This window comes from Haliotis rubra, unplaced genomic scaffold, assembly GCF_003918875.1.
Source record: "Haliotis rubra isolate DU_JTF1 unplaced genomic scaffold, ASM391887v1 Scf54, whole genome shotgun sequence".
Taxonomy (NCBI): domain Eukaryota; kingdom Metazoa; phylum Mollusca; class Gastropoda; order Lepetellida; family Haliotidae; genus Haliotis; species Haliotis rubra.
Window position 1 is genome coordinate 201292 of NW_025767235.1, and position 72089 is coordinate 273380.

Consider the following 72089-nt stretch of genomic DNA (forward strand, 5'->3'; position numbering starts at 1 on the left):
TGTGGGCGACTGTACCCATACCACCTACAACGTTAAGGTGTGGGCGACTGTACCCATACCACCTACAACGTTAAGGTGTGGTTACTCTACCACCTACAACGTTAAGGTGTGGTTACCGACCACCTACAACGTTAAGAAGTGGCAACTCTATCACCTACAACGTTAAGGTGTGGCAACTCTACCACCTACAACGTTAAGGTGTGGCAACTCTACCACCTACAACGTTAAGGTGTGGGCGACAGTACCCATACCACCTACAACGTTAAGGTGTGGGCGACTGTACCCATACCAACTACAACGTTAAGGTGTGGTTACTCTACCACCTACAACGTTAAGGTGTGGCAACTCTATCACCTATAACGTTAAGGTGTGGCAACTCTACCACCTACAACGTTAAGGTGTGGCAACTCTACCACCTACAACGTTAAGGTGTGGCAACTCTACCACCTACAACGTTAGGGTGTGGGCGACTGTACCCATACCACCTACAACGTTAAGGTGTGGCAACTCTACCACCTACAACGTTAAGGTATGGGCGACTGTACCCATACCACCTACAACGTTAAGGTGTGGCAACTCTACCATCTACAACGTTAAGGTGTGGTTACTCTACCGCATACCGCATACCACCTATAGCGTTAATGTTTTGGGCGGCTGTGCCGCATACCACCTACAACGTTACGGTGGGGCAGCTCTACAGCCTACAACGTTAAGGTGTGGGCTACCGCATACCGCTTACAACGTTAAGGTGTGGCAACTCTACCGCATACCGCCTACAACGTTATGGTGTGGGCGAATGTACTGCAAACACTTCACAACGATAATGTGTGTGGGACTCCCCCACACACGACCTAACGAACAACCTTAATGTGCGAAAGTGATGTCCTGTTCTGGGGAAAGTTCAAAGTAAGGCCATTGGGAATCCATCATAATATGTTCCTGGAAACACCTGCTTGACAAAGAGGTGGTCGAAAAGTCCGCACGGTGTTGACCGCCATTATAGTCTGTTCTAACACACGTGTCGGTTTTGTGTTGCAGTTTGAAACAACTATGTATCCCCCACAACATACATACACGTTAGGGGCGGTGGAGATCGATTACCCTGGGTACAATGTGTGAAGCCCATTTATGGTGTCCCCTGCCGTGATGTTGCTGGAATATTGCTAAAAGTGGCGTAAAATCCAACTCACTCACTCACTCACTCCCTACATACACCTTACTCTAAAGATCTGTTGGAAACTGTAATGCTTTCTGCCACTCAAGCTCCGGATCACCACTTCAAAATACCTCTCATTTGGAAGCTATCTTCACACCTGTTTAGCTTTCCTGTTACTTGTCCGCCATAATCTTGTTAGTAACGTTTCCGTGACAGGAGATGCCAATGTCTGAAGTAGAGACAAGAACGACTCTGCCATTTCTAGGTCCACGTGACTGTAATCATGAAATAAGTGCATCGTTTAAGCTGTATGCTCTCTGTACGTAAACATGGGAAGGAGGTGGGGTAAATCCTGGCTTGGAAGGACGTTGAGATAATTGTTGTATCTATAAGCTTACTGGCATTACGAGTGCTCGGCATCTTCAACCGGGAGCTTAGTCTCGATGATAATGCTTGTGAGGGTAATCTCTTAGAAAAACAAGCTTTTGCATGTTTTTATGGGCCCTTGACTTGTTTTGGTTGTTTGAAGTTTGTCGTCACTGTGTGTGCTTGAGCTCGTGGACTCCACGGGGACGTCCCGCTTATCAGAAGTCTGGCGCCCTTTCAGAACTGGCGCACATCGCAACTTCTCGGGTGGAATGAGAACATATTTCTTGTCAATGGGTGGAGTGACCAGAGCGTCTTTGTCTTCAGACTCCACATGCTTAACGTTTGGTGGAAACTGGGTTACATTGAAATTAGTATGTCTCGCACGTGCGTCAGGTGCATGGCTAATATTTAGAGGCGGTAAAACAAATACATCATTTCGTTTTGCTTTTGACTTTTTTATGGCTTTCAATGATGCCATTGAAGGATGGGTTTCTTGGTTGAAGGTAAAGTGTTCATCAAGTATCTCGCCAGCACCGAAACCATCCCCTTCTGGAATTACGCCTAGGTCGGGACTTTGTAGGTGCATGCGTTTAGCCCGCCGAGGTCGATATCTGGCGAAGCTTCTTGTGTGTCGTTTCACACTTGAGGACAAAATAGTCTCCGCTTTCGCAAGGTCAGTGACATTGTTGACTTTATGCGACTGTAGCGGAGGATCGCCGACTAATGGAGCGCTGCCGTCCAAATGAGCGGAAATCTGATTAGTGTCTTCACCTAAAGAAGATTTCTCACAGTCGCTAGGTCTTCCTGAATTATCTGATGCATCATTATACTCTATTTTGTCTGCGGGAATCCCTCGCGGCACACATTTTAATGATTTGTCATCTTCCCACAGTGATCCCTTACAAGTAAGACTGTAATCTATGATTTCATGGAGATCAGATGCACTGACAAAGCTTATTCGAAGATTCCTTGGTGCTAGATGTTTCAGTCTTCGTTTGGGAAGTGTTCGAGCTGATTTAGGTTTACCTCTTTTGTCGTGGAGTGTTTTCTTCCGTCTGTCTATCAAATCATTCAATGACAACGCCTTCCGTCGACTGCTGGAGACGTGTACATTCTGGGGAGCGAAGTGCGCGTGATCTTCACGTGGCGTCAGGTGATACTTACTTCCCTTTTTCTCCAGCGTCAGTTTGTGCATGTGATCGGAATACAGCAGCATGGAGTCCTTCATTGGACTGCGCCGTACAGTTATACTCGGTAGGACATAGTTTTTAGTGTCGGGGCCTTTTGTCAGTTCCTTCTTTACCTGCGTGCTGACCCTCGGAGACATCTCCTCCACAGTCTCACCATACGACGACATCAGGATACCGGTATAGTGCAGCTATCTTAGCCTGAAAGGACATGTAAAACTCCCTGAATGTGGATATGAAAATAAACACATAATAAAATGAAAATATAAGCGACAAAGCCCTTCACAGATTCATAAGTTACGCTTCACCCAGATTTGACTGAACGATTCCAAATATTTCATGAACATGTGTTTATGGATCATTATGAAATATTGATCGAAGATGTTCGTGAACAGATTAAAGTATTGCGCCAAAGGCATATCAATTTATTACCTGTAATAAAAAAAGAACCATACGGTTAAATGAAATTAGGGAATTGCATCAGCCATAATTTTTATCAATGCGTTTTATTTGGAAATGTCCGAATGTCTGCCATAAAAATTAAAGCTTTGCAGAAACTAACTGGACAAGTAATTTTCATAGTATTTCATTTTCCCGTGTTGTCAACGTGTACATTCTGCTGCGATAGTACGTGACATGGAAATGCAGGACAAATACGAAAACTGAATTTGATGGATCTTTTTGTAACATGGTGAAAATAAGAGTAACGGGAACTTCCTTTGCTATTGTGAAGCTAATGATCCCTCAATTAGCGGATGTCTAGAATAAGCAATGGATTGGTATTGTTACTGACTGCCTTCCACCTTACAACCATTCAGCTCCATCGATCTATAACCGCTAAAGCTCGCAATCTACATCAAATATGTATCCGCCAGGCGTATGGCACTCTTGGTAATAATATCTGTCTTCTGTATGATGTTTTGTACCCAGTACATCGTATACTTCACCAGGATCGCTATCCACAACAGCGCTGCACTGTATTAAAACCCACGATAATGGGGGACAGATAATCATTCCAATTGGTCTTCCTGACCCTGGGGTGCAATGCTATGTGTGCATGTCTCTGTGTACGGCCATACCAAGTGTGAACAGCATTGCCCCGCTGTTTGTTAAATCATAGCATAACGCTAATCTTGACAAGCCTTCCATTGTTCTTTCTTCGTGTTGCTGTTCCCTCTTTAACCCTTCTTCCAAATAGAATGTATGCATGTTGGAATTTGTTCGAAAACTACAGCCTGTTCGAGAAATTAATGCAAAATATTTAATTAGCCTCCAGTTTCGACAACAAGAAAACTAACATATGGACATATGGATATCGTGAAAGTATGTGTATTATGAGAATGAAGACACGTTCTGCTCCATGAATATTGTATGTTTTGAAAAGGTGGTTCAGAAAATATCCCGTTTCTAAGGGAACTATCTGATCCCCATCAGGATGGTTGGTCCCCAAGGATGTCTCTCTGATAAGATGAACTCGGGTCTCTGCCGTCAACCGCCATTGTCATCAACCAGCTATAATTATCTTTTACATATCTGAATTATATATTCTATTGATGGAGAGTCATTGACTGACGCTGCTCTTGGAAATATTTGAATTCTATCATGTGACACCATATACTTGACCAACGTTGAGAAACACTGTGGAGTAAACAACTCACGAAAATATATTTCCCTATTGCAACTCCCTAGCTTGCTGCTTGAAGATAGGAAATTCTGATATTATGCGATAATTGTGATCCTTAACAAAAGTAATATATAACCCGACTACACAGATGTTATATTGTGCATGTCCGGAAGTAGACTGTGGTAAAAACACGCAGCAGACTCGAGGTGCTACAACACGGTTAATCCAGTCGTCTAAACCGCACAGAGTTGTTTCCCTTAGACGAGTAATGCCTGCTGGTATTTCACGATCCATTGCTTTGGTCAATGAACTTACTCAGCGCAATGTGAATAAAATCCTATCAATGTCGATAAAGCCCAGTTCGTTCAATCACACTTACATGCATGTAGGGACATTGAGTCATAGACAGTTCAATGGATGGCAAAAGGTGGATCAGATGTTTCTCACAGGGAAAACATTTAGGTATAGTTATTTATCAACCGTTACAAAACCCCAACTAAATCCTCGAACTGCACTTTGTTTTAACATTACGCATTGCAATCTGCTAGTGCACTGGGCTCTATAACATTGTACATATTCATCGATCATAAAATATAACTCAGCAATATTCCAGCTATATTGCAGAGGCCTGCAAGTAAATGCAGCTCGACCAGACAGTCACGTGATTGATGTAATGAGCATCCATTTAGGTAACTGGAATACCAAGCGCGTAGGAAGCCATTTTTCGTGTAAGCTCGATAGGTTGCAAAGCTTTATATTTAGATAGTATTGAGAGCTTGCCCAACATTTTTTGCAACAATCATGTGCAAGCCCGTGGTGTTTTTATAATGGCAGCTGCGCCCCTGGATACTATGGCATGCATTAACCAAGTCAGACATCCTGCCCACCCGATCCCGTCCGTCCCGATCCCGTCCGTCGCCCACCCGATCCCGTCCGTCGCCTATAAGACCAACTGTAACCCGGAACTTAGACTAATGCTTAGTCTCTGAATATATATAATTTTGATAGTAACAAACAAGCCCATTTATATTGAAAAGGAGCCCAAGGGAGACCAGAGATTCAGAACCTGAACCTGAGGAAATCTAGATTTGCTTAATTTAGGGCTTTAGCACTGCAGAGAGGGCTTGGTAGTAGGGAAAATACTGTGGTCCAGGGACTGTTAGACAGACTATCCGGAACTTCACGGGCTTGAGTAGCACTTTACTATCGTAAATGGAAATGTATACACCATGGTGGTGAAACGGGCAATAATTCCAATACTAAACACAGTTCAAATACTAAAGAAGATAACAGTCGTGACTCTTGACCTGTCAAGTAACATTACATGCATATCAAATGACACTTTACACAATTCAACAGTAATATTAGTATCCGCAAACAAACAAAATATGAAAATTCAAATGGCAGTATTTCCCCCTCTCTACTGCTTTATTCTTCAGTACCACCGAAAGTAGCAGTAGGTTTTTAATACTTGTCATCCTACTTATGTTATTCATAATAACAATACCAGACTTGTCCGGCACAGATTCGATCAATTACACGACCCTCTAAAGAAGGGTTGATATTGCTGATTGCGGTTACATTTAAACCAGACAAACATCACACCAACCATTATATATCACATCCGCAATTAAGCCACAATGACACACTTTTACCATCCATCATGATTCATCACTTCCGGTCTGGTCTTAAGGTGTATCGATCTGCTCACCTCACCTGTTCTCTGAGAGGTGCGGGTTTAGGATGCACACAGACACACGTCTACGTGTTGCCATATCAACGATTATTCAGGGAACACGTTCTCAGTGAGGTTTGAAATGATAGCGAGGTGAATGTGTGAACTTCCCCCATGTGAACTTCCTCTGACGCCTTGTGTACTAAGTGTAAATGTAACGACTGTTAAACCTGAAAGGAGGACGGGAAACAAAAGCGACAAAACCCTTCCCATACACTAAAAATGTGTTAGATCCAAAACACAAAACCATAATTTGGACATGTTTAATGCCTAAACATTTTTTGGCAATTGTGTACAACGGCTAAACCTGTTGAGGGTCTAAATATCGGAAAGACTGGTATCCTCCACTTAAAGTTCATTGTAGATATTATTTTAAACATGGAAGGGGCGCTTTTTTATTGTTTTAGCGTCTAATGGCGATGTCAAAGTATGGTGGAGGACGCATTAATCCGATATACTTTCTGCTGTCAGGTTGGTTAATGTGAACATTTTTGTGTTAATATAATACAAAGCTCATTGCTAGCTGTAGCTGTATATGTGCCAGATTTCCTTAAGTTATAAACTATTTAGATTATGAGGGCCTTGTGTTTAGGTGGTTTGAAGGCTGAGACGACTTTGTTTTATATGTTTCGGTCCTAAACGTGTTTACATATATATTTCCAGGTGTCACTTCCGTTTAGGATTTAAACACATTCCTAAACATGTTTAAGGAGATAATTGTACTGATGTCAACTTCTTTATTATGAAAAACATATCGTTGGAAGAACACGATATGTTTTAGGGTAAATGCACAGACTGGTATTAGCAGCATTAGCTAATTTGTACCAATGGAAGTCATGGCTGTCAGCTATGTCCTGATAGCAATCACCTCCAGTAGTTTCCTTTGACACCAGCTGATGGTGGTGGCAGGACTTTGGTAGCTTCTCAAATGACTGTGTGGTACGTCTTGGCTCTTGTTGATGTTTTCAAAAAATGCCGATTTCTGGTCTAGTTCGTTGACAGAGGTCTGATGTTCATTGTTGAAAGGTCTAAAGGTTTCTCCAGTGTATTGGTGTCCACAGCTGCTGTTTACGTCCTCGGGGACTCGGACCGCTGATTGCCTGCCACCATTGGACTTGCCGCTGTCTAGCATGCTGTCACCTCATGAAGGAGCTATAAGCATATACTCCGAAACTTTGTGTTCCTCGTTGACATCTATAACTATTCTCCCTTGTGTCATTTCTGACAGCCATTCAAAGGCAAAAGCATGTTTTGCATGTGTTCATCTTGTGAACACATTTTACAGTTCTATCACAAGTCCATTGTACCATTCTGACATCGGCTCTTTTAAATAATCTGTAATTAACAGCGTCCATTGAGCGATTCCAACTACATCAGATTGTGAATCACTATCAAACAGTGGTGTTCGCGAAAAGGAGAGCGTATTCTGTCCCGACAATAGTCAGAGTCACAAAAGCATGCAAAGGCAAGTCTATCGTTCAAATGAAAAGTGGTACAAGTCAAATAGGGAATCACCCTTGACAATATCCACGGATTAGTCATATGTCTTAAACCACAATATCACGTTTTGAAATTTCCACTGAGGTATGAAATGTTGCAACAGTGATCAATCTGATGATCTCTGATATCTTCCGTAGTCTTCTTTCTGTCATATTAACTTCCGACCCGTGAAGGCCCGGGTTAGAATTGATCAGTAACCCATGCTTGTCGTAAGAGGCGACTAACGGGATGGGGTGGTCAGGCTCGCTGACTGAGGTTGACACATGTCATCGGTTCCAAATTGCGTAGATCAATGTTCATACTGTTGATCCCTGGATTATCTGGTCCAGACTCGATTATTTACAGACCGCCGCCATATAGCTGGAATACTGCTGAGTACGGCGTTAAACTAAACTCACTCACTCATATTAACTTCCAGAAAGGTTTCGTTAGCCTTTGTTATGTCTTAACTCACAGACGTGTGTTAAATTATATGAGGAATATATTACATACACTGCCATAAAGTACATATACAGACATGTCATTGCTAACTGAAGTGCGGTTTATTTCTCTTTTTCATATGACACCTGGCTTTAGAAAAACAGTGTATTGGAAATTTATTCTTGACTACACTACGGGAGAAGAAAACATACACGTACATTGTGGAACTTCAAAATGTTTCTCCGCCGAAACGGTTATGGGGTAATAGCGTCTCTGGAACGACTATCAAACATGCCATACGTCTTTGTGAATTGGTGGCGAGGTACGTTGGTCCTTACCTGGAGTCATCTTACAGTCACGTGACAGCCCTACATTATAAGTCCGGGTCCTGTGTTGTCCTGTCACAAACACAGAGCAGTCTACATTCCAAAGAGTCCATATGTAGTATATCTTTACATCTATTATTCAGTTTATCTTTGCAATCTCTGAACCATTCACTAACCATAGAACTATGTTTTTCTACATTAGTTCTTACACTATCCATCTGCCTGTCTGTAATAAAAGGGTTTGCGTGTGCGTGTGCGTGCGTGTGCGCGTGCGTGCGTGCGTGCGTGCGCGCTCGAATACGTGTGCATGTATGTGTGTGCGTGCGAGTGTGTTTCCATTGGGGTCTATTTTCATTCATCGTACATATGTGTAATTTACCATCCATTCTTCAATGATCCACATATACCATCTATTTATCAATGTATCTACGTCTATTTCAATTTGTCATCGATCATTATATACTGACATTCGATGTATGTTAACTGTTCATAAAATAGCTCCAACAAATTCATTTCTTCACAGGTTTCACTTCACAAGACCGCTATTCAAGACGGATGTTCTCAAATAATGCTTTATGGGTATAATTATACATTGGTTGCCTCCTGTTTTCAGAAGCATTGACTGACAAAATGTCCATCCACAATAACCGCCCCTCCTCCCTCCCAAACCCTGAAATACTACATGCCCGTACCTAGGTCCACATCTATTCACTAGTGCAACTGTCTAACTGAATAACTGCCTAACACTTTACTATATATCCTAACTTGGTTATGTGTCCGCAGAGCCGTAGTTAGGCCGGGGGGAGGGGGAGCTGCCAGCATAGATTTGTTTTACTGATTACTTTTTATGCATCAAAGTATTGATATAACACTACTTTTAGCATTGATAGTGCCCCCTTATTAAGAAAAGTTACTACGGCCCTGGTCCGCCTACCCACCAATCCATCTATCATCCAGCCTGTTCTTTATCTATCTTACTAATAGTCATCAGTTCATATCATCAACACATTTACTATTATATGCATATTCCAATATCCATCCACAAGCTACATGTACATGTAAGTAGGTCACACTCGCCAAGCCATATCTTGAATAAGTGAAATGTTCTAGGCTTCATGGGACGGTGGAGTAGCCTCGTGGTTAAAGCGTTCGCTCGTCACGCCAAGACCCGGGCTCGATTCCCCACATAGGTACAATGTGTGACGCCCATTTCTGGTGTCCCCGCCGCGATATTGCTGGAATATTGCTAAAAGCGGTGTAAAACGATACTCACTCACTCACTCACTCTAGGTTGACGTTCATACGTACTAGAACGTACTAGAAAATGGTAGGCGAGCTGTAGAAATTGGAAGTTGAACCACACAAACCACAGACTGTGCGAAGGGTTTTACGCTGCAAGATATGGTGACATACAATACACCGGGCCTGACCAAATGATGTACAATCATCCCGTAAGACAAGAATGGTACCAGAAGATGGCGTTCCTGGGTTCCTCCTCTAACCTTGAATCCGTACAGGGACGGCATATCATTTTATTCGCTTTACTGATTGTCGATGGAATGTGAACATATATCCAAAGGTTTAATGTCTATCGACCTGTATAGATGCCCATCTATTTATATGCCTTCATATGATTGCATTTACTGCCTGATTGTAGGAAACAGTATCAGGCTGTAAGGTAATCTCGGTGTTGATCTTACCCTACGGGTCTCCCACTCCGCAGTAGCCTCTAAGCCTAATCTCTGGTGTTATAGACAATCACAGAGCGTGAAATGTGTGCGCCACCCGCTGAGGAAGGGGTAACACTATACCTGCTTGTGTGTCTTTTTCCAATATTCCTCTGGCTTCATTGACACACTAATGTTATATTTCATGATCTCAACACTTGCTCTACAAAAGTTTCTTATCAATGCACCCAGTAGTATAGCACGGATATTGTCGCTGTGTTTGTGACTGCCAAGGCAATTAAGTTTCATTCTATCCGTCTCCTTTGTGTAAAATCTAAAGCAATATGGCAGTTGGTATATGGCAAAATGTAATGCCATTCTTTCCGCGCATTCTTTAAAATCAAACAGCGTTTGTGTCTAAACACAATTCTCGAGACTATATAAGTAGTTTACATACGGACGGATATGAAGTCCAATCAGTTCTATTTAATATAGTTCGTGTTATCAAGCCTTTAGTCAATATCATCGGGGTTTTTATCCAGCACACAGTCAATATCATATAGTTCACGATATGTATATAGTCAGTTTCATAGGGTTTAGGTTCTGTATATAGTCAGTATCAAAGGGTTTATGTTTTGTATATAGTCAGTATCACAGGGTTTATGTTCTGTATATAGTGAGTGAGTGAGTGTGGTTTTACGCCGCTTTTAGCAACATTCCAGCAATATCACGGCGGCGGACACCAGAAATGTGCTTCACACGTTGTACTCATGTGGGGAATCGAACCCGGGTCTTCGGCGTGACGAGCCACGCTTTAACCACTACCCTACCCCACCGGCCCGTCTGTATATAGTCAGTATCACAGGGATTATGTTCTGTATATAGTCAGTATCATAGGGTTTATGGTCCGTATATAGTCAGTATAGGGGTTAATTTTCTGTATATTGTCAGTATCATAGGGTTTATGTTCTGTATATAGTCAGTATCACAGGGTTTATGGTCCGTATATAGTCAGTATCATAGGGTTTATGTTCTGTATATAGTCAGTATCATGGGGTTTATGTTCTGTATATAGTCAGTATCATAGGGTTTATGGTCTGTATATAGTCAGTATCATAGGGTTTATGTTCTGTATATAGTCAGTATCATAGGGTTTATGTTCTGTATATAGTCAGTATCATAGGGTTTATGGTCTGTATATAGTCAGTATCATAGGGTTTATGTTCTGTATATAGTCAGTATCACAGGGTTTATGGTCCGTATATAGTCAGTATCATAGGGTTTATGTTCTGTATATAATATAGTCAGTATCATAGGGTTTATGTTCTGTATATAGTCAGTATCATACGGTTTATGGTCCGTATATAGTCAGTATCATAGGGTTTATGTTCTGTATATAGTCAGTATCATGGGGTTTATGTTCTATATATAGTCAGTATCATACGGTTTATGGTCTGTATATAGTCAGTATCATAGGGTTTATGTTCTGTATATAGTCAGTATCATAGGGTTTATGTTCTGTATATAGTCAGTATCATACGGATTTATGTTCTGTATATAGTCAGTAATGTTCTGTATATAGTCAGTATCATACGGTTTATGGTCCGTATATAGTCAGTATCATAGGGTTTATGGTTTATGTCAGTATCATACCGGTTTATGGTCTGTATATAGTCAGTATCATAGGGTTTATGTTCTGTATATAGTCAGTATCATACGGTTTATGTTCTGTATATAGTCAGTATCATAGGGTTTATGTTCTGTATATAGTCAGTATCATAGGGTTTATGGTCTGTATATAGTCAGTATCATACGGTTTATGGTCTGTATATAGTCAGTATCATAGGGTTTATGGTCTGTATATAGTCAGTATCATAGGGTTTATGTTCTATATATAGTCAGTATCATACGGTTTATGGTCTGTATATAGTCAGTATCATAGGGTTTATGTTCTGTATATAGTCAGTATCATACGGTTTATGTTCTGTATATAGTCAGTATCATACGGTTTATGTTCTGTATATAGTCAGTATCATACGGTTTATGTTCTGTATATAGTCAGTATCATACGGTTTATGGTCTGTATATAGTCAGTATCATAGGGTTTATGGTCTGTATATAGTCAGTATCATAGGGTTTATGTTCTGTATATAGTCAGTATCATAGGGTTTATGTTCTGTATATAGTCAGTATATTCAGCATTCATTGAGTTCCTGATGTTGTATTGAAGGGGTCAGTGTGAGGTTCCTGTTAGCGTGTATATATACAGTATATATACTAGTAGTCGGTATTATGGGGTTCATGCAATCATACACATAGTAATCCTTATTTGAGATGTGTTCTCGTGTATATAATCAGCTTTATGGGGTTAGACGGTAATGTATATAGTCAATATTTTGTGGTAATATGTTGTGTCCAGCCGACCTTTGTCGTAATCTAGCCATTAACTATGGAAATATAGTCATGAGTAATTGTCATTTATTCTAGTCAACGCAATATGATTGTGTTCTCATTAAAAGACATGGTAATATAATGAAGTGTTCTAGTCAAAACATATGGTAGTAATATTGTTCGTGCAGGTCTACACGTGCGGTCATATACTTATGTGTTCGAGTCTTTGCATGTGGTTATATATATATATGTGTTCTACTCTATACATATGGCGATATTATTATGTTCTAGAAAAATACATATAGTGACACATAATGTCATGGTAGCATGACTATGTGTTCTAGTCCATACATTTGGTAATATAATTATGTGTTCTGGTCCACACTTCTGGTAATATTATTATGTGCTCTACTCTATACATATGGTGATATAATGATGTTCTAGTTGATACATCTAGTAATATAATCATGTGTTCTAGTTCATACATCTAGTAATATAATTGTGTGTTCTAGTCCATACATCTGGCAATATAATTATGTGTTCCAGTCCATACATCTGGTAATATAATTATGTGTTCTTGTCCATACATCTGGCAATATAATTATGTGTTCTAGTCCATACATCTAGTAATATAATTATGTGTTCTAATCCATACATCTGGCAATATAATTATGTGTTCTAGTCCATACATCTAGTAATATAATTATGTGTTCTAATCCATACATCTGGTAATATATTTATGTGTACTAGTACATACATTTGGTAATATAATTATGTGTTCTGGTCCACACTTCTGGTAATATTATTATGTGCTCTACTCTATACATATGGTGATATAATGATGTTCTAGTTGATACATCTAGTAATATAATCATGTGTTCTAGTCCATACATCTGGCAATATAATTATGTGTTCTAGTCCATACATCTAGTAATATAATTATGTGTTCTTGTCCATACATCTGGCAATATAATTATGTGTTCTAGTCCATACATCTAGTAATATAATTATGTGTTCTAATCCATACATCTGGCAATATAATTATGTGTTCTAGTCCATACATCTAGTAATATAATTATGTGTTCTAATCCATACATCTGGTAATATTATTATGTGCTCTACTCTATACATATGGTGATATAATGATGTTCTAGTTGATACATCTAGTAATATAATCATGTGTTCTAGTTCATACATCTAGTAATATTATTGTGTGACCAGTCCATACATCTGGCAATATAATTATGTGTTCCAGTCCATACATCTGGTAATATAATTGTGTGTTCTAATCCATACATCTGGTAATATAATTGTGTGTTCCAGTCCACACATCTGGTAATATAATTTTATGTTCCAGTCCATACATCTGGTAATATAATTATTTGTTCTACTCTATACATCTGGTGATATAATTATGTTATAGTCCACACATCTGGTAATATAATTATGTGTTCTACTCTATACATTTGGTAATATAATCATGTGTTACAGTCCACACATCTGGTAATATAATTATGTGTTCTACTCAATACATGTGGTGATATAGATATGTTCTAGTCGATACATATGGTAATATTGTTATGTGTTCTTATGTGTTGTAGTCAGAAACATATGTTAGTATAACTATGCGTTATACACATAAATAGTATGATTTGGTAGATCATCAGTGATATCTTCTTCGGGTTGTACAGAAAATATGTTAGTATAACTATGCGTCATACACATAAACAGTATGATTTGGTAGATCACCAAATAGTTGTATTCTTAAATGTTTGTGTTCATCAGTGATATCTTTTTCGGGTTGTCCAAAACCGATGCAACCCAACCTCACTCGCCTGTACTTTTTCAAATAAGAAAACAATGGTAAATGACGTCATATAAATCAACTAGCATATAACATAACCACGGCATTTCCCATACCTTGTTAAGGAAGTGGCATCAAATCTAACTTAATCTAAAACCATTAAAATCCCAGAATATAATAACACTTATATAACTTAAATCTTCATTAGGTTATCATTTGTTATTTCAACCCAAGACGTGAACATTCCCCCTCACCTGTATGTTCCAGCTTCAGGGAAGAAGGTGGGTGATACCCAGCCTGGTATGCTGGCCTGTGTCGGGACGTTCAGTACTATCCACAGAAAGAGATGACGCCCACTCCGAGATTGTGCCCCAGTTCTTCCCCCGACCTAGCCAACCTTCCAAGTGCGCGCGTTTGATAGAGCTGATTATGTCAGCTCACCTTCAGCCGAGCCATACAACTGGGAGCCATTATTTAAGCTGCTTTGGCTACAGGTGTAAACTGGAAGTAACCTGGATGTCGAGGGCTTACTTGAAGGGAAGGGCTATCCCGAGTCAATGTACCTTACGCTGCCAGTGTATTGGTCGAAAATCAGCGGTCCTCTACTCAACCTTGAGTAGGACTCGCGATCACCAGGGCGTACATGATTAAACAGTGGGGTGTTGACAGAGTCAAGCTAATCATAGTGCAATGTCATAAAATTGCATAAGCTACCTGAGACCCTATAGAAAGCTGTGGTTGCGTATAAACTGGAGATATACTATTTGCCAGTGTTACTCGATACTTGAAGTCGGGAAATGTTGCCTGATAATGTCTGGACTGGTGTCGCAATATTCGCCTGTTAACTGGAGTACGATATTAAACTATTCATGTAAATAAAATACGGGGTAAATGCCATTAGTATTAGAGGTCTCTGTTAAAAGCACAGTCTGTCTTCTATGCTTTTAGTGAAAATCATTAAATCATTGTGTCTATAAATGAATGCGATCCCCAGCTTCAAAACAAATGGGCATCCTTGAGTGACCAGTTTCTACTTGTTAAATCGCTCTTTACCCGGCAAAAGAGCACCGAGATTTTACATACCGAATAGTATGGAGTATTTGCGTTTACACATAAATTGATAAAATAACAACTCAACACATATAAACTAATGCCCAAAAGAAACGATACCAAACATTTTTCAATATATTTTTAATTTAAGTTTTCTTTTTTGTATGAAAACATACTTGAGCGTTTCCCATATTCAAAAACAAATGTATTCGATCGATAAATCCGGGAACATTTGATCAACTGAGAGAAAAAACGCGTAGTTTGCAAAATGATGTTACGTCCCGTAGCACGAAATGCATGTGCAGTTTAACTGTGTAAAACTGCTGACTCGACACGTTGGGGTCACAGCAACAAAAAGCACACAAAAGGAATGCCACGGTTGACATCGACTGATAGAGAGACAGTCACTGGAATGGTCCAACAGGGAGCAACGCACAGCGACGTAGCCGGAAGGTCAGGATGCGCGCGCATAACCGCCACCAGGTTAATGCAGCGGATGCGTCAAACAGGTTGGGCAAGAGACCGGCCGAGAAGCGGGAGGCACGGGTGACCACGCCTATTGAGGACCGTCAAATCCGGATACTTCCTCTCTGGAACCGCTTCATCACGGCGACGTTAACGTCAAGGACGGCACTGGGACACGAGATAAGTCGACAAACCGTGTACGGGAGATTGCAGGCACATGCTATCCGACCACGTCGCCCCTTCCGCGGAGCGTTCCTGACACCTCGAGTCAACAGCGAGCCAACAGAATTTTTTATTTTGGACCCGTCACGTCTCTACAGGTCTGTCCTGATGATTGTAAATGATAGATTGAAATGATTTTTTGTACACGTGTTGTAGAAAAAAATTCTCATATGAAATATACCAATCTAAAATATTTCTGTATCGTTTTGTTTTTCTTTAATGTCCTTTCAAACACGTGGTATCGTTTCTTTTGGACATTAATTTAGCATTCTAATTAATAATTTGTGTCTTACGACAAAAGTTCGATGACATTGAGAAAAACAACATTTTAAGATTGTTCTGCCATGTTAAGTTCAGAAAAAACCGGCTATCAATGGGATGTCGACGTACTCTCAGAACATGTGGACATTATCAAAATCATAATTGATCCATTAGCATCTCAGTGTCTGGCCACAATTACCGCCACAATTACAACACGCAAGAAATCACTTCACTGTGAAAGTTGTAATTAGTTGGGTGTCTTCTACACAGAGAACGAGGGTAATAACGGTCTCATTATGTTTGAAACGCTGTTCATATGACAGACAGCTAGTTGGGTTTTTTCATTTTCTATTGCTTCCAAGCTGTAAGGATGTTTGACATGATCGATCCAGTACTGGCGTATGACAGACAAAGAAGTGAACAGGTCTCAGTTTAATCAAATGTGACTCAAGATAACATTCTCCCCGCTTTTGAAACTTCGTAGAATTTTATTTTGCGATTCAAGGTTACGCGTCACAAACACACGGTAATGAGATTTCCTATGCCTGTGAGCAAGTGTTTACATGTCTTGTAGAAATTGCGTTGTACCCCCTACTGTAGAACAACAAGTCGTTCATACATAGTATCGGGTACATGTTATATCGCCTGAGTTCGTTGACTTTAGATTCATTCATTTGCAGCGCTTAGTCTCTGAAAAGATATGATTGTAACCAAATAACTCCTATTAAAGTTAGATATAACCCCAGTTACCTCCCGAACGTAAGAAAAATCCTGTCTTGCTTCATTTAGGGCTTTACATTGCAGAAAGGGGAAAATAATGTGGTTCAGGGGCTGGGATCTCTGTGGGTGGGTGATGAGCAATTATGTGTATATGGATTCATGTGCATGAGCCAATAAAGGCGACAAAGCCCTTTCATTAATCAAAATAAATCTAAAAACAGAATCCTTTTGCACGATTCCGAAGTCAGACGCTCAGAAAAATACTGACGTTTTCAGGATTATGTGTTATGGGTAAGAGATTTGGGGAACAATATACTGTAAAACTGCTGAAAATATTCAGATAAAAATGTGCATGTATGTGTAAATGTGTGTATTTCCATGTATGTATTTGCCCACCTCATACTAAAATGATTACAAGTTACATCCCCAATTTCCTTGCATCTATTACTTGCAACGCTCGGAAATGTATCGTCTTTCAGTCTGTATTTTTTGCCAGTGAATACATTCTGTTATAAATTTTGTTTTGTGATGAGGTAAATGTGATCCGATCAGTGGGTTTGTCATCCGATTCTTTATTTTTGGCATTTGCAAGAAATCTCTTCGTACTTCATTAAATCATCAACGTTCTCAACAAAAGGTTTTTTTACTCAGAATATCGACTTAATTCTTGGATTACTCGAGTGCTCCCTCGCTACCTTGCGTCACCATAACAACCATGACAGTGTTTCTCATTGGATAACGTCGCTCGGCCAGTCAAGGACTGTTGGGAGACAGCACGGTACGACCCCAGTCCAAACCTTATATCAATCTTTCTGCAGCAGTAGCAAATGGTATTCAAGCTGTAAAAAAACTTGCAAAAATGTTTCACTTTCACGTCAACGCTTGGTATAGATTTCTCGAAAGAGACAGTTTCAGAATAGTTTCTTTACAGGTTCTGTGTTATTACTTCACAATACATGTGTTTAACATGTGTCCGCCAAGAAAAGAGAACTGTGACGTCTCGTCCCTCATCACATGCCACGGAAGTATCACACGTTCCTCTGTGAATATACCACGTGTCCCTCTATGAATGTTATCAATGACCCGCATAAATGTTATGTATGTGTAGCAACCAGGGGGCGTAGCTGCCATTATGAAAGAAAAGCCAGAGCTTACACATGATTGTTGCTAAAAAGGTTGGGCAAATCCTTAATACTATCTAAACTAAAAGCTTTGCAACCTATCGGGCTTACACGTAAAAATTGGCTTGCTACGCGCCTGGCTCCACGTGTCTCTGAGTGAATGTTATACAGCACCATGTGTCTCTCAGTGAATGTTATACAGCACCATGTGTCTCTCAGTGAATGTTATACAGCACCATGTGTCTCTCAGTGAATGTTATACAGCACCATGTGTCTCTCAGTGAATGTTATACAGCACCATGTGTCTCTCAGTGAATGTTATACAGCACCACTTGTCTCTCAATAAACGTTTTATAGCAGCAAGTGTCGCTCTTTAATGTTATATAACACTACGTCTCTCAGTGGATGTTATATAACACCATGTGTCTCTCAGTGAATGTAATACAGCAGCACGTGTCTCTCAGTAAATGTTATATAGCAGCACGTGTCTTCAGTGAATGTTATACATCCCACGTGTCCCAGTGAATGTTATATAGCAGCACATGTCTCAGTGAATGTTATATAGCAGCACGTGTCACTCGGTAATGTTATATAACACCATGTCTCTCTCAGTGGATGTTATATAACACCATGTCTCTCTCAGTGGATGTTATATAACACCATGTGCCTCTCAGTGAATGTTATATAGCAGCACGCGTGTCTCAGTAAATGTTATATAGCAGCACGTGTCTTCAGTAAATGTTATACATCCCACGTGTCCCACAGTGAATGTTATATAGCAGCACGTGTCTCAGTGAATGTTATATAGCAGCACGTGTCTCTCAGTAAATGTTATATAGCAGCACGTGTCTCTCAGTAAATGTTATACATCCCACGTGTCCCACAGTGAATGTTATATAGCAGCACGTGTCTCAGTGAATGTTATATAGAAGCACGTGTCTCTCAGTAAATGTTATATAGCAGCACGTCTCTCAGTAAATGTTATATAGCAGCACGTGTCTCTCAGTAAATGTTATATAGCAGCACGTGTCTCAGTGACTGTTATATAGCAGCACGTGTCTCAGAGAATGTTATATAGCAGCACGCGTCTGTCAGTAAATGTTATATAGCAGCACGTGTCTCAGTAAATGTTATATAGCAGCACGTGTCTTCAGTGAATGTTATACATCCCACGTGTCCCAGTGAATGTTATATAGCAGCACGTGTGTCAGTGAATGTTATATAGCAGCACGTGTCACTCGGTAATGTTATATAACACCATGTCTCTCAGTGGATGTTATATAACACCATGTGTCTCTCAGTGAATGTTATATAGCAGCACGCGTGTCTCAGTAAATGTTATATAGCAGCACGTATCTTCAGTAAATGTTATACATCCCACGTGTCCCACAGTGAATGTTATATAGCAGCACGTGTCTCAGTGAATGTTATATAGCAGCACGTGTCTCAGTAAATGTTATATAGCAGCACGTGTCTCTCAGTAAATGTTATACATCCCACGTGTCCCACAGTGAATGTTATATAGCAGCACGTGTCTCTCAGTGAATGTTATATAGCAGCACGTGTCTCTCAGTAAATGTTATATAGCAGCACGTGTCTCTCAGTAAATGTTATATAGCAGCACGTGTCTCTCAGTAAATGTTATACATCCCAGTGTCCCACAGTAAATGTTATATAGCAGCACGTCTCTGTGAATGTTATATAGCAGCACGTCTCTCAGTGAATGTTATATAGCAGCACGTGTCTCTCAGTAAATGTTATATAGCAGCACGTGTCTCTCAGTAAATGTTATATAGCAGCACGTGTCTCAGTAAATGTTATATAGCAGCACGTGTCTCAGTGAATGTTATATAGCAGCACGTGTCTCAGTGAATGTTATATAGCAGCACGTGTCTCAGTGAATGTTATATAGCAGCACGTGTCTCTCAGTAAATGTTATATAGCAGCACGTGTCTCTCAGTAAATGTTATACATCCCACGTGTCCCACAGTAAATGTTATATAGCAGCACGTCTCAGTAAATGTTATATAGCAGAACGTGTCTCTCAGTAAATGTTATTCATCCCATGTGTCTCTCAGTGAACGTTTTGTTTTGTTTCATGTTTGCTCTTGTCGGGTTTCCTTTTTTCTTTGGTTCTGTTTTTTGGAGTTTTTTTAGCTTTTTGCTTGCGTAATTGTGGTTGTATCAATGACTATGACTATATGCATGTTGTGTAGAGAAGTAGAGAAGACACTTCATTTGTTAAAGAAGCGCTCATAATATCCTCTATTTACTTGGTTCGTGCTGCTGAGTAATGTCGGCCAGTCGACGTCCGGTCGTGACGGAGGGCAAAGTCAGGGATATCCTCCAGACCCACTACTCGCTGGACACGAAGTGTTTGCGTCAACTGGACTCGTTTGTAGATAGGAATTACAAGGTGACCACTACGGATGGTCGAGAGTACGTGTTCAAAATAGTCAACCCTGACGAATCGGAGAATGACAAGCGGGTACAAGCACAGCTGGGTGTGGTCAACTATCTGCGAGGATGTGGCTTCATATGCCCAGTAACTGTTGCCAACAGAGATGGATTACATACCTGGAAGTCAACCTTCCCAATCGGAAAGGCGGGTAGGTCAATTCTCACCATGCAGCATGTTCGTCTCAGTGTTTGGGGAGAGTTAAACGGTTGGTCAAACTAATTAAGCCATATCAGTTTTAAAATTTACATAATTACATATGATAATATCTTTACAATCTCATATGCTGACTGTTAATGGAAATCTGAAAGACAAATGACTGCTCCAAACGAAACTATCGGCACATCTTCTTTGGGCGGAAGGCAACATACACCAAGGGAAGTAACTCTTGTTACTTCGTTTTCCCCAGCCTGCCATCCTTTTTCATAGTAGTTCTCCGGGCAACTTGTGATGGGCGCGTTAAGCATTTAAACTGAACTGTTTGAACGAATTGGTTTTTGTTTCTGCGTTCAGTGTATATTCTGCACAAACAAAATCAATGTTAGCAAGTTAACTGGAACATATTCCTTAAATCTGCATATTCATGTTCTTTATCCCATTGGGGCGGTGGGGTAGCCTAGTGGTTAAAGCGTTCGGTCGTCACGCCGAAGACCCGGGTTTGATTCCCCACAAGGGTACAAAGTGTGAAGCACATTCCTGGTGTCCCCCGCCGTGTATTGCTGGAATATTGCTAAAAGCGGCGTAAAACCCAACTCACTCACTTTCTCATTATCCCATGAGATGCGCATCAGGAATATTACTTCTGTTCAGTGTATGAAATATGGGATAGATTTGAACGGTACATTTACAGCTAGCCCCGGATGGTCTGGTAAAATTTTAGATGTTCCATACATCTGAGTAAATTCACCATATTTGGTCTGGTTAAATCCATTTGGGGCTGGCAACATTTTGAAGTTACCAGCCCTGATATCTGGCTGGATTTCTGGCTTATTTCATACACTGAACTTCTGTTCCTAATGAAAGCAAAGAAAAATCCTAAAGTGACCTAGAATGACTGATTATTGATAACCTAGAGACGTGTATTGGGTACGTCCCGTCTTGAAATGCAATAAACGCACTTATCAGCTGCTCCGAATCAATCTGTTGCTGCTTACTGCTGAGATTGGCCCGATAAGAAATGCGCCAGTAATATTGCGATTTGTTGAAAATTGAATAAAAGAATGGATACCAGGGAAGCGAATCAATACTTCTAATCATCATTTTTCATCTCTTCCATGCAATGTCCAGATGGTCCAGACGAAACGTGCGTGGTCCGCCTCATGACGTTTGTTCCTGGAGAGCCACTTGGCCTGTGCCAACAGCTGTTCTGCGGGGATATGTACAAGTGTCTTGGGGTTCTCCTAGGGCAACTTCATGCTGCACTGCAGGTGATATTGGCGCAGATTACGTACTCGTGGCGGCCGGTTTTCCTCCGGTTTTAAGTTTTGACCAAAGTCTTTAAATTAAACCTAAAATAAACAAAGTCGCGATAAAGAGAGATAGAGAGAGTTCAGACTGACGCAAAGAGTGTTCAAATTGAAGGCTGAGTACGTTACGGTTGAGTGGCATTTGATTACAGCTGTTGCAATATTTCCAGAGGTAAAGAGTGAGCAGCCGTCCCATGATAAACAAATAAAAACGATGATGATTAGGAACGTACCTGATAATCTAGAAGGAAACATGAGGTACCATGCCACGGTTGCTATGGATACCCCTCTCAGACAGTACACTGACAGCCGACTAGTCCTTGTGTTATTGCCCGTGAAGATCCGGGATAGAATTGGTCTTCAGCAACCCATGCCTATCGTATTATATGAGGCGACTAACGGGATCGGGCCTGCTGACTTGGTAGACAGGTGTCATCGTATCCCAATTATCACATGGTAACATGGTAACTGACCATATACATATATCTGTTATGGTGAAGTGCACTGGTCATGTTTCTTGTTTGGATACCAAATACCATTGTGCACTATGACAAAGAGGCACACACATGTGAGCAGAGTGTTCCCAGTGTTTGAACAGTCTACATTACATGTATTATCATATGTTGTAGCATTGTGATGAGGGTTATACGGGGTTATATGCGTCAGGTGTTAGGTTTTATCCACCCAGCCGGAGGCGAGGGACGCATAAAACCCCGTATACCCCCAATCATATTGCTACAACGAATTCACTTACCGAATGATTAAATCTCTTTTTATGAAATTTTAAACATAAAAACAAACTGAAATTCAATCATATACCATGGTACCTACCTACTAGTCGATCTGAACCACTGGTTTACGGTTTACTGACTGCCGTGGATGCATGTTTTTCAAAAGGGGCGGGTTATAAATGATTTATTCTCCCTCGCAAAGTTTTATACCCCGCTTGGGCGGTGCACGGTCGTATACATGGTAATTTTTTAAAAGTCACGTAAACCAATCAGAGATGGACATTCTTACATGAGGTAGGATAACAGCTTTTATGTCGCGTATGGAAGTGCCAGTGTTTTAAAGAGCTTTAATGCAGAGGGGACACCGAAACCCCTATTCTAGATACATAATTCAAGAGGTTTTTATACCCCTGTCAGTAGGCTATCAAATGCGTCGCATCCGGCACATAATCGCCAGCACAAAGTCATCGATTTAACCACTCAGCCGCCTCTTTTACAAACAATACTTGAACCTGCATTTGTTTGTAACCTATAAGTGTGCCTCCTGGTCGTGAAGAACCGTTCTTGTGATGATTTGTTCTGCATTCATTGATACAGGACTACCCCGAGACCGACCTGACAGTGGAGAGTCACAGCGAGTGGATGGGGGAGAATGCTGGTCTACTCTCTCAGTTTATGCCATACCCGGAAGTGAGTGCCATGCCACATGGGGGCAGTTGGTCGGTAAATGTTCATGACCTTTCTATGCTGTGTGATACAAATATACGTCCATTAACCCGTCAGTATAAACAAGCACCATGTTCAGTGTTACTTGGATATGGTACGCACATACATGTGGAATTTTGCTATATACCGTACAAATCAGTGAAACAGTGTCAAAGCACTGATTGTTTATCTGTCAGTAGTTTCAACCAGGACTGACACTGTAAATTGTTGGTGTCAGCATAGATATTCAAAACTCAAACTACAATCTAATTATTTTGTCATAAGGGAGAACACATACTCATGGAAACGAATAAAGGAACATACGAAAGTGCAAGTGTTCCTGTACTCTTTTCCGGGTTTCTTGTCATGCTTTATATTGCCCTGTGAGTTAAAATCTGGAAGTAAATAAAGGAACACTTGTACTTTCATGTTTTCCCTTATTCGTTTCCATGAGTATAAATGCCAAACGTAACTTCTTTCCATCCTCGATAATCTCCAGGGTATACGTTACGATCACTCGCCACTATACCCTGGATGCATCCACGGCTTGGCCCGATAATTATATTACCTCCATTTGCTGGCTCCGCATTCTCACAGTAGCCAATCAGCTAAGCCACCGTTACATCCGAGCTTGCCAACAAAGATAGCGGTCGCAGTCGCGAAGGTTTGTTCGCAGTACCACTCAGATTTTTGGAGAAATAATACAGACAAATTGACAGATCTGAAACTTTCAAACATATATAAAAGAACTCCTTTCACATCTTTCAGAGTACCCTCTGCATCAATTGTGTTGCCAAGTGTAAACGGTTAGGTAATTTAAGAAGCGAAAGTGAGTTGTGATTGGTTCGCTCAACTTCCCAGCGTAGACACCTGATTGGATAAAAAGCCAGCCAAGGGAGATAATAAAATCATCGGGCCAAGCCGTGGATGCATCCAGGGTATATTGGAGAGTAGTCGTATCGTATACCCTGGAGATTATCGAGGATGAACTTCTTTCATGCTATAGCATATGTTATATTTGGATTTACACTTTCTTTGTAAAGTACAAATTCTAGTACTCTTTGGGGTTGAGTTCCATCCGGGATTCTTTCATGTTGTTAATTACTTTAGAGAAGATGTCCACAGAACCATCATGCCCTTTGAGAGAATTTAAGAGCATGTTTTACAGAAATAGGATTTGCATATCACATAATACATAATATATACATGGAACGCATATGCACGTAGCCTAAATACATGAAGCACATTGACAGCACGCACATTATGAAGAAGATATAGAACATGAAGCACATTTCATTCAAATGTGTGTGTGTGTGTGTGAGAGAGAGAGAGAGAGAGAGAGAGGCACATGTACATCAGGCATAAGATTTACATGACATACATTCTGTGAGGCAAACGTATCTGCTGGTAGGCTAGTAATTAATCATCTGTTTCACGACAGGAGGAGACGTTGTCAGAGGACATTCGAGCAGTGATAAAGAACGTTGAATCCTCCCTGAAGGAGCGGGGTCATGCCATGGAGCGAGGTAAGGTAACATCCCAAGATGACGATAGTATACATGTCACTCATTCTGGAAGTCAGTAGTAAATTCTGTGTCTTAACATGGACACGTGTCAGTAGTAAATTCTGTGTCTTAACATGGACACGTGTCAGTAGTAAATTCTGTGTCTTAACATGGACAAGTGTCAGTAGTAAATCCTGTGTCTTAACATGGACACGTGTCAGTAGTAAATCCTGTGTCTTAACATGGATAAATGTCAGTAGTAAATTCTGTCTTAACATGGACACGTGTCAGTAGTAAATTCTGTCTTAACATGGACACGTGTCAGTAGTAAATTCTGTGTCTTAACATGGACACGTGTCAGTAGTAAATCCTGTGTCTTAACATGGATAAGTGTCAGTAGTAAATTCTGTCTTAACATGGACACGTGTCAGTAGTAAATTCTGTCTTAACATGGACACGTGTCAGTAGTAAATTCTATCCTGTGTCTTAACATGGAAATCCTGGTGTCTTAACATGGACACGTGTCAGTAGTAAATTCTGTCTTAACATGGACACGTGTCAGTAGTAAATCCTGTGTCTTAACATGGACACGTGTCAGTAGTAAATTCTGTCTTAACATGGACACGTGTCAGTAGTAAATTCTGTGTCTTAACATGGACAAGTGGCAGTAGTAAATTCTGTGTCTTAACATGGACACGTGTCATGTACCAGTAATGTTTCTTCAACATGGTATTATAGAATGTGTATAATCCACTCACAATCATTTATGCGAGAAATTATTGCGACTTATATACAAATATGACAAAATATTGTATTGTTATGGTTTTCCCCTTAAGTTGAACCTGTACAAACCATAAAATGTTCTTTTTCTGAGAAAACATATTAATTAAACTTCCGACCACTGTACGATTTGTTAAAGTATACATGTAAATATTGTTTGGGTTGGAACTATATTTCACATCAGGAACACTAACACTTAAGGGCATCCATTCTTTACTGCTTAACATGGGAATATTCCATCCATTTGACCGTTGGATACTTAAGACCGGCCTTTACAGACTGATTTAGAATATGAGTAACGGACAGGACAACGTATTTTCTAAATGCAGTAATACAGCAAGTGGCTTATCTCCAAATTCCACAGTGACGTTATCAACGAGGATGCCCAGTATTACACATATTATACGTCAGAAGTACATGTTGATCAAACTACCTCGCTAATATATCATTTAATCCACTAAACATTGGGCTGTTTAGAAAATCGCACACCCAAGCTGCTGAAGTCGTCTCTCGGTGACGACCAACTTGTATATGTAGCAGATCACCAATGATACTGTTTGACGTTAACACATCAACCTCGTTGCAACATTACCAATAGTTTTACATTATTAAATCAACGTTTTGTAACATATTGTACTTGTTTCAGGTGTGATCCACGGGGATTTCCAAGACTACAACATCATACTTCATCCAGCTACTGTTGACTTCAAAACGTCTGTAGCTTCTTTAGATTCAAAGACAATATTTGGAATAATCGATTTCAATGACATTTGTTATACTTACCGAGTGTTCGAGGTAGGTCGACTGATAGCTGATGCTATGACGAACTGCAATTGCTCCGACCAAGAAGCCCTACAAATTGGGGGTCGCATTCTGTCCGGCTACCTGTCCATCAGACCGCTGAACATCGAGGATATGACAATGTTGTACCATGCAGTGTGCATCACTTTCTGTCAGTATTATGTGCTCGGTCAACACGCGGTGTCCCAGCAGACGGACAACCCCTACTGCAGCTTGGGATTTGCCGAGGCAGGACGGTGGCTGGAGAGAGTGCTTGCATTGTCCAGTCGAACTTTGTGGGAAATATGGACTCCAGTTCTATCTGAAGCAGGAATCAGCTTATGAAAACTACTCTCAGGTCAATAAACAAAAGGAGTTTGTCATATGGTGACTTCGTTTGTTGACTTTTCTCTTGTAGCACCACAGGAATGGTCAAACCTCGCTAATTCCAATAGTTGCAATAGATGACTCAGTTCTTTTCGTCTCGATTTTTCCACTTCATCTAAGACATAGCACCCACCGGAGGCAAGCGAGCTAAGTTTGTATGCAGAACTTTTGTGCCCAAAGCTGAAAATGTTCTTGAAATCATCGACAGATGACCAGATCAATTTAATTACTTTTGAAAATAAGCAATTTATACGAGAGGACCTGCTTGGGGTGTTCTGTTGTAAACACCACCGACTTCTTTTTTATGTTTTCCTCTGGGCACTCAATATATCACAAAAAATATATCACTATATGTTCAAACCCCAATTGTTTTCAATGTTTATAAGAACCATATCCCTGCTTGTCGGTTTGACCAATGTGGTAAAGACTTGCATAACTTCAGGCTTCCCTTGCACTTCAAGCTGACACGCTGTAACAACTGGGAAGAAATGTTTACTCGTGTTACCTGCATGCTTGCAAAAAAACGTTATCCATAATGAATGATATTTGTCAATAGTAATACATTTTACTATGTATCTTTCCCTCTTCTTTTAGAGAAAACCAGATAGATGGTTTTAGAGTATACATTTCATGTTTGGATCAATTTGTGTTTGTTCTCATCCCGCATTGCTAATCATGATAAACAACCACATATTACTTGCATCGAAGAAAAGAAAGGAAACGTGTGTTCATTATCATGCAGTGGTTGACTGTCTTTCATCCTTGAAGTCAGGATAAACACAAATGGTTGTTACTGTGTGTGACGTGGATAGGCTCGAGCATACCCTTTGGGTGGTTCAGTACAAGATCCACCTATCATTTCCCAAGCACAGTTGACCATGGGCTCCCAGTGCTGATCAAGGCGCTCTGTCTACAGTTCACACAGGACTGGGAGTTCCAGTGCAGATCAAGGGCGCTGTGTCCACAGTTCACACAGGACTGGGGGTTCCAGTGCAGATCAAGGGCGCTCTGTCTACAGATCACAGAGAGGACCGAGGTTCCCAGTGCAGATCAAGGGCGCTCTTTCTACGGATCACAAAGAGGACTGGGGGTTCCCAGTGCAGATCAAGGGCGCTCTGTCTACAGTTCACACTGAGGACTGGGGGTTCCCAGTGCAGATCAAGGACGCTCTGTCTACAATTCACACAGAGGTCCAGGGGTTCCTAGTGCAGATCAAGGGCGTTCTGTCTACAGTTCACACTGAGGACTGGGGGTTCCCAGTGCAGATCAAGGGCGCTCTGTCTACAGATCACAGAGAGGACCGAGGTTCCCAGTGCAGATCAAGGGCTCTCTTTCTACGGATCACAAAGAGGACTGGGGGATCACAAAGAGGACTGGGGGTTCCCAGTGCAGATCAAGGGCGCTCTGTCTACAGTTCACACTGAGGACTGGGGGTTCCCAGTGCAGATCAAGGACGCTCTGTCTACAATTCACACAGAGGTCCAGGGGTTCCCAGTGCAGATCAAGGGCACTCTGTCTACAGTTCATGCTGAGTACCGGGGGGTTCCAGTGCAGATCAGTGACATTGTGTCAATATTACAGAAGACGACCTTTTCCAAGTACAGATAAGAAAAACTGTGGTTAAATAGAGGACTGATATTTCCTTTCTTTCATTACAAAAGAAATACGCAACACATCCAATTACTGGCACTGGTGACTTTAATGTCATATATAGAAGACATTATTATTGGAAATGATAAAAATAATACTGTCAAAATGTCAGTACTGCTGATTAATACATGTATGAAAAAGACTAAATATGTTACAAAAATATCCCAACATACTTTTGATTTTCTCACAGATCTGTCAAGAAACACTCATGAAAGTAACAAACAGTATGGGATGTCAATAGGGTTCAAACAGGGACCCATTCTCCACAGTAAATGTCTTTTTACCACCAGGTACCTAGCCTGTGTTATGGATTATGGGATGTTTCCTAAACCCCTGTGGATACAATTTCAAGTGTCACTAAAGTCTGAAGTATTCATAATGGGGGATACCATTTGTCAGTTGTCTTCAGTGACACCACAATCATCTCTATATTGGTGTATATAAATATATATCAGTATATCATCACATTGCCATTGTTTGATATCACATGATAACATGAAATGGAATCACACACACACACCTGGATCATTGGTACAGAGATGGGACAGTCAGCGCTATATCGGAGGTCAAGTGCATGACCATAGTTGTACAGTGCATGGAAGACTTGGACTAATCACCCAGTTACTGGCTAACCACAGACTGACATAAGGAGATAGACCTTGTGGGGACGTGGATGCCATTCCACTTAGTGATTTTAGCACTATCTGATCTGATGTCTATGCTGAAATATCACCTTAGTACTAAAACTGCTTTCAGTTACAAAGTGTCCCCAGAAACCATAACATGCTGGTCATATAATAGGAATGAGTATGGTTTTGCACCACTTTTAGCAATATTCCAGCAATATCACGACAGGGAACACCAGAAATGGGCTTTACACATTGTACCCATGTGGGGAATCGAACCTGGGTCTGGCGTGACGAGCGGACGCTTTCATATAATAGGATCTGTTAAAAGACATGACTAGGTTGTTTGTATTTTGATCTTGTCATGTCTCGTCATTTTGACATGTCTAATAGTTCATTATATCCATCACTGTTTTCTTATGGTGCACACTTGATTACTTCCAGGCCATCACCATTCAGATGGAATAGGCCAAATAAAAGAAAATGTTGTGGTTCCGATTACACCTCTTTGAAATTTAGGGTAGGTAAGTAAGAAGTTTTATTTACTTCTATTTTTTTTTAAAAACAAGTAAATTACGAACTAATAACACATTAATCAATGTGTAATTGTTTATTCAATGAAGCTTGCGACCATCATGTCGACTTCCTCTATCAGAATGACCGATTCCGTCGGTGCCGGGGAAAAACAATGGTATCTGAAAGCTTATTTTATTCGTACCTCCCAAAAAAAACTGGGTCGGCACCAGAATTCAAGGTCGGTCAGGTAATCGGAACAACAACATTTTTGTTTTTAGGCCATATTACCGAGTTCAGCATTCCACAACAAACAAACATCATCTTTGCACCAGCACACACAGTAAAAGGTACACACTTCATTTTCAATAGACATGTATAATCAACAATTGATGTCTATTACCCTTACATAAAACAGTCTAAAATCTCATCTTTTGATACTTTGGCACTTTTGATAAAATCTCATTGTCTTGGTAATGTCATTTGAAATTCATGAAGATCAGAGATAAATTGTGATATTGAAGATTACAAAAATATCCACACAAAAGGTATGTATTGTGAACTGCATCATGACATATCAATGTAGTAGATAAACAATAAATCATATTGTGACCTCAGTGTATTCTTGAAGACTCCTCGTCAGGATATGTCAGACTATTTCACCTTGTTCCATTATTGCACATAAATATACCTGTGCAACATCACATGGACATATCACTGTTACATGAATGGATTTGCATAGTATATAAAAGATACCTAGCAAAATGTTATGGTTACATACCGGGGTAATATGATAATATGAAAAGCAAATTATTTACCCTGCTGCTCTAGCAGCATGTGGTCAGGATTTCCAGTCTTGAAACAATTTCTGGTTAGACTTGACTGCTGTGAAACATTGTCTTTATCCACAGTCAAAAGACAGGATAATGCCTCAAATAATTACTACTTGCTGAAAATGGCACTTCTACCATGAATGTGGAAATAACTTGATTCTTACTGGTCAATAAGCGAGGTAGAAAATCACCATCACCACCTCTGATGTATGACTGCATCATCAGAGAAGCCAATATTGAGAGAAATGTTATCTTTTTATGAGTGTATTTGCAATAAGAAGATAAAACAGTTTCAAAGTACATGTATATGTATAGCACTACATTTGGGGCAAAATAAACAACAGAAACAAATTTGGAACTAGAATTTAAGTCTCAGCAGCAAAAAAAGGTTAAAATTTAGCTGTTTTCTTTGACTCCATGATACATGTACAGTATAAAATTCAGTATAAGCACAGTTACATCTGCAGGTAACACAGATCCAGATTGAAAACATACAAATTTGTTCATAATATACTAAAAGAAAATTTTGAAAATGTCAGGCTTCAGAGTAAGAAGCTACAACACAACCCTGTTTCAGCTAAACCTAGGTGATGACTCCAGAGTAAGAAGCTACAACACAACCCTGTTTCAGCTAAACCTAGGTGATGACTCCAGAGTAAGAAGCTACAACACAACCCTGTTTCAGCTAAACCTAGGTGATGACTCCAGAGTAAGAAGCTACAACACAACCCTGTTTCAGCTAAACCTAGGTGATGACTCCAGAGTAAGAAGCTACAACACAACCCTGTTTCAGCTAAACCTAGGTGATGACTCCAGAGTAAGAAGCTACAACACAACCCTGTTTCAGCTAAACCTAGGTGATGACTCCAGAGTAAGAAGCTACAACACAACCCTGTTTCAGCTGAAACCTAGGTGATGACTTCCCTGGTAAGAAGCTACTCACAACCCTGTTTCAGCTAAACCTAGGTGATGACTCCAGAGTAAGAAGCTACAACACAATACTGTTTCAGCTAAACCTAGGTGATGACTCCAGCAGGGATGAGAATGAAGTTTTGAGAAAAACACTGAAAACTAGCTGAAGCTCCTGATATTTAGGCATTTTAGACCTTTAAAACTGGCTCAGAAATAACAATATCATGAACACAGCAACCATTAAAAAACTTTAAATCTGCTGAAGTATATTCATACAATTGTCAACGGATTTGGACGATTCACAAAAATGACCCTTGGCCTTATGAAATTCCTGGAATTCTCCCGGATCCGCGGAAAATTCTCATCCCTGCTCCAGAGTCTCTAACCATAACAATCAAACATTGAACAACCTTTCACATCATCACTTTGCACGTCATGCCCATTAAAACACGCCTCAATAAACAGTTCCATAACAGCCTCATCTATGATACATGTACAGGGCCATTACAACCAAGATAAACGCAAGGACATAATACATGTTGAGGGTCAGCTGGAAGATGGCGACCGAGAGCAGGGTCGTCACCAGCATGGCGCAGGAGATGATGAAGAGACGTGTGATGTTACTGCTATGCTTCATGATGGCCGACATTATCAGTCCATTGAAGGCCTGAAAGAAAAAATAACAAGCAATACAGACCTGAACATGCTTTATGTGCTATGGACTATATACTGCACCCATCTACTTCAGTATTTACTGTATTTATCATCATACACATGTACCCAATATTCCAGATGAGAGAGTTCAAACAGAAATCATCCCAGTGAAAAAATATGTTAATTGAGTAACATCTCTTCATGCACACTTAAGCTACTTGAGCCATAACTTTAACCAGTATAAATGGTCTATATATTAACAGATTAATAGTCAACAATGGTGATGTTTTACTTCAACAATGGTGATGTTTTACTTCAACAATGGTGATGTTTTACTTCAACAATGGTGATGTTTTACTTCAACAATGGTGATGTTTTACTTCAACAATGGTGATGTTTTACTTCAACAATGGTGATGTTTTACTTCAACAATGCCTTAACACAGATGAAATGTCCACTACACTATGCATCTTTATTACCAAAATGGATAATACATGGATCAAACATAAATATATTTGTTGTACTAATGACTCAAAAACGTTGTAGATTCTAACATTATAATTGTATGACCTGAAGAGCATGTCCATACCTGTGTGACCACGATCACCCAGGTGTAGAATGTGAATCCATCAAACATACCTGAGCTCTCACCTGCAAAAATAACAGACAGTCTACAGATGATGGTACTGGTTTACAGGTGGACAGTGGGAGATGCTAGTTCTGATGGTGCACTACTTCAGAACACATAAAACTTTTCCTGGCAGAAAACGAAGCAGACAAATTCATTGCTAACTTCTTGTTTATTACATAGAGCAACATTTTGATGTGGATGGTCGTCTCTGCATCATATGAGGAAGGCAAGGTGGTTGCTGGACATGATGAACTTCTAGCAGTGCTATGGCACAATAGCAGTGTGTGGAGTAACAAAGATAAGACTAGCACTGACTATTGTGACAAACAGGATAAATTTTTAATTCGATCAATGGTGACAACTCTCCAAACAAAAACAAAAAAATGTTTTTGCCCAGAACACATACTATTTGTACTGTTTGTTGTCCCAGGTGACATGAAGCCACATCCTGTTGTACCAGTACATACCGGTGATTGATACCATAAGCAATGTTCTACTATGTTGGACTACAAGGACATGCAGTCAACAAAGTCACCAAGCCAGAACATCTGGTCTACCAAGTCATCAATAATGACAAACAAAGGTTGTGGGGACCAATTCTGACAGAATTCCTTGTTAAAACATACTAGGTACATGTACTTTAAAAACAAGGTCTGGGTGCACCAAAGATATCTTTAATTTGTCGTTTATCATCCAAGCTACAACATACTTCTGGACGGGCAAAACAGGTCCCTTGTTTCCTCTCAAACATATTTACGGGTACTCAGTTTGTGTGACAGGATGTTACTACATTTACTGATGTATTAATGCATTATCATTACTGTTGTTCTGTCGGGATCATATTATAAATAATCCATTCAAGACCAACACGGTCATTTGTGCAGTGTTGCTCTCTTGATTCCAGGGTGCCATTGTACAAAACAACCTTAGCGCTAAAACTACCTTATATGTCTATGTTAAGGTATGGGAGATATGGTCACCTTAACGCTAAGATAGCTTTGTACAACAGCACCCTGAATCTTGGGAACTATAGTCCGTCAACTTAACTTTTGGCACCTTGTTTTTCACAATTTACATAAAACTCCTGAATATTTTAAAACACTACTCTGTTCATATGGTAATTGTATACCATGACCTAACAAGATATCAATTTTAGTAATTTTAAAACGACTGTTAAAGATTTTGCCTTTAAACCTGTCATATAATAATTGTAAAACTGTGGAGAGTTTTACGAGGGGTTAACGACGTGATGGAAAAGCCAACAACATTGTAATATGTGTGTCAGAGTGATATGTACATGCAAGGGTATTTACATTAGCATGCTTAAGTGATGTCATAGATCGTCAATACACAGGCTGTGGTGAAAACGATGTTGTTCAAAGATGTCCGGCAAATCATCAAAAGAGGTTTTTTTCAAGCGCGAGGCAAAGTTAAAAAAAACTCTTTTTTTTTCAATTGAGTGTTTCTCCAAAAGACATTTAATGCCACAAAGATCTGCAAAAGAACATTGCAAAGAGTTATCTCCCATGACACTATTTCAGAGCCTGATGATGACATGTCAGTTAAATCGAGGGCTGTCTCAAAACATGCAAAGAAAAGAAAGCTTGATGAATTCGATAGAAGGGTTGTGAGGGACGTCATGCATCGTTTACATCAATCCAATGAGTCCATATCGTCAAGCAAACTGAAGAAAATATTGTTCAAAAGAAGACCATGACATCAATGTATTAAAGCATACCATACACAAGTTGTTGCTCAAATTTGGATATAGATACAAGAGATTGAGCAACCAGTCTTTAAAGACTTCAATAAATCTACTTGTTTAAAATGGATTTGTGATGATTATACAGTCCCTTTAGATTTGCTTGCAGGCATAACAATGTAAACATGATGCACATGTGTCCCTCCATGTTTGCTGTTCCATCGTATCATTTTACTCCCTTGTATAACTACTTCTATTTTTCATATTTTTAAAGATGGCTTCTTAAGAAGAAGCTTTAATAATTGACATAAAATTATGAAATTGAAACCTTAGATAGGTCATAAGATATAAAGAGCCTATGCACAAAAACATTTTAAAGGCATTTTTGGTAAAAAGGTAAATTGTGAAAAACAGGGTGCCAAACAGGTGGCTATAGGCCATTTCTTGATTCACTGACAATGCATACAACCTACACTAACAAGCAGCTACATGGTTTCATGGGTCAATGAGGACTTCATCAACATCATACCTCCTTCCTTGCTGCTCCCAACCTCCTGCACAGCCCACACTCCACCATTGAGGACAATACCGAACGTGTACAAGAGAGTGTTCTGAACATGGAGAGATGTCTGGAAGCCACAGCAAAATTAAAAACTGATGAACCTTGGAAACAGTCTCTCAGGGTGAATGAAATGGCATTTGGATAGTGTTAATAAAATACAATTAAAACAGAAAAGATATTTTCCTATATAAATAAAGGTTAATTACCATGGTTACAAGGAGTATTTCATGCTCGTCAAAACAATAAATAAAGTCCATATGTAAATATGAACATCTATTCACTGCCCATCCAATACAGCTGTGATCCCTTCAGGATGTTTCCATTTCAAATCAGACAGGAGTTATGTCCCTTGAGCTATGTGAGCTATTATGTCCAAACACAATATGACACAGCTGAACTTCTTACCAGATGTTTCTTTTGTAAACCTATACAGAACTTGCTTCAGTATGGAGACAAAGGATAAAATAGAATTTGTTACGTCAACAAGATAAAAACAGGTCTGCATAAATTACCTGATAGTGTCTCTTTAATATGTATTCTGTGTAGACACCTGCGAAGCCTGATATACAACAGTAAGAGAACATCATGATCAGACCTGCCACAGTAAGGTGTATCTCTCCAGACGATGCCAAACCCTTGGACTGTATACCTCCATAGCTGGCAAAAGAGAGTTATAGTCTAGTATACAACCCCAGTAGTATAGGGAATAGCGAGAAAAAGAAATATAGGTGCACCTTGCTTAGAAGCTTCCATACAGGCTAATTCTGCTACCAGCCTAGTAAAAATGAGTGTTTGCCCAAAAACTTCGACAAGACCACTTTCGGCGGCTCAAAACGCAAGTGCACTTCCAATTAGAGCTATGTGGGTGCATGGATATAGAAACATGCCAGGAACCAAGCTCTCGCTCGAAGCCTATACCGAGATCCGATTGGGTCGTTTGTCCCTTCGGGAAGCGAAGAGGAAGTACCACATATTGCAAGCCCGATACACGCGAATCCGAGGTGGTATAGACCCCAAGCCCCAGGCACCGAGTACTCCCGACATGGCCGAAGTCTTCGAGGGTCTGCTGGAGAAGTGTCCCCACGTATTGCTTTCGGACCGAGAGAAACAAGTCCTGGAGTAATCGGGGCACACCTTCTACGAGCGCTACCACATCCCCCACCAGTTTCTCGAACCGTATTTGCTGTGCTTTCACCCACTAGTAGAAGCCGGCAAAATAATCGATTTCGTCTACATCTACCCACACCCCACCAATTTCGACCCGCAGCAGGTAAACTCCGAATCATTCTCGCCGACAACTGCTATCCGGGACTCAAGGACAGGCACAACCTATGCACCGACTGCCTTGACGCTCTATCGGAACTGCCTGCTCTCTTCGCACCCGACAACTCTACATGCAAGTGTGGTGCCATCGACCACTGCGTCGACAGCAAGAAATGCGTTCTTTGGGGAAAGAAAGCGATAGACTACACACCCCAGGAGCGACTCCCACTCGAGGTTCCAGAAGAGATCATGGTCGACAGCTGTTTCATGAATGTAGAGAACCTGTACAACAGCGCCTGCGCTTCCTGGAGCATACGGTTCGCACTCCTCATCAGCAAATTGGTGGACCATTGTCCGTGCAAGGAGAAAGAGACATGTATCTTCCGGCAGCTATCGGGGGAAACTGAGGTACCACAGGGATGGGGCAATATTTGGCATACCCCATTGCTCAACTACGCCGGGTCCAAGGATATGGAAGAGGCACCCCCTCCATGCAGCTTAACACCGAAAAGCCGCTGACGTCCCAGAAGGCGCCTACACGCCGCAAAAGGTTTGCCTTTCGATTCACCGACTGGGGAAGCGATATGAAGGGAAGAACGGCTTTGCTGCTACCGATTCACCGACTGGGAAACGATTCCAGCTCCACGGGCTACAAGATACGAGTTGCTGGTTTGGCTAAACCATTCGGGTACTTCCGGGAATAGAACGCCTATGGTTGGTGCGTGGACCGCAGGTTCAGGTTCGTAAGATCTGCAGTCAGCCACCCATATCGGGCGTAGAATGATTAGGAGTTTACCCGCCGCGAGAATCGAAACCCGCTTGAAATTGGTGGGGTTGGTAGATGTGGGGGATATGGTAGCGCTTCAGAAAGGTGTGCCCCGATTGCTCCAGGACTTGTTTCTCTCGGTCCGAAAGCAATACGTGGGGACACTTCTCCAGCAGACCCTCGAAGACTTCGGCCATGTCGGGAGTTTGGGGGCAAACACTCATTTTTACTAGGCTGGTAGCTGAATTAGCCTGTATCGAAGCTTCTAAGCAAGGTGCACCTATACGTCTTTTTCTCGCTTTTTTCCCTATACTACTACCCCAGTAATTTATGTCAAAAATGATTGGGTTTATCCTTTCACCAACACCAGCTTCAGAACTTGTGTGTGTGTATCATTAGAAGACAGTCTTTATGTGAAACGTGTCCTTCATTAGAGTGAGTGAGTGAGTATGGTTTTATGCCGCTTCTAGCTATATTCCAGCAAAATCACGGCTGGAGACACCAGAAATGGGATTCACACAATGTACCCATGTGGGGAATCGAACCTGGGTCTTCAGCGTGACGAGCAGACGCTTTAACCCATAGGCTACCCCACCACCCCGTCTGTCATTAGAAGATATTTTGACCTGTCAAACGTGTGTGTCATTAGAAGATAGTTTTACCTGTCAAACGTGTGTGTCATCAGAAGATAGTTTTACCTGTCAAACGTGTGTATCAGGAGAGACAGTATTACCTGTCAAACGTGTATGATTAGAAGATGGTATTACCTGTCAAACATGCCTGCTGTACCTAGCACAACCAATGATGCCCACTGGATGAAGGTCAGCCTCCTGGAGAAACAAACCATATGCAGTCAAACATCAATACCTCCGACATAGGCCACTACAGCAAATATCTGTTAATAATTTCCTTTGAAGATAAACAAAACAAATCTCAGGTAAGCTGTAATGTTCCATAAGTTTACCTAGCCTGTATACACAGAATTCGACCAACAGGGGCCTGAGAAATGAGGTTCCACAGAAATCTGAAGCATGTGTATAGGCAACTTTCCTTCAGTGTAACAGATGGGGCATATTCCAGTGTGAATGTCTACAAGGCTTGCACCCAGGATAAGATTTACAAGACAAAAACACCGCATATCGCATATGTTGCAATAAGGTTCACTAACTTGATTGGCAAACATTTCACAGATATCTATCACTCCACATGCTCAGGTTCCTTAAGGTTATTATGTTTAAAAAGATTCTACAGTTATCAAGTTGTAACACTTTCCCCAATACCCACCTTTGTATGATCACCCGGTAAAGTACTGCAGTAGTGATCACCTTCATGTTGCCAAGGATCTGGAAATTCAATAAATGCACTGTCTGGTAAAACATTTATGAACAAATCTCAGATCTGATATAAAAAAACAATGAACAGACATAACTTTCTGAAGCCCAAATAAGATCCAATTTCTGTGAATATTAATGATGTAAATTAATGCACTGTGCACAGAACCAAGTACCAACAAGATGCATTACCTGGTAGGTGGTGGGGTCCATATGCACCTGCATGTAAACACTGAGGTTATTGTTGATGCAGTACAACACAGCAGGAACCAAGAACGGCAGGCAGTTGGCCAGTGATGGTACGGTGATATCACCTCTTCGCAGTTCCGGGAACATCATTGCCACAGACAAGACAATCTATAACACATACAACACATCAACGTAATAATAATCTGTCCATAAACATACATGTTCTGCTAAAGGAAGGGATTTCATATGCAAATTGATAAAATAGGCTATACAACAACAAACCTTTACAACTTCTGTAGACAGGACAACTGATGATGACCTGAACGGCAGTTTCCCCTCCACCAGACACAGGTGTGCCAGGATGGTGTACGAGCTGTAGATGAACACCCTGTAATTAACAAAGTTGTCATTGAACAATGGTACCAATCAAGAGTTGTTGATACCTGGGGACAAAAATGCAGGTCATAATATAATTAATGTAACAATTACATTAAGAAGCTGATGCCAATTTTTAATGGAATTTATTTATGGCAAAATACTGCGTAACATGTTGAACATTACTATACTACACACTCTGCAATCAGCAAGAACCACCAAAGCAGGGTCCATATTCCTGGCTTGTTGCGGCCAGATTGAATGGGAGGTAATCCATTCACAGGGAGATAACTCCTTTTGGTTTTCTGAAAAATAGTAAAACAAATATGAACATGATCGATGGTAGGTTTCACTATCAGATATTCAAAACAAATTTTAAATTTTTTTAAAGATGAACATGATGAATTCTGTAGTATGAATGTTGTACAATACATGTGCCAGTGTAAAGTATCATAGTGACAACATCCTAGTGACATTTACATATTACAGGGAGCTTGAGTCAGATTGCCTAATGATAAATGTATCACAATGGCTAGTACTAGTAGTAGTAGCAGAATATACTGGGTTTAGAGTGATGTCTTCACATTCTGTCACACTTATTCATGTATAAGTTGCATCTACATATATCAGTTGAATCAAATCTGCAGATATAATTCAACTGATGTTGAAGAAATGTGCACACACCTTGCCCCAATATGAGGCGATCATATTTTCGACGGATGGTTTGCTCTCCAGGCATTTCAAGAATCCGGATTAACACCAGCACTTCCCAGGTCAGTTCGTTTTCAGTAGGAGGATCCAGCCATTTTGACGTTGATTGTATTATTCACTTTAGTTTAGGTATCTAAACACAGGTGAAAAATACAAGCACAATGTAGAACAGTCGGAACCTGTGTAGAATGATCGAACACGTGCAATGCATCACTTATCATGGTTGTCTGTTGCGTATAGCCTGTATGGCCTACCAAACCGCCGAGTGCGGGACATCACAAGCTTGTCATCTCAGAGAACGAACCGAGAACGCTTAGTTAGAAACAACACGCTTGACTGTTGTATCCCGATACGAGTCTCTCGGCCTTTCAGTTTCAATCTGTCGCTCCGTTGAAAAGCGTCCCTCCATCTGTTGAAGCGCCTAAAACGTGCTATATTGATAAACCCTGGAAAGAGTTCAACTTTCTTCCCTTTTTTCCCTCAGATGTGCAGTATCGTACATATACATTTTACTTGGAAACCTTACGACGTGGATCATTCACAACAACATATTGCAGTAAATATATCTTGATATCCCCCTACACATACTAAGATAGCCGTAAAGCCCGATGTTTTCCGACTGTTGTACGAGGGTTTGCAATCTTAAAACGGAATACGAGATTATTTACAAGTATTTTCCTTTGGTGTATGTTTGATAAAAACGATTCACTTCATTTACATAATTATTGATAACGTTGCATCTTATCAGATGTATGAGTATTATTACTATCTAACGAAAAGGACGAAGTAGTTGTTTGAAATCGTATTTCGTTTCCTTCGTAACAAATTCATGTTTTGGGATTTTCCACACGGGCATCTGCATCTGTATCGACTTTCATCGGAATAATTTCTGAGATCAATCAAATACTGGGTATTGAAACAACCGATTCAGTAATACTATCTTGTTTAACGAGTTTATTCATTCCTGTTATCGCCAAAATGATTCAGCCATTCATTAATAGAAGTCCAGATACGTACGTAAACAAAACATATAAGCATCTCAGCGAGTGCTACACTTTCTTCATTCAGATTAGGTCCATCATATGAACTCCTCTCGAGTGGTCAATCCGCGTATCATTCTTTTACCCCACACTGTCGGTGGTTGTACAGGCATGATGTTCCGTAGAGCGGATAAAAGTGAAAAACAGCATGTTATGTGAGCTTTAATGCGTGCTTCAAACCACAAACCTTGATCCTCTGAGAAGGAAGTGCGTGGGAAAGTAGGGAATTATCAGATATACGTTTACCTTCGCAGTACGTAGACCTATACTACAACTCTACCTTATATAGTCTCCTGGTAGACCTAAATACACTTGTAAACACAAACGCCCTCACACTCTCACGCGCACACCGCTTGGGAAGCATCACTGATTAATCAGGTGGATCGTGACTCGTCACATAATTCATATGCTGAAATTCCTTACGTGTTGCAATCATGCAAACATGTAGTAATTTACCATAGGGCTTATAAGAATAACTTTGCTAAAAGAAATATTTATTGCTTACTTGACTGACTGACTGAGTTTGGTTTTACGCCGCTTTAAGCAATATTCCATCAACATCACGGCGGAGACACCAGAAATGAGCTTCACACATTTTACCCATGTGGGATTCGAACCGGGTCTTCGGCGTGACGAGCCAACGCTTTAACCACTAGGCTACCCCGGTTTCACTATCAGATATTCAAAACAAATTTTAAATTTTTTTAAAGATGAACATGATGAATTCTGTGGTATGAGATGTTGGCTACAATACATGTGCCAGTGTAAAATATCATAGTGACAACATACTAGTGACATTTTACATATTACAGGGAGCTTGGAGTCAGACTGCCTAATGATAAATGTATCACAATGGCTAGTACTAGTAGTAGTAGCAGAATATACTAAGGTTTGCAGAGTGATGTCTTCACATTCTGTCACACTTATTCATGTATAAGTTGCATCTACATATATCAGTTGAATCAAATCTGCGAGATATAATTCAACTGATGTTGAAGAAATGTGCATCACACCTTGCCCCAATATGAGGCGATCATATTTTCGACGGATGGTTTGCTCTCCAGGCATTTCAAGAATCGGATTAACACCAGCACTTCCCAGGTCAGTTCGTTTTCAGTAGGAGGATCCAGCCATTTGATGACGTTGATTGTATTATTCACTTTTAGTTTAGGTATCTAAACACAGGTGAAAATACAAGCACAATGTAGAACAGTCGGAACCTGTGTAGAATGATCGAACACGTGCAATGCATCATTTATCATGGTTGTCTGTTGCGTATAGCCTGTATGGCCTACCCAACCGCCGAGTGCGGGACATCACAAGCTTGTCATCTCAGAGAACGAACCGAGAACGCTTAGTTAGAAACAACACGCTTGACTGTTGTATCCCGATACGAGTCTCTCGGCCTTTCAGTTTCAATCTGTCGCTCCGTTTAAAAGCGTCCCTGCATCTGTTGAAGCGCCTAAAACGTGCTATGTTGATAAACCCTGGAAAGAGTTCAACTTTCTTCCCTTTATTCCCTCAGATGTGCAGTATCGTACATATACATTTTACTTGGAAACCCTACGACGTGGATCATTCACAACACCATACTGCAGTAAATATATCTTGGATATCCCCTACACATACTAAGATAGCCGTAAAAGCCCGATGTTTTCCGACTGTTGTACGAGGGTTTGCAATCTTAAAACGGAATACGAGATTATTTACAAGTATTTTCCTTTGGTGTATGTTTGATAAAAACGATTCACTTCATTTACATAATTATTGATAACGTTGCATCTTATCAGATGTATGAGTATTATTACTATCTAACGAAAAGGACGAAGTAGTTGTTTGAAATCGTATTTCGTTTCCTTCGTAACAAATTCATGTTTTGGGATTTTCCACACGGGCATCTGCATATCGACTTTCATCGGAATAATTTCTGAGATCAATCAAATACTGGGTATTGAAACAACCGATTCAGTAATACTATCTTGTTAAACGAGTTTATTCATTCCTGTTATCGCCAAATGATTCAGCCATTCATTAATAGAAGTCCAGATACGTACGTAAACAAAACATATAAGCATCTCAGCGAGTGCTACACTTTCTTCATTCAGATTAGGTCCATCATATGAGAGTGGTCAATCCGCGTACATCCTTTTTACCCCACACTGTCGGTGGTTGTACAGGCATGATGTTCCGTAGAGCGGATAAAAGTGAAAAACAGCATGTTATGTGAGCTTTAATGCGTGCTTCAAACCACAAACCTTGATCCTCTGAGAAGGAAGTGCGTGGGGAAAGTAGGGAATAATCAGATATACGTTTACCTTCCGAGTACGTAGACCTAACTACACACGCACAAATACACTTGTAAACACAAACGCCCTCACACACTCTCACGTGCACACCGCTTGGGAAGCATCACTGATTAATCAGGTGGATCGTGACTCGTCACATAATTCATATGCTGAAATTCCTTACGTGTTGCAATCATGCAACATGTAGTACATAGGGCTTATAAGAGTTACTTGCTAGAAGAAATATTTATTGCTTACTTGACTGACTGACTGAGTTTGGTTTTACGCCGCTTTAAGCAATATTCCATCAACATCACGGCGGGAGACACCAGAAATGAGCTTCACACATTTTACCCATGTGGGGATTCGAACCCGGGTCTTCGGCGTGACGAGCCAACGCTTTAACCACTAGGCTACCCCATCGCCCCTATTGCTTACTTGACTCTGTATTACAAGGATGAATTAGCCACCTATTGTCATATAGCAACATCAATTACATGTATTTTATTTCACAAATGTAAACTCTGTCAAAAAAGAAACGCAACCCCTGTCCTCAGATATGAAAAATTCGTTTGAATGAAGTTATTGCTTCCAAACTAAATGTTATTCGAATGTATTGAAATTATACACGTAATTAATGAAGATTACCATCCAAACAACTGCATTTGTACGCATAAGTGTATTTTATTGCTTATTCCGCCACAACGCATGAAATGACCCTCATGGTGACTTCGCACAAAAAAAACACATGCAAATCATGAAAATGGCAGTTAATGTAGGGTGTATAAAAGCCCATGTGCTTTCGTATTATATTCATTCATTTGTCGCATGAAAAAGCTGTGTGAAAAATGCCACGATTGAGTGCTGCCGACCGAAATATCGCCATTGGTCGTGTTCGCCGGAGAAAGTTTGGAACTGTTGCACGGCACCTAAATGTTCACAAAACAACGATATCCCGACTTTGAGCCGCTACAACAACTTCAATTTGACCAACGATCGCCCGAGAAGTGGAAGGCCAAGAATCACGACCCCCTTCAAGATCGGTACATCCGGGTCCATCACCTGCGTAATCGGCATGCCCTACCAACCGTGACTGCCACACAAATACCAGGTTTGAGGGAGAGTGTCAGCTCAAACGATTACAGAACCGTCTGAAAGAAGCGGGTTTACGTGCCTGTAGTGACCAGTTGTTGGACCTGTACTACGCCCCCTACATCTCCGCCGACGACTCAGGTGGTGCAACAACGTAAGGATATGGACTTTTACAAAACTGGAGGCGCATCTGGTTTTCTGATGAATCCTGTTTTCTTTTGCAACATCACGACGGAAGAAAACGTATATTATAGGAGACGTCATGAACGTTTTGCGCCCATCTGCGTCCGCAAAATGCAGGTCATAATATAATTAATGTAACAATTACATTAAGAAGCTGATGCCAATTTTTAAAGGAATTTATTTATGGCAAAATACTGCGTAACATGTTGAACATTACTATACTACACACTCTGCGATCAGCAAGAACCACCAAAGCAGGGTCCATATTCCTGGCTTGTTGCGGCCAAATTGAATGGGAGGTAATCCATTCACAGGGAGATAACTCCTTTGGGTTTTCTGAAAAATAGTAAAACAAATTATCAACATGATCGATGGTAGGTTTCACTATCAGATATTCAAAAGAATAAACTTTGTTAAAGATGAACATGATGAATTCTGTAGTATGAATGTTGTACAATACATGTGCCAGTGTAAAGTATCAGTGACATTTACATATTACTGGGAGGTAGAGTCAGTTTGCCTAATGCTAAATGCATCACAGTGGCTAGTACAAGTAGTAGTAGCAGAATATACAGGGTTTAGAGTGATGTCTTCATATTCTGTCACACTTATTCATGTGTAAGTTGCATCTAGATATATCAGTTTAATCAAATCTGCAGATAAAATTCAACTGATGTTGAAGAAATGTGCACACACCTTGCCCCAATATGAGGCGATCATATTTTCGATTGATGGTTTGCTCTCCAGGCATTTCAAGAATCCAGATTAACACCAGCACTTCCCAGGTCAGTTCGTTTTCAGTAGGAGGATCCAGCCATTTAGACGTTGATTGTATTATTCACTTTAGTTTAGGTATCTAAACAAAGGTGAAAAATACACGCACAATGTAGAACAGTCGGAACCTGTGTAGAATGATCGAACACATGCAATGCATCACTTATCATGGTTGTCTGTTGCGTATAGCCTGTATGGCCTACCAAACCGCCGAGTGCGGGACATCACAAGCTTGTCATCTCAGAGAACGAACCGAGAACGCTTAGTTAGAAACAACACGCTTGACTGTTGTATCCCGATACGAGTCTCTCGGCCTTTCAGTTTCAATCTGTCGCTCCGTTGAAAAGCGTCCCTCCATCTGTTGAAGCGCGTAAAACGTGCTATATTGATAAACCCTGGAAAGGGTTCAACTTTCTTTCCTCAGATGTGCAGTATCGTACATATACATTTTACTTGGAAACCTTACGACGTGGATCATTCACAACAACATATTGCAGTAAATATATCTTGGATATCCCCTACACATACTAAGATAGCCGTAAAAGCCCGATGTTTTTCGACTGTTGTACGAGGGTTTGCAATCTTAAAACGGAATACGAGATTATTTACAAGTATTTTCCTTTGGTGTATGTTTGATAAAAACGATTCACTTCATTTACATAATTATTGATAACGTTGCATCTTATCAGATGTATGAGTATTATTACTATCTAACGAAAAGGACGAAGTAGTTGTTTGAAATCGTATTTCGTTTCCTTCGTAACAAATTCATGTTTTTGGATTTTTCACACGGGCATCTGCAGCATCTGTATCGACTTTCATCGGAATAATTTCTGATATCAATCAAATACTGGGTATTGAAACAACCGATTCAGTAAAACTATCTTGTTTAACGAGTTTATTCATTCCTGTTATCGCCAAATTATTCAGCCATTCATTAATAGAAGTCCAGATACGTACGTAAACAAAACATATAAAGCATCTCAGCGAGTGCTACACTTTCTTCATTCAGATTAGGTCCATCATATGAACTCGTGTGGTCAATCCGCGTACATCCTTTCTACCCTACACTGTCGGTGGTTGTACAGGCATGATGTTCCGTAGAGCGGATAAAAGTGAAAAACAGCATGTTATGTGAGCTTTAATGCGTGCTTCAAACCACAAACCTTGATCCTCTGAGAAGGAAGTGCGTGGGGAAAGTAGGGAATTATCAGATATACGTTTACCTTCGCAGTACGTAGACCCAGGGATACTCTACAACTCTACCTTATATAGTCTCCCTGGTAGACCTAACTACACACGCAAAAATACACTTGTAAACACAAACGCCCTCACACGCTCTCACGCGCACACCGCTTGGGAAGCATCACTGATTAATCAGGTGGATCGTGACTCGTCACATAATTCATATGCTGAAATTCCTTACGTGTTGCAATCATGCAACATGTAGTACTTACATAGGGCTTATAAGAATAACTTGCTAAAAGAAATATTTATTGCTTACTTGATTTTGTATTACAAGGATGAAGTAGCCACGTATTGTCATATAGCAACACCAATTATTTTATTTCACAAATGTATTACCTTTGATGGTATTGTAATATTCTTCGAAACAAATGCCAAATTACGAACCATATTTGGGATGTTATTCCCTCAATGTAGTAGAACTCAGTAGCGAAGTGAATTACCGACTACGTGCCGATTTGTGTGAAAGGTATAAAATTCAAACCCGTGAAGATCCGAGTTAGAATACCGATCTTCAGTAACCCATGCTTGTCGTAAGAGGTGACTAATGGGATCGGGTGGTCAGGCTCGCTGACTTGGTTGACACATGTCATCGGTTCCCAATTGCGTAGACCGATGTACATGCTGTTGATCACTGGATTGTCTGGTCCAGACTCGATTATTTACAAACCGCCGCCATATAGCTGGAATATTGCTGAGTAAAACTAAACTCACTCACTCACTATAAAATTCAAAAGCGTCAGAAACATACATCATGATGTTTGTACACGTTAGTGCATGCTATGCCCAATGAACGCGGTATTTGTATGCACAATCTCTATCTGTATAATATGCTTTCAGATATATTTTTGCTAATGAATGGCTACCTTTAATCTTTTCCATGGCTATTTAAAAATATAAGCCGCTTATATAAACGAGCAGTCACGTGGCGCAAAGCGGACATAAATGGCCGTGTTGTATGCTGTAGCCTGATCGTGTAGCACATTCGGGAAATCTTCGTGACGTGGACACTAAACCAAGCTTAAAAATATCTGGCCATCTCACGGATAATTTCGGATTGTCACTTTGTCAGCAAGAACAATTTTAGTTGGTACGATGCATAAGGTTTTCGTGAAAAGAGTGCCTTGTGGAGTAGCAGTGTGTGTGGTTTTAGCGATTCTGACACTGGCTCTACGACACTGTCACAACAGGGTGGCGTCATCAGGGCATTCATTGCCTTGTAAAGAGACCAGGTACAGACAAAGTGCACCAGGGTCAGTGCCGAATGTGAACTTCTATAACATTCGTGACCGAATCCCAACGGAATTTGTGAAAACGAATGGTTTCATTCACGTAAACAAAGATATCTTGGCGAAACTTACTCCACCGGGAGACAGGCTACGAAATTCTAAGTTGACAATGTTTCAGCAAATTATGACAGAAGAAGACAAAATGACAGCTCGGTTGCTCCTAAATGTGTTCAATCAGTTGTTACAAGGTAAGGGTGAAATATTGGCTTTACTGCGGATCTCTGCTCGGGTCATACCGTCATCACTCCGTCATACCGTGGGATGACGACATCGACGTCTTAATCAACAATAAGGATAAAAGCAAACTATTCCCCATTTTATCATCACTGGAACCATTTTTTTACCTGGATATCAATGCCAGGTTGAGGTGGAAGTTTTACCTGGGGACATCCAAGAGTACTAATCCGGACATTCCGTGGAAATGGCCCTCTATCGATATTAGTTTTCATCATGAAAACGATAGCCATATCTGGGACTCAGATCCTAGATATCCTAAATTTGTGTACGCTAAAGATGATGTGTTTCCCTTGTCAACGCGCCCCTTTATGGGTATGATGTTACCATCCCCTCTGAAAACGTTGCCGGTGCTTGAACAGAACTACAATCTGAGCGTGTGCAAAACTAACAAGTATGACCACCGACATGAACGTGGCATCCCTGAAGAAGCAATTGTGTGGGTACCGTGTCGTCACCTCGCGGACACCTACCCCTTCGTACAAAGAGAGTACCGCTCGTGGGGGGTCATCGAAGTTTTGCAACTGAACAATATGCGCATTCAGGAGGTGAAATTTGAAATACTTGACACTTTACCTTTGACACAAATTTCTACATGATTTCTACATAAATTTATTTATGACGTTTTCACGGATGTTGTCAGATTGCAAACTTCGAAAGCGAGTTAGGTTTTTTACACTTTGAGCGCGGAATATTATTGTCGTTCCAACATTGTACTTAAACTTTGCAACGGTATCAAGTCTGGTGTCCTGTGTCGACAGTTCATTATTTGATCTATACAGATAGATGGACCCATGCATCTCACAAATAAAGGCAATATAATGCATGTACATTACTGTTACCTGATGTATGTAAGCATTTATCATATACCTATCAATAATATGGACAATTTTGCACATGCAATACTGGTTGTTGGCATATGTCCATATTGACCACCCGGGCTGGAAATGCATACCAGCCATATCAGTCGTATTGCCCAAACTGGTACGGAATGAATACACGCAAACGCTCGAAACTTCAATTGAAGGAACCTGGTTTATTTAGGGTTACCCCCTTGCGTCATCTGCTCGAGTTGCTGTGAATCAGGAAAATTGTGGAAGTATGAGTTCAGTAATAGGTTATGATATGACAGTTTTCCTTTCGCCAGGCATATCAACCCTCGACTACCATATCAGCTCTCGGATGACAGTTTTCCTTTCGCCAACCGAGAGCTGATATGACTACCGAAAGGAAAACTATCATGTTATATCTATATTACCGTTACCTGGTGGATATGTATGCATAAACATCACTTTTACCAGGTGTATATATGCATTTATAGCTAAAATGGATAGAATTATCATTAAAACATGTTATGTTATCAGAAATAACGGGCCACTGTAACTTGATAATACCCCAAAATTGCTTGACGACGAGCCATTACACCACGCCCGTCGTTAGGACGTCAAAAGAAGCTCAGCTCTGGATGTGCCGAAAGCTGATACAGGAAGATAGCGTCCGATTGTATCGATGCGGCTGAGACGCTTCGAGTGATTGAACGAGCGCTTCATGAACCTGCAGATTTGTTATGGGTTGAAAAGGTGGAAGCTAGCGATGTATGCGAAGATGACAGTGATTCAGATGAAGAAGAACTCAATAAGATACAGATGGAAGGGAAATCGGAAAATACTTCAAAGCAGACTGCCTGGGTCATCAAGGCCTTTACCGGTAAGATTGTGCCCTGCTAGATTCATTTGTAAGAGATAATTGAAAATACTCAATTAAAATAAATATTCCATATATACTCATGCCAACAATGGTTGTCACCCTTTCAATTTTTTATTGGAGAGTGGGTGGGAGGGGGTGACAACCATTATTGGCATGAGTATATATTATCCCACCTTAACACTTTAATGAAGACTTTCTTCTTTTATTAAGCCCATTAGATCACTTATCGTTCCTTATTTCAATTCTAGATTGGGCGGCTCTGCGAAAACTCGTGGTAGATTTTCAAACCATCATTTCATCTGACCTGGTCAAAACTCAGAAATTTTATGCCGAATTTCGGACAAAGAACGCGGGACTACCAACCAGACGTATTTATCTGACCGCCATGTTAAATGTACAAAATATCATTTTATTTCATTTTGAAGATCGCTACCGACTATATGATATGTAAATTGCGCCTGTCTCTCCACTGGATTTTTAAAATCAGTGAAACACATTCTGATAATAAAAATGGTAAATTATGTTTAAATTGAGTAATTGTGCAAACGATGGATTGATGGATAGAGTTACCTGCCCCTAGGTGACGACGTGAGTGTCAGCGTTCTCCGATTAGAATGTCTAAAAGTTGAATTAAAATTGCTTTTCGACATTATGGCGACATGAGCATGTAACAAAGTGAAATACAGAGCATCAGCAAACCTCATATTTCACAAAATGGTTTCCATTGACGTCTACAGAGCAAGAATTGGACTGTTCAAGCAACCTAGAGGCACCCGGCAAGTAACACTCGAAAAACATTTGTCGGATCTGATTTACACTTCAGACTCTTTTATGTGTAACGTTATTTTCATTGCATCTCGGATTGAGTTTTGCTCTTAATTTCACTTGCGAAAATTTGGATTTATATTCATATTTACCACAAGAACATATTTATGAAGTTTGTGTTGTCAGTGACGTATCGCCAGGAGACACTGAATGGTCAGCTTGGCCAGTTCACTCTCAGGGGACGCTGGACCATTGTCTACTCGGTGGTAACCCTGTGCCGGCTGGGGTTGTTCATCATAGGATTCCTTTGTTCTAACGACATGGAGATGAATCCTGGGCCTGTCACGCTTGAAGAAGTCAAGGAAACTTTATTGAAGGAAGTGCGTACCGCGAAACATGAACATGATCAGATTACCATACTTTCTACCGAAGTCCGAGACCTGAGTAAACGCTTCGATAACCTGGAAATGAAGTTATCTAATCTTCAAAGCGACCTGGGCAACGTACGTCACAACCAGGAACTCATGAACGAGGACGTCAGCCTGGTAGCGGAGAGGATGGACAACATGGAGTAGAAGGTCACCCAGTTCGACAGTGAGCTCGACAAGCTGGAGGCCTTCAGCAGGCGGGATAACGTCATCATCTACAACGCGGCGGAAGAGATGCACGAGTCCTATACCGACTGTAAGTCTAAAGTGTTCGATGTCTGGAATGAAAATGTAAAGACTAAAACATGGAATGATAATGATGTCGCCCGTGCCCATCGACTCGGTGCTCCCGGTAGTGATGGTTCAAAACCAAGACCGCTCATTGCCAAGTTACGTTTTAGTGAGGATAAGGTTGATATTTTGAAATCTCGAGCAGCACTGAAGAGTAACGGCTACGGCGTATCCAGTGATCTCACTGTCAGACAACGTGAACAGCCAAAGGACGCGAAGGAAAGGGGACTGATAGGATATTTAAAAAATGGAAAGCTAATTACAAGGCCACGCGATGAAGAAACTCCACGCGAAACGGAGACACCCGAGAGAACGAGACCACCAACGAGAAGTAAGTCTCAGCGCGGTGGACAGAAGAGGAGGTAGACTAAGGCTTAGTCTCTGAATATATATAATTTTGATAGTAACAAACAAGTCCATTTATATTGAAAAGGAGCCCTAGGGAGACCAGAGATTCAGAACCTGAGGAAATCTAGACTTGCTTTATCTAGGGCTTTAGCACTGCAGAGAGGGCTAGGCAGTAGGGAAATTAATGTGGTTCAGGGACTGTGAGACAGACTAAAGAGGAGGTAGCAATCAGGCCAGGCCCCAGATCCTTTCACTGAGGGAACTACGAACATAGGCACCGGTAGTACTAATCATGTGACTTTCTTATCTTGGAACATTCATGGACTATGTAAGAAACTTGATGACAGTGATTTTATTGATTATCCTTATTCATTTCACGTTGTATGTTTGCTGGAAACGTTCATAACAGATTTCATGAATCTAAACTGGTTAACAGGATACCAATTGTTTTTCGCCCCAGCAGCTAAGCTGTCCACATCTGGCAGACACTCAGGTGGCGTGTGTGTATGTGTGAGACAGGACATTGCAAACAAATGTGTTGAACTGAAGACTGAAATCAACAATTTAGTTTGTTTGAAATTCCAGAGATCTGTATTTAATCTACCAAATGACTTATTTCTTGTTTGTATATATGTTCCCCCTGTGAATTCTCCATTTTACGACCGAAGTACTGATTCAAGATGTCTCATTGAAAGACTGGAGTCGTTTTTATTAGACAACTGGTCTGATATGTCTACTTCGCATGTACTGCTATGTAGCGATTTTAAAGCTCGTACTAGTAATGAAAATAATCCTATTTGCGAAGATCGTGATGAATTTGGTAATGATGGTATCTACACAGATGTAGATAATGCTCTTGTTGACCAGCGTGTGTCTCATGACAGTGTCGTTAACAGATTTGGGCGTGTACTACTGAATCAGTGTTATGTGTGCCGCTTGTTCATAATGAACGGTAGAGTAGAAGGAGACAGAGGTGGAGAGTTTACATTTGTTGGAGAAAATGGCTCAAGTGTCGTTGATTATTTTCTTGCATCTGCTGATTTGTTTGAGTTCGTAGAAAAATTAAATGTTGGCGATAGACCTGATTCTGACCATTTTCCTCTGGAGTTGTCGTTCAGGTTTCCTTGTACATATCGGTCTAACCGGACAGTTGATTCTGCTGAGAGTCCTAGTTTTAGTAAATTTGTATGGGGTGGTTCTAAGCAGAATGAATTTATAAGTTCTCTCAAAGAAAGTTTGGATGCCAATAATGGGTCAATATTTAGTAAATTGGAGACTTCTCTTGAAGAGGGCATAGACAATTTCATAAAGTGTATATTAGATTCGGCATCTTGTATGAGGAGACAGTTTAGACAAGGTGATCTAAATCGTAAACCCAAATTTAACAAGGAGTGTAATGTAGCTAGATCGGAATCCAGGAAGGCTCTTAGGCGGTTTGGGCGTTGTCGCACTGAGCAGAATCGTAGGAGCTATTGTAAAATTAGAAATAAGTATAAGAGTTCCTGTAGAGCTTTTAAGCGTGGAGTGCAAAACTCAAGGCTATCTCGACTAAATAGTACCCTCCACAGTCCAAGGCTGTTTTGGCAAAATATTCGCACACTCCAAAGAAGCTCCCCACCCGTATCAAGTATTATCACAAACAGAATGGTTTTGCCACTTCAGGGACTTGTTTTCTAAGGACGATATTATCTATGATGTACATGATGACACAGTAGATGCAGATAATGGATGTGACGAGTTTAGTGATGTTGATAAGTCTCTACTTGAGTCTCCTATTACAGAATTAGAAATAGTTGTTGGTGTATCTCGTCTTAAAGTTGGAAAGTCTGCTGGTGTGGATGGTGTTATTTCAGAGATGATCAAAACTGCCTTGCCTGACATAATGCCATTTCTAGTTAAAAGCTTTAATCGGATATTTGATTCTAGATGTTTTCCGTCTGAATGGGCTAAAGTGTTCCATTATTTAAGAATGGAAACATAAATAACCCTAACAATTATCGGGGCATTTCTCTGACAAGTGTTGTTGGTAAAACATTTGTATCTATTATCAATAATAGGCTAACACAGTGGTCTGGACTTGATTCCAGATTCACAAGCTGGATTTAGAAATGAATACTCAACCTTTCATCATGTTTTTACTGTATACTCAGTAATTGAGCGATGTTTAGCTTTTAGTGAAAGAAAATTGCATGTAGCGTTTGTTGATTTTAGAAAGGCTTTTGATTCTGTTGATATAGATAAAATGTGGAAATGTCTTAGAAATAGGGGCCTTAAAGGGAAAATGCTTGATATAATCAGGTCAATGTATTCAAATGTAAAGTCTTGTGTTCGATGTGACGATGCTTTCAGTGACTATTTGGATTGTCCTACTGGTGTACGACAAGGCTGTGTTCTAAGTCCCATACTTTTCTCATTGTTTATCAACGAACTATATTTTGCCGTTATACAATCTGGCAGACATGGCGTCCATTTTTTTCCCGATCTTGTTGAACTTTTTATTTTACTTCTTGCCGACGATGTGATCCTTATGTCAAGTACTGTTATTGTCCTTCAGAGAAAAATTTATACACTTTCATCTTATTCAGATAACTGGCGACTTCATGTTAATCTTGAAAAGACCAAAATTGTTGTTTTTCGTAAGGGTTGTCCAACGGCAGCTACAGAACCAGTGGTACTTTAAATGTGAACGTATGACTGTTGTTAACGAATATAATATCTAGGGATACTGTTTACACATACACTAAATCTGAATAAATCCATTATTAATTTGGCAAGTAGAGGCAAAAGGGCCCTACTTCTATTGCTCTCTGTTATACCAAAGTTGGGGGTTGTTGGTCCCAATATATTTTTCAAATTGTTTGATTCCCAAGTACAGCCTATTCTTCTTTATGGGTCTGAAATTTGGGGCTATAAGGAATGTTATGCCATTGAAAAGGTTCACCTTGTAAGAGGTTTTGAATTGTTGGGATGTATACCCCTAATAATATGGTGTACGGTGAATGTGGGAGATTTCCTTTGTACATAATTTCTTACTCTCGCTGTTTAAAGTACTGGTGTAAAGTAATAAATATGCCAGAACATCGTATGCCCAAAAAAACCTACAATATGATTGTCCATCTTGATAATATTGGTAAAAATACTTGGGCAACCCGTATTCGTAATCTTTTGTTTAGATACGGCTTTGGATTTGTTTGGTTATCCCAAACCCTGGGCGACGTTAATGCATTTATCAAACACTCTCGTACCAGGGCTATCGATATCTTTAAACAAGACTGGCACACATCTTTATATGAAAGTTCAAGATATGATTGTTATCGTGAGTTTAAATCTTTACTTGAATCTGAGTCGTATCTATACAACTTACGTAGTAAAAACCTTCGTAATGTTTTCATACGCCTGAGACTTGGCTTAAATGATTTATATATCAATCAAGGAAGATATTCATCTATTATAAAATCACAAAGGTTCTGTCCATTTTGTAATACTGTAGAGAATGAATTACACTTTCTATTTCTTTGTCCTGCATATAATGATTTAAGGCAACTGTATTTTCCACAATGGCTACAATCAAATATTAAAGCTACAAAACTGTATTCAATACTTTCATGTAAAGCATCCCTATTACAATATAAGGTAGCTCTATTTATTTATCACGCGCTTATATTGAGAAGAGATTCAATGTAACGTGTGTGTCGCATGTTGTATATGTTGTACATATCATACATATTTATTTTGTATATGGGCCTCTGGCCTTCATGCAATAAACTGATTGATTGTATCGAAACGTCGTGCTCTAGAATAAAAGAAGAGTCAATGTATAAAATTGTTTAAATAAAGCAGTGAAAGTCGGTAAAATAAATCTGTACATAGTGAACTCAAAAACCGCTAATCGAACGGTTTTCGAACTCCGGGCACTGCATGCGTCATATTCTGACGTCATACGATTGTTAGCGATACAGCTTCTCGGCGGAGAGTTTTGCGGCTACCGTAGCAGCATTTGTAAATAAGTACAAACGACATTGATATGAAATCCTGCCAAGTTCATTATTCATAGTATGCAATATATGTCTTTGTTTATATTGTTTCACAACTCTCCTGCCTCTGGAGGTTAAATAAGCTATATATATTACTGTTATCTGGTGTATATATGCATGTACATTACTGTTATCTGGTGTTGATATGCATAATAATTTTACATCATACATATGTGAGTTACCGTAGTAGCACTCACCGATAAAAGTGTCGACCGTACCTTCCGTTTGGGTCCCCCGTAATGTAATAGTTCTCATGTAGTGTGGTAGTACATGTACACTGGCTGATTGGGGCGCTCTTAGTGTGATAGTACAATGGCTGATTGGGGCGCTCTTAGTGTGATAGTACAATGGCTGATTGGGGCGCTCTTAGTGTGATGGTACAATGGCTGATTGGGGCGCTCTTAGTGTGATAGTACAATGGCTGATTGGGGCGCTCATAGTGTGATAGTACAATGGCTGATTGGACCGCTTAGTGAGTTAGTGTGATTGGGGCGCTCTTAGTGTGATAGTACAATGGTTGATTGGGGCGCTCTTAGTGTGATAGTACAATGGCTGATTGTATCGCTCTTAGTGTGATAGTACAATGGCTGATTGGGGCGCTCTTAGTGTGATAGTACAATGGCTGATTGGGGCGCTCTTAGTGTGATAGTACAATGGCTGATTGGGGCGCTCTTAGTGTGATAGTACAATGGCTGATTGGGGCGCTCTTAGTGTGATAGTACAATGGCTGATTGGGGCGCTCTTAGTGTGATAGTACAATGGCTGATTGTATCGCTCTTAGTGTGATAGTACAATGGCTGATTAGGCCGCTCTTAGTGTGATAGTACAATGGCTGATTGGGTCGCTCTTAGTGTGATAGTACAATGGCTGATTGGGGCGCTCTTAGTGTGATAGTACAATGGCTGATTGTGTCGCTCTTAGTGTGATAGTACAATGGCTGATTGGGTCGCTCTTAGTGTGATAGTACAATGGCTGATTGATAGTACAATGGCTCTCTTAGCGTGATAGTACAATGGCTGATTGTATCGCTCTTAGTGTGATAGTACAATGGCTGATTGTATCGCTCTTAGTGTGATAGTACAATGGCTGATTGGGGCGCTTGTGTGATAGTACAATGGCTGATTGGGGCGCTAGCGTGGTAGTACAATGGCTGATTGTATCGCTCTTAGTGTGATGAGTACAATGCTCTTAGTGTGATTGTGGCTGATTGGGTCTATAGCGTGATAGTACAATGGCTGATTGTATCGCTCTTTAGTGTGATAGTTCAATGGCTGATTGTGTCGCTCTAGTGTGGTACTACAATGGCTGATTGTATCATGGCTCGCTCTTAGTGTGATAGTACAATGGCTGATTGTGTCGCTCTAGCGTGGTAGTACAATGGCTGATTGTATCGCTCTTAGTGTGATAGTACAATGGCTGATTGTGTCGCTCTAGCGTGATAGTACAATGGCTGATTGTATCGCTCTTAGTGTGATAGTACAATGGCTGATTGTGTCACTCTTAGCGTGATAGTACAATGGCTGATTGTGTCGCTCTTAGCGTGATAGTACAATGGCTGATTGTGTCGCTTCTAGCGTGTTAGTACAATGGCTGATTGTGTCACTCTTAGCGTGATAGTACAATTACCGACTGGGTCGCTCTTCCAGGTTATGATCTTCACATGCAATGCTGGTTTACTGGTGACTTGAGATGTACTGTGTGATGAGAGACAATAGCTGCTGGTTTACTGGTGACTTGAGATGTAATGTGTGATGAGAGACAATAGCTGCTGGTTTACTGGTGACTTGAGATGTAATGTGTGATGAGAGACAATAGCTGCTGGTTTACTGGTGACTTGAGATGTACTGTGTGATGAGAGACAATAGCTGCTGGTTTACTGGTGACTTGAGATGTAATGTGTGATGAGAGACACTAGCTGCTGGTTTACTGGTGACTTGAGATGTAATGTGTGATGAGAGACAATAGCTGCTGGTTTACTGGTGACTTGAGATGTAATGTGTGATGAGAGACAATAGCTGCTGGTTTACTGGTGACTTGAGATGTAATGTGTGATGAGAGACAATAGCTGCTGGTTTACTGGTGACTTGAGATGTAATGTGTGATGAGAGACAATAGCTGCTGGTTTACTGTTGACTTGAGATGTAATGTGTGATGAGAGACAATAGCTGCTGGTTTACTGGTGACTTGAGATGTAGTGTGTGATGAGAGACACTAGCTGCTGGTTTACTGGTGACTTGAGATGTAATGTGTGATGAGAGACAATAGCTGCTGGTTTACTGGTGACTTGAGATGTAATGTGTGATGAGAGACAATAGCTGCTGGTTTACTGGTGACTTGAGATGTAATGTGTGATGAGAGACAATAGCTGCTGGTTTACTGGTGACTTGAGATGTAATGTGTGATGAGAGACACTAGCTGCTGGTTTACTGGTGACTTGAGATGTAATGTGTGATGAGAGACAATAGCTGCTGGTTTACTGGTGACTTGAGATGTAATGTGTGATGAGAGAGACACTAGCTGCTGGTTTACTGGTGACTTGAGATGTAATGTGTGATGAGAGACAATAGCTGCTGGTTTACTGGTGACTTGAGATGTAATGTGTGATGAGAGACAATAGCTGCTGGTTTACTGGTGACTTGAGATGTAATGTGTGATGAGAGACAATAGCTGCTGGTTTACTGGTGACTTGAGATGTAATGTGTGATGAGAGACACTAGCTGCTGCTGCTGGGTTTACTGGTGACTTGAGATGTAATGTGTGATGAGAGACATTAGCTGCTGGTTTACTGGTGACTTGAGATGTAATGTGTGATGAGAGACACTAGCTGCTGGTTTACTGGTGACTTGAGATGTAATGTGTGATGAGAGACAATAGCTGCTGGTTTACTGGTGACTTGAGATGTAATGTGTGATGAGAGACACTAGCTGCTGGTTTACTGGTGACTTGAGATGTAATGTGTGATGAGAGACACTAGCTGCTGGTTTACTGGTGACTTGAGATGTAATGTGTGATGAGAGACACTAGCTGCTGGTTTACTGGTGACTTGAGATGTAATGTGTGATGAGAGACACTAGCTGCTGGTTTACTGGTGACTTGAGATGTAATGTGTGATGAGAGACACTAGCTGCTGGGTTTACTGGTGACTTGAGATGTAATGTGTGATGAGAGACAATAGCTGCTGGTTTACTGGTGACTTGAGATGTAATGTGTGATGGAGACACTAGCTGCTGGTTTACTGGTGACTTGAGATGTAATGTTTGATGAGAGACACTAGCTGCTGGGTTTACTGGTGACTTGAGATGTAATGTGTGATGAGAGACACTAGCTGCTGGTTTACTGGTGACTTGAGATGTAATGTGTGATGAGAGACAATAGCTGCTGGTTTACTGGTGACTTGAGATGTAATGTGTGATGAGAGACAATAGCTGCTGGTTTACTGGTGACTTGAGATGTAATGTGTGATGAGAGACAATAGCTGCTGGTTTACTGGTGACTTGAGATGTAATGTGTGATGAGAGACACTAGCTGCTGGTTTACTGGTGACTTGAGATGTAATGTGTGATGAGAGACACTAGCTGCTGGTTTACTGGTGACTTGAGATGTAATGTGTGATGAGAGACACACAGCTGCTGGTTTACTGGTGACTTGAGATGTAATGTGTGATGAGAGACAATAGCTGCTGGTTTACTGGTGACTTGAGATGTAATGTGTGATGAGAGACAATAGCTGCTGGTTTACTGGTGACTTGAGATGTAATGTGTGATGAGAGACACTAGCTGCTGGTTTACTGGTGACTTGAGATGTAATGTGTGATGAGACACACTAGCTGGGTTTACTGGTGACTTGAGATGTAATGTGTGATGAGAGACACTAGCTGCTGGTTTACTGGTGACTTGAGATGTAATGTGTGATGAGAGACAATAGCTGCTGGTTTACTGGTGACTTGAGATGTAATGTGTGATGAGAGACACTAGCTGCTGGTTTACTGGTGACTTGAGATGTAATGTGTGATGAGAGACACTAGCTGCTGGTTTACTGGTGACTTGAGATGTAATGTGATGATGAGACACTAGCTGCTGGTTTACTGGTGACTTGAGATGTAATGTGTGATGAGAGACACTAGCTGCTGGGTTTACTGGGGACTTGAGATGTACTGTGTGGCGAGAGACAATAGCTGCTGGTTTACTGGTGACTTGAGATGTAATGTGTGATGAGAGACAATAGCTGCTGGGTTTACTGGTGACTTGAGATGTAATGTGTGATGAGAGACAATAGCTGCTGGTTTACTGGTGACTTGAGATGTAATGTGTGATGAGAGACACTAGCTGCTGGGTTTACTGGTGACTTGAGATGTAATGTGTGATGAGAGACACTAGCTGCTGGTTTACTGGTGACTTGAGATGTAATGTGTGATGAGAGACAATAGCTGCTGGTTTACTGGTGACTTGAGATGTAATGTGTGATGAAAGACAATAGCTGCTGGTTTACTGGTGACTTGAGATGTAATGTGTGATGAGAGACAATAGCTGCTGGTTTACTGGTGACTTGAGATGTAATGTGTGATGAGAGACAATAGCTGCTGGTTTACTGGTGACTTGAGATGTAATGTGTGATGAGAGACAATAGCTGCTGGTTTACTGGTGACTTGAGATGTAATGTGTGATGAGAGACACTAGCTGCTGGGTTTACTGGTGACTTGAGATGTAATGTGTGATGAGAGACACTAGCTGCTGGTTTACTGGTGACTTGAGATGTAATGTGTGATGAGAGACAATAGCTGCTGGTTTACTGGTGACTTGAGATGTAATGTGTGATGAGAGACAATAGCTGCTGGTTTACTGGTGACTTGAGATGTAATGTGTGATGAGAGACAATAGCTGCTGGTTTACTGGTGACTTGAGATGTAATGTGTGATGAGAGACAATAGCTGCTGGTTTACTGGTGACTTGAGATGTAATGTGTGATGAGAGACAATAGCTGCTGGTTTACTGGTGACTTGAGATGTAATGTGTGATGAGAGACAATAGCTGCTGGTTTACTGGTGACTTGAGATGTAATGTGTGATGAGAGACAATAGCTGCTGGTTTACTGGTGACTTGAGATGTAATGTGTGATGAGAGACAATAGCTGCTGGTTTACTGGTGACTTGAGATGTAATGTGTGATGAGAGACAATAGCTGCTGGTTTACTGGTGACTTGAGATGTAATGTGTGATGAGAGACAATAGCTGCTGGTTTACTGGTGACTTGAGATGTAATGTGTGATGAGAGACACTAGCTGCTGGTTTACTGGTGACTTGAGATGTAATGTGTAATGAGAGACAATAGCTGCTGGTTTACTGGTGACTTGAGATGTAATGTGTGATGAGAGACACTAGCTGCTGGTTTACTGGTGACTTGAGATGTAATGTGTGATGAGAGACACTAGCTGCTGGTTTACTGGTGACTTGAGATGTAATGTGTGATGAGAGACACTAGCTGCTGGGCCTTTACTGGTGACTTGAGATGTAATGTGTGATGAGAGACAATAGCTGCTGGTTTACTGGTGACTTGAGATGTAATGTGTGATGAGAGACAATAGCTGCTGGTTTACTGGTGACTTGAGATGTAATGTGTGATGAGAGACAATAGCTGCTGGTTTACTGGTGACTTGAGATGTAATGTGTGATGAGAGACAATAGCTGCTGGTTTACTGGTGACTTGAGATGTAATGTGTGATGAGAGACAATAGCTGCTGGTTTACTGGTGACTTGAGATGTAATGTGTGATGAGAGACAATAGCTGCTGGTTTACTGGTGACTTGAGATGTAATGTGTGATGAGAGACAATAGCTGCTGGTTTACTGGTGACTTGAGATGTAATGTGTGATGAGAGACAATAGCTGCTGGTTTACTGGTGACTTGAGATGTAATGTGTGATGAGAGACAATAGCTGCTTACTGCACTTACTGGTGACTTGAGACACTAGCTGCTGGTTTTACTGGTGACTTGAGATGTGATGATGAGAGACAATAGCCGCTGGTTTACTGGTGACTTGAGATGTAATGTTTGATGAGAGACATTAGCTGCTGGTTTACTGGTGACTTGAGATGTAATGTGTGATGAGAGACATTAGCTGCTGGTTTACTGGTGACTTGAGATGTAATGTGTGATGAGAGACAATAGCTGCTGGGTTTACTGGTGACTTGAGATGTAATGTGTGATGAGAGACAATAGCTGCTGGTTTACTGGTGACTTGAGATGTAATGTGTGATGAGAGACAATAGCTGCTGGTTTACTGGTGACTTGAGATGTAATGTGTGATGAGAGACAATAGCTGCTGGTTTACTGGTGACTTGAGATGTAATGTGTGATGAGAGACAATAGCTGCTGGTTTACTGGTGACTTGAGATGTAATGTGTGATGAGAGACACTAGCTGCTGGTTTTTACTGGTGACTTGAGATGTAATGTGTGATGAGAGACAATAGCTGCTGGTTTACTGGTGACTTGAGATGTAATGTGTGATGAGAGACACTAGCTGCTGGTTTACTGGGTGACTTGAGATGTACTGTGTGATGGGAGACACTAGCTGCTGGTTTACTGGTGACTTGAGATGTAATGTTTGATGAGAGACACTAGCTGCTGGGTTTACTGGTGACTTGAGATGTAATGTGTGATGAGAGACACTAGCTGCTGGGTTTACTGGTGACTTGAGATGTAATGTGTGATGAGAGACAATACCTGCTGGTTTACTGGTGACTTGAGATGTAATGTGTGATGAGAGACAATAGCTGCTGGTTTACTGGTGACTTGAGATGTAATGTGTGATGAGAGACAATAGCTGCTGGTTTACTGGTGACTTGAGATGTAATGTGTGATGAGAGACAATAGCTGCTGGTTTACTGGTGACTTGAGATGTAATGTGTGATGAGAGACAATAGCTGCTGGTTTACTGGTGACTTGAGATGTAATGTGTGATGAGAGACACTAGCTGCTGGTTTACTGGTGACTTGAGATGTAATGTGTGATGAGAGACACTAGCTGCTGGTTTAACTGGTGACTTGAGATGTAATGTGTGATGAGAGACACTAGCTGCTGGTTTACTGGTTACTTGAGATGTAATGTGTGATGAGAGACACTAGCTGCTGGTTTACTGGTGACTTGAGATGTAATGTGTGATGAGAGACACTAGCTGCTGGGTTTACTGGGGACTTGAGATGTAATGTGTGATGAGAGACACTAGCTGCTGGGTTTTACTGGTGACTTGAGATGTACTGTGTGATGAGAGACAATAACTGCTGGTTTACTGGTGACTTGAGATGTAATGTGTGATGAGAGACACTAGCTGCTGGTTTACTGGTGACTTGAGATGTAATGTGTGATGAGAGACAATAGCTGCTGGGTTTACTGGGGACTTGAGATGTAATGTGTGATGAGAGACAATAGCTGCTGGTTTACTGGGGACTTGAGATGTAATGTGTGATGAGAGACACTAGCTGCTGGTTTACTGGGGACTTGAGATGTAATGTGTGATGAGAGACACTAGCTGCTGGTTTAACATTAATGGGTAATGTTAATTATGGAGAACCAACACGATAATGGTTGGAATGACAGTAGTCAAATAATTGTCAGATCCTACCCAGGATATCACACCTCACCTGCTGCGGTCAGTGTAAAGTCTACATATATATCAATGAAATCACATAGAACGGTGACACTGGATCTTCTGCGAGAGCTCTCGGTATGTAATGATATTTATCACTTTATTGCATGTTGAAACTATACAAATATGATTCGAACTCAGTTCCTTGAGCAAAAAGACGTCCTGTGTGATACGTCCCGTGAAGATCCTAGAATTTATCTTCAGTAATCCATGCTTGTACTAAGAGGCGATTAACGGGATCGGGTGTCCAGGCTCGCTGACTTGGTTGACACGTCATCCTATCCCAGTTGCGTAGATCGATGCTCATGCTGTTGATCACTGGATTGTCTGGTTCAGACTGGATTATTTACAGATCGCCGCCACATAGGTGGAATATTGTTGAGTGCAGCGTAAAATTAAAGTCACTCACTAACATCGGTGATACATGTACAGGGCCACTACGATCATGGTAAATGCGAGGATATAATACATGTTGAGGGCCAGCTGGAAGATGGCGACAGAGAGCAGGGTCGTCACCAACATGGCGCAGGAGATGATGAAGAGACGTGTGATGTTACTGCCATGCTTCATGATGACCGACATTATCAGTCCATTGAAGGCCTGGGAATAGATACAGTCTTATTAAGTTGTGCATTACAGATACACTGGACATATTTCATACCAACTTCACAGCAAAGGGGTCTAATCATGGTCTTATCATAGCCACCAATAACATTGTATCAGTCTTACCGAGGACACGACTATGGCCCACGTCTTAAATGTGAAACCTTCGAACAAATCTAGACGTCTATCTGTAAGGGAAAAGAACGTGATAATAAATGTATTTTATTCCTGAAAAAAAATGTATGTTTTATTAGCAAATATTCTCGATTGGGTTTCTTTTCGCTGAACCCTTTTTATAAACTATTCAACCTCCTTTCTTAAAATTCTTTGAGTGATGGTGGTGTCGATATTTATTGATAATTATTTTTCAAGTAATTCTCTAACATTGCAACAGCCCTGGAATACAAGCACGAAGCAAGCATCACAAGAAAAAGACACTATCACAGTTTGACAGTTCAAGTTGGCATTAAATCATGCAAATACGTTGTGGTGTCAACAATCTAAATATAACTGTAAATAAATTGTTAATACAATCAGTAGATACCCCCAGTTCTTATTGAATATTATTGTTTAGGTATTTCACCTATTTGTTCCGGAGAATTTAATGGTTGTCTTTCTGTGAGATAACAATACCTCCTCCTTGCCACTCCATGCTTCCTGTACGGCCCACAGTCCACCGTTGAGAACAATACCGAATGTATACAGCAGTGTGTTCTGCACATTCAGGGATGTCTGGAAAGCACATTAAGATAAATATTCATACTGCACATTAGCATAACAATGCATTGTCGTTACATGTTAGCGACATATCAAACTGTAACTTACACAATGTGGAAGACTAAAACCCATAATCAATGTGCCATTCCCAGAGTTTAGTTGCCGCTTTTAGCAATTGATATGATTTAAAACAATATTTATTCATTATTAAATGAACGGATTGGTAAACAGGCTATAAGCCTATAAAAATACCTTTCCGAATACAATGCGATGGGAAACATTTTATATACATTCATCATTACAGACAAGAGAACACACCATTTGAGGAGTAAAAAGACTTAATGAAAAAGACAGTAGTATAATTAATCAATTAGGTAAAAATCTTTGTTAAGATAAAATAGTCATGTACAGATTTTACAATATTTTCGTTGATTTCGTCAGAATATGAGTAACTTCCACATAAAGTACAGATTGAATATTAAAACCATTTATGTAATAGAAACACTTCGATCGAATTGTATTAAAAATTTGGACAGATAAATAGAAAATGAATGGCATCTTCATAATGATGGCCACAAGTGCAAGTAGACGCATTTTTTGAAGAAAAACGGTCAAATTTATGTGCGTTTAAGTCACTACAGCAAAGTCTTAACTTACAATGAATTATTTGATTAAATCTATTACCAGTGTTTCTGAAGACATGATGTACGTTGGATGAGACAGTTCGATCAAAGTGTTTCTTGAACATGGCAACGGAATCTATGTTTCTTATATCATTATCTAACTTGTTCCACTCCATCACACAGGATGGTAAAAAGATTTTGATATGTTTCCGTACGACATAATGGTACTTGAAGCATATTACTAGATCTAGATCCATATGTGGATACAGAGGATATGTTTATTGGAATTAGATCTGATAAATACTTTGGTGTTTTATTATGGAACATTTTATGAAATACATACATTTGGTGATTTTACGACGTTCCCTTTAATGATGAAAAACCAGTTTCATGGTAGATTTTGGAATGACAAACTCCTCTAACTGATCCACATATGGTTCTTAAAGCATCTAAGGAAGTTTTTGAACAATAACCCTTGAGTTTGTGTACAGTTATTCCAAATATAATCACAATAGTCAAAAAGTGGTAAAACAAATGAACTATACAGGGTTTGGAGGGTTTTCCTCTGAAGGCGGTATTTCAGATTTCTTAAACAATTGATCATAGGACTGACTTTTAGAAATAATATCATCTCTATGTATATTCCAGTGGCCATCACTTTGTAAAGTCAGCCCCAGATGTTTATGAGTGTCAACAGACTTTATCGGTATATCATTCATTATAAGATCTGGCATTGATGTTACTGTTTTCTTTCTAGAAAAAAATGATAGATTCAGTTTTATTGGGATTAAAGTTTACTTTCCATGTCTGGGCCATTTAGCTATTATTTCTAAATCATCGTTTAACATATTGGAACAATATCATTGATATAAACACGTGATCTGTGCCCACACTGCCTCTAGTCCTGGAAGTTGTAAGTCAGGCCTGTGCTTACAGTAAATAAAGTCTTTCACATAAATTGCAACCCCACCTCCCCTAGTTTGTCTATCATTACGAAATGGCGGATGAAACCAAGGCATAAGAATGTCATAATTTGAAATACCATCATGCAACCAAGTTTCTGATATACATATAACATCATATTCCTGAAGTTCTGCGTAAACTAAGTCTACTTTATCAGTAAGACTACAAACATTAGTATGTACATTACTTAAATCTGAGTTAACTGGTCCCGGGTTAGGGTGAATATCTCCACAACAGAGTAGTAATAATAGAGCTATCTGAATACCCCTGACCCCAAGTGTACAGACTAACATCACCAAATAATAAGTAGATATGTCTTTTTACCATGTTCAATATCACGGCGGAGGACACCAGAAATGGGCTTCACTCATTGCGTCCTTGTGGGGAGACTCGGGACTTTGGCGTGACGAGCGAACGTCTTAACCACTAGGCTACCCCACCACCCCCGCCCCCGTTCCCAGAGGAATTGTGAAACATTCCGGGTTAACTAATTTATGCTGTAGGGCTGGGACGGGTAACCCGGATACCCGGGACGGGTGGGTAATGAGTTGGACCCGGGTACCCGTCTCAATACCCAGACCCGTTATGATCATGTGACTAATAGATTAAACAATGTAATATGTTATTCTTTCATGATGAAAAGTCTGTATTGTCTTTGAAGATTTAGGCATAATTTACAGACACTTCTTTTGAATATAATACATGGTTAAGATGTTGGAAAACTCGAAATTTTAGCCTCCGAGCTGAAGAATATATTGCCATTTCTTACAAATTTGATGTCAGGAATTAACATAACGGGTGTCCAGGTAGGGTAGGGTAATAGCGGGTGGGGTACCCGGTACCCGGATCCGTCCCAGCCCTACTACGCGGTTTAGTCTCTATTCGCCTACATCTCAATTCGCCTACATCCCATTTCGCATACAAAAACAATGTAGGCTAACTAGGATTAGAAATTGCTCGCTGGTCAGTGCCATTCTAATCAGGTATATCATCCAAATTATCATTACTCATCTTTAAATTACTTTTTAACGACACACATTTTGGAAAAAGTAAGCATAAATGGATAATGAACATTAAGCATATTTTTGCCGAAATTGGACTTGGTTATATCTGGAATTCCCAAAATTTTGACCATTTGAATAAACTAAAAATTACAGTTAAATGTAAACTAGAACATTCATCAAAAGGTATCTTATATAGCTCGTTATCTAACGTTGATCTAAGGTTGAGTAAATATTTGGATATTTTAAATGATAATTGTTCAAAGGCATTGTTACGTTATGAAACAGCAAATCATAACTTACCCATTGAAACAGGCCGCTGGAGCAATATTCAAAAACGTGATAGAATATGTAAACTTTGTAATGGTAACGACATTGGCGATGAATTTCATTATATATTTATTTGTTCTCACTTTATAAATGCAAGAGTTAAATATTTAAAGCCATATTTTAATTCCAAACCAAATTTTCATAAAATGTATACATTATTCAATAACAATAAGGAAGGTATTCTTAGAAAACTCTGTTTATTATGTAATATTATTATAAATGTTTTTAAGAATCGTCGGTAAGAATACTCCATCTTAACATTTTTCTTATCTTTATGCAATCTATTTGCAGATAGAGTTGCAATCTGTCTATGTATATAATGCATTATTCATCTGTATATATGAAATACTCGACTGCACATACATTGTATATGACTATATGAATATATTTAATATTGTAACATATATGTAACCTCATATGCCACTGTCTGCGGCCTGAGTTGAAATAAAGTTCAGTTTGTTCAGTTAAAATAAAATGAAAGGGATTAATGCACAAGCTAAATTGTAAAAGCAATGATAAGATGTAGTTCATTTCTCACTGTAAAATACTCAGTTGTTATAGGGATATGTAGTTGAGTAAAGAAGATTGGTGCATCCACTAAGAAGTTCAAACTACATGAAGCCACACACTGGAAGTGCGTCATAGATAAATGTAAAGGTTAATGCAGTAAAACATGTCTTTTGTCCTAACTACTTCAACTAAAAGAGTCCACTTTTAGATCATAGGGGTGCCACTAGTTTACCATTGCCCAACCAGCAGTCAACAGACCATGAAATGTTGTTTTAAGACTGTAGGCGAATTGGGATGTAGGCGAAATGAGAACATGCCTACTACGCTGCCATGTTGTCGGGGAAGATTCTGGCCAGCCTAACAAGTGAAGAAAAATAAATACCTTTAACACATTTAGCGCCGTGTTGAATATACCATACCAGTGAATGTTACTGTCAGGTGGTACACACGGTTATCGTTATAGTTACCGAAAGATATTAACTTACAAATCTTGAAAGTTTAACCTATATATCTTGAAATTTCAACGTATATATTTTGAAATTTCAAGAATTATAATCTTCGAAATTTCAATTGCAAGTAGAAAAGAAAAACTTTTTTATGGATAACAACTTTGAATAATAATGAACCAGTGTCGACTTTGTCAAGCAAGTCAACTTCAATTATATAGTAGAAAAGTAAAATAACTTAATGGATAAACAATTTCTTTATTTCTTATGATGCGACGTTCTGTATAGCTTTTATATACCGTTGTCAAACCTTGGCTAAATTGTTAATGTATCATCACAGAACTGACTTATATACATCCGCCTCAACACGGATGAATTGTATTAGACAATCATGAGGGAATACATCAAAGGGATTAACAACATGTTGTCAATGGGTGTTACATGTATATAAGTCGGTTCAATGCTGCATTACAATTGGAGGTAAAGACGCCAAACGTGTTGAGGAGAAATAAAAAGGACCATAGTTTTTAATTGCAAGAACATTGAAATGCTTTCAAAACAGTTCAATTGCAAGAACATTGAGATACTTTGTTTCAATTAGCGCAATCATTCCCTAGAATAGATCGGTGATAGATGATATTTTACGATGTGATTTTCAAGCGTATTTGCACGTAGAAATTTGGTCATCACCTTACCTGATAGTGTCTCTTTAATATGTATTCCGTGTAGACGCCTGCTAAGCCTGATATACAACAGTAAATGAACATCATGATCAGACCTGCCACGGTCAGGTGCATCTCTCCGGACCACGTCGACCCACTGGCCTGCATACCTCCATAGCTGGGCAAACAGAGCGTGGGGGAGATAATCACAATACATTACACTTACATTTGTATAGCTGGACAGCTTAAAGTGAAATTATACGATAGCTATTAGAAAGAATTCCATAATTATTCCTGTCAACTATTCTCATTTTCACCCAGTCAAATATATACGTTAAGGCTACGAAATCCTAGGTCTTACAATTCGAATTTAAATCCTTTCAGATCTTACTTGAATGTACCTCCTTTAATATGTCTACTATAGGACAGCAGGGCATCACAATACTGTAGGTAAAAGCTGCAGTATGTTCGCCATTTTTTCTTCAATCTCTGAGATAATGATTTAAATACATGTATGTTTTTGTGTATAGAAGTAAAAACTGGTATATGTAAACATAGTCTGCACTCGTGATATTAGTTCATGCATCCACAGAAACAAAGCATTTTGTCAACTCTTAAATATATCTACGACGGTGGTAGCTCTAATATTAACATTAAATACTGTTCTCCCCACCCCAAAGTATGTGACGCAAAAGCTTGCATTAAAGAATATATTTAAACCGCCGGGGTCTTAGCACTACAAAAAAGTATATATAGTGCTAGGACACAGCAGGGATAATATAGGCCAATTCTATTGTTTGTTGGGTTTTTTTGCGTTAGAATCCCCTGTGCTTCCAGGTAACCATGTCTACCTACCTGTCCAGTATGCCAGACATGCTGAGAACACCAAGAGACATCCACTGCACAACGGTCAGCGGGCTGCAGCAACAACCAACCTTTCAACAGATGTCTCTCTGATCAGTGCTTTATGTAATGAGACAATTTCTACCCCGTTCTGCATACCTTTAGAACGTATGTCAGTTTTTTGCTGAAGTGGACATTTAGTACAATGCACTAATACTAATATTGAATTATAAAAAGGTGTATGAATGACGTGTTTAAGTATGTTTCAAATACGTGTTACCTGTCTCAAGGATGCAACTCAAAACAGTGCGCTTTAAGTGCGAAATCGGATCAATCTGCCGCGCTCGTAAAACAGACAGAAACAACAAACTGATACTATCTCATAGCTACAGGCATCGTCTGTACAACTTACGTCATTACAGTAGGGTTTTTGGAACACTTTGCGGACTGATCATTGCATGAAGTTAAATGCTGTGTGTATGCTGCCGTTCGAACTCTTGAGGCACTTCACACCGTTTCCTAACAAAAAACATCTAATGACAAGAATACAACACCAAATAAAAACCGGTATCAAGTAAGAACAACTGAAACAAGCAAAAGTCAATTTGAAGAAAATGGAAATACAAGACAGCGTAAGTATTTCTTAAAACTGATGATTCCCTTAAGGCACAATTAAGGTCTGAACACAAAGAGATAAGAATGGGCGATGAAAAATATATTTCTCAAACAGAAGGGATACTCTTCAAAAATAATTAAAAGCTATTTTACAGGCAACTCAAATCAAAGGGTGATGACGATCATGATATACGACCTCCCATGGATGCAAATGAAAGGTTCTGGAAACAGCTGTGGTCTGTACTCGGCAACTGTAAGCCTGAGGCACCATGGGTCCGTGATTCCGATCATGCAATGCATGAGAAAATATATGTTTTATCACACCAGATCACCTCGAAAGTGTTCAGCCTCTAATACTGCAGCAAGGCCTGATGGCATCCGAAACTGGTGTTGGAAACTGCTCCCATGTGTCAAAACACCATTACTTCCCTGTTTCAGTTCTGTTGTGAACGCAGGGGATGTTCCTCCATGGTACTGCAAAAGTACTACAAGGTGTTTGACAAACTTCCTGTCGTCAGACTGATCTTCCAACGATATAATTTATAAAGAGCAGAAGGTAAAGAGGAAATGATGGTGGGGTGAAAGGTTCAACTTACGAATAAATATATTTTGGAAGATTCTACCACCGTAACCTCTCCAGTACAAGAACGCATACGACTCTGTCCCTTCATTAATGGATTCTGAAGTTTCTTCATTGTATTGACCTCCCTGAGCGATTACTTCATTTACAGGGGTCTTCAGTGAGTTTCTGGTCGACTCAACTTGTGCAGACTTCAGAGTCTATTCCAATCAGAAGGCGAACATTCCAGCGGGACTTTGCCTTCTTTCTTTGTTCGTTTGTTTGTTTCAAATCCTTTTCTTTCTGCTCAGTAAAGAGGACTGTTACCATCCCGGACCTCCTCAGCACGTATCCCCAACATCGCTTACACATCTGCTTTAAATGGATGACATTGAGGTCCTTGCCAAAGGAGACGCATATTTGAAAGAACATGTTCTATACATGTCTAGTCCCTTTCCAATGATATTGGCATGACATTTGGACTCGACAAATGCAGTTCTCTTCATTTGAAACGTGTATTGGAGAGCAAGTTCGAGACAAGCTCCAGAATGCCCACGTTCACAGCAAACAAAGAAATGTGGATCTCAGAGCTAAATCGGAGCAGGGTCAAAGCCACAAATAGTTTTGCTGTGCCAGTTCTTTCTTATTCTTTACGAATAGTTGTTTGGACAAACCATGACATCTTGAGTCCTGGCCGCCTGAGTAGAAGGATCATGTCTGACAACAGAGCCCACCAACCCTCAATTCGGGCGGGCGGTATTGATAAACATCGGGGCTCTTCGTGACAGAATTTCATTTGTGTTCTTTTCTTATTTTTCGGATAAATCTCAGGTGATGCATGTCATGATTGTTGAAGAAAACAAAGAATTCCACAGCAATTTTAAGCGCGCCAATGTTGGACAGAATATCAAAGTTTATATTGATTTTGTTAATGGTGCTGTACAGCTGGACGGTACAGTGATTGGAGTAAAGCACGCGAAGTCATCCACCAAGTCAGCCCATAGTCAGTCATTCAAGGACATGCTTTATTGGTAACCACTGGTGACCATGAACAGCAATCTAACCGACTCGTTCGCCTGGATGAAGTAGGCTGGTCTTAAAATCGAACAGTGGGCTTTCTTTTTATTGCCCAGGACCAGTCACAAGTTTCGATCTTCTAATGACTGTTCATCCCCTTGACAGTCCTTCCGTGGGCACATACAGCATATTGGAAACGACATGATGCCAAAGTTCGCTGGTTCTATTACCACCTTCGCTATGCTTGTGACTTTGACCCCGAGGTCCATCCACATATTACGACCCTGAACATGTCC

General features: G+C 40.3%; 4 protein-coding genes and 1 long non-coding RNA gene across 10 annotated transcripts in view; 1 reads left to right on the forward strand and 4 right to left on the reverse strand.

The window, feature by feature from the left end:
• Window positions 1-1593: 1593 nt before the first annotated feature.
• Window positions 1594-14762, reverse strand: LOC124253383. The gene is made up of 2 exons (XM_046687135.1): window positions 14434-14762; window positions 1594-2913 (listed from the first exon to the last, which is right to left on the reverse strand). Exon 2 carries the CDS (start codon window positions 2880-2882, stop codon window positions 1626-1628), a length of 1257 nt encoding a protein of 418 aa, XP_046543091.1. The 5' UTR covers window positions 2883-2913; window positions 14434-14762; the 3' UTR covers window positions 1594-1625.
• Window positions 14763-20305: 5543 nt separating this feature from the next.
• On the forward strand, window positions 20306-26831 carry LOC124253422 (hydroxylysine kinase-like). Of its 4 annotated transcripts, none has more exons than XM_046687182.1 (5): window positions 20306-20627; window positions 21764-21903; window positions 23271-23396; window positions 24820-24904; window positions 26310-26831. In XM_046687182.1, the coding sequence occupies exons 1-5, from the start codon at window positions 20312-20314 to the stop codon at window positions 26786-26788; spliced, it is 1146 nt and encodes a 381-aa protein (XP_046543138.1). In that variant the 5' UTR covers window positions 20306-20311; the 3' UTR covers window positions 26789-26831. The 4 variants fall into 4 exon arrangements, with proteins under 4 accessions (XP_046543138.1, XP_046543139.1, XP_046543140.1 ...); XM_046687183.1 differs by having other exon boundaries at window positions 23271-23363; XM_046687185.1 differs by having other exon boundaries at window positions 20429-20627; window positions 23271-23392.
• A 3113-nt stretch (window positions 26832-29944) lies between these two features.
• LOC124253386 lies at window positions 29945-31573 on the reverse strand. Its single transcript, XR_006892199.1, has 2 exons — window positions 31415-31573; window positions 29945-31305 (listed from the first exon to the last, which is right to left on the reverse strand). It is a non-coding gene; the product is annotated as an uncharacterized LOC124253386 (long non-coding RNA).
• Window positions 31574-31651: 78 nt separating this feature from the next.
• Window positions 31652-45349, reverse strand: LOC124253390 (probable UDP-sugar transporter protein SLC35A4). 3 transcript variants are annotated; one of them, XM_046687139.1, is made up of 10 exons: window positions 44845-45349; window positions 39036-39142; window positions 38745-38850; window positions 38466-38630; window positions 38227-38285; window positions 37710-37772; window positions 35426-35570; window positions 34881-34980; window positions 32608-32669; window positions 31652-32031 (listed from the first exon to the last, which is right to left on the reverse strand). In XM_046687139.1, exons 1-10 carry the CDS (start codon window positions 44866-44868, stop codon window positions 31843-31845), a joined length of 1020 nt encoding a protein of 339 aa, XP_046543095.1. In that variant the 5' UTR covers window positions 44869-45349; the 3' UTR covers window positions 31652-31842. The 3 variants fall into 3 exon arrangements, with proteins under 3 accessions (XP_046543095.1, XP_046543097.1, XP_046543096.1); XM_046687141.1 differs by lacking the exon at window positions 44845-45349 and adding an exon at window positions 41602-41633; XM_046687140.1 differs by lacking the exon at window positions 44845-45349 and adding an exon at window positions 39522-40059.
• A 17896-nt stretch (window positions 45350-63245) lies between these two features.
• The window catches only part of LOC124253340 (probable UDP-sugar transporter protein SLC35A4), a 17495-nt gene continuing 8651 nt past the window's right edge, over window positions 63246-72089 (reverse strand). The window contains 6 exon segments of the mRNA XM_046687092.1: window positions 63246-63504; window positions 63634-63695; window positions 64141-64195; window positions 64198-64239; window positions 68793-68937; window positions 69615-69677. Coding sequence (XP_046543048.1) covers window positions 63313-63504; window positions 63634-63695; window positions 64141-64195; window positions 64198-64239; window positions 68793-68937; window positions 69615-69677 — 559 coding nt within the window. The 3' untranslated portion in view covers window positions 63246-63312.

Bases quoted from the DNA above. Each gene is read 5' to 3' on its own strand.
- LOC124253383 (XM_046687135.1), bottom strand. From the start codon at position 2,882: ATGTCGTCGTATGGTGAGACTGTGGAGGAGATGTCTCCGAGGGTCAGC.
- LOC124253422 (XM_046687182.1), top strand. From the start codon at position 20,312: ATGTCGGCCAGTCGACGTCCGGTCGTGACGGAGGGCAAAGTCAGGGAT. The intron at 21,904-23,270 runs GTGATATTGGCG...TCATTGATACAG, and splicing joins AACTTCATGCTGCACTGCAG to GACTACCCCGAGACCGACCT. The intron at 23,397-24,819 runs GTAAATGTTCAT...GTTTCACGACAG, and splicing joins CACATGGGGGCAGTTGGTCG to GAGGAGACGTTGTCAGAGGA.
- LOC124253390 (XM_046687139.1), bottom strand. From the start codon at position 44,868: ATGATCGCCTCATATTGGGGCAAG. The intron at 38,631-38,744 runs GTTTGTTGTTGT...TATGTGTTATAG, and splicing joins TGTCTACAGAAGTTGTAAAG to ATTGTCTTGTCTGTGGCAAT. The intron at 38,286-38,465 runs GTAATGCATCTT...TTGAATTTCCAG, and splicing joins TGGACCCCACCACCTACCAG to ATCCTTGGCAACATGAAGGT.